Source organism: Oryctolagus cuniculus, unplaced genomic scaffold (assembly GCF_964237555.1).
Source record: "Oryctolagus cuniculus unplaced genomic scaffold, mOryCun1.1 SCAFFOLD_135, whole genome shotgun sequence".
Lineage (NCBI taxonomy): Eukaryota > Metazoa > Chordata > Mammalia > Lagomorpha > Leporidae > Oryctolagus > Oryctolagus cuniculus.
The window spans coordinates 71,293-140,673 of NW_027208250.1; the positions used below are offsets into that span (position 1 = coordinate 71,293).

Genomic DNA, 69,381 nt, shown 5'->3' on the forward strand with positions numbered 1-69,381 from the left:
GAACTTATCTTTGGCAAATGGCAGGGGAAAGTTACCACTTATCATTAGTCACATTGAACGTGAATGGCCTGAACTGTCCAGTTAAAAGACTCCGATTGGCTGATTGGGTTAAGGAACAAAACCCATCTATTTGCTGCTTACAAGAAACACATCTTTCCAACAAAGATCCATACAGACTGAAAGTGAAAGGCTGGAAAAAGATATACCATGCCAACAGAAATGAAAAAAGAGCGGGCATAGCCATCTTAATATCAGACAACATAAACTTTACCGCAAAAACCGTTAAGAGAGACAAAGAGGGACACTACATAATGATTAAGGGATCAATTCAACAGGAAGATATAACAATTATCAATGTATATGCACCTAACTACAGGGCACCGGTTTATCTAAAAGATTTGTTAACGGACTTAAAGGGAGACTTAGACCCCAATACAATAGTACTGGGGGACTTCAATACTCCACTCTCAGAAATAGACAGATCAATAGGACAGAAGATCAACAAGGATACAGTAGATTTAAATGACACTATAGCCCAAATGGATCTAACAGATATATACAGAACTTTCAATCCTACAGCTAAAGATTTTACATTCTTCTCAGCAGTACATGGAACCTTCTCTAGGATTGACCACATACTAGGCCATAAAGCAAGTCTCAGCAAATTCAAAAGAATTAGAATCATACCATGCAGCTTCTCAGAGCATAAAGGAATGAAGTTGGAAATTAGCAACTCAGGAATCCCTAGAGCATACGCAAACACATGGAGATTGAACAACATGCTCCTGAATGAACAATGGGTCATAGAAGAAATCAAAAGAGAAATCAAAAACTTTCTGGAAGTAAATGAGGATAACAGCACAACATACCAAAACTTATGGGACGCAGCAAAAGCAGTGTTAAGAGGAAAGTTTATATCAATAGGTGCCTACATCAAGAAATTGGAAAGGCACCAAATAGATGAGCTTTCAATTCACCTCAAGGATCTAGAAAACCTACAGCAAACCAGACCCAAATCTAGTAGGAGAAGAGAAATAATTAAAATCAGAGAAGAAATCAACAGGATTGAATCAAGAAAAACATTCCAAAAAATCAGCCAAACGAGGAGCTGGTTTTTTGAAAAAATAAACAAAATTGACACCCCATTGGCCCAACTAACTAAAAAAAGAAGAGAAAAGACCCAAATCAATAAAATCAGAGATGAAAAAGGAAATGTAACAACAGACACCACAGAAATAAAAAGAATCATCAGAAATTACTACAAAGACTTGTATGCCAGCAAACAGGGAAACCTATCAGAAATGGATAGATTCCTAGACACATGCAACCTACCTAAATTGAACCAGGAAGACATCGAAAACCTAAACAGACCCATAACTGAGACAGAAATTGAAACAGTAATAAAGGCCCTCCCAACAAAGAAAAGCCCAGGACCAGATGGATTCACAGCTGAATTCTACCAGACATTTAAAGAAGAACTAACTCCAATTCTTCTCAAACTATTCAGAACAATCAAAGAAGAGGGAATCCTCCCAAATTCTTTCTATGAAGCCAGCATCACCTTAATTCCTAAGCCGGAAAAAGATGCAGCACTGAAAGAGAATTACAGACCAATATCCCTGATGAACATAGATGCAAAAATCCTCAATAAAATTCTTGCCAATAGAATGCAACAACACATCAGAAAGATCATCCACCGAGACCAAGTGGGATTTATCCCTGGTATGCAGGGATGGTTTAATGTGCGCAAGACAATCAATGTGATACACCACATTAACAGACTGCAGAAGAAAAACCATATGATTATCTCAATAGATGCCGAGAAAGCATTTGATAAAATACAACACCCGTTCATGATGAAAACTCTAAGCAAACTGGGTTTGGAAGGAACATTCCTCAATACAATCAAAGCAATCTATGAAAAACCCACAGCCAACATCCTATTGAATGGGGAAAAGTTGGAAGCATTTCCACTGAGATCTGGTACCAGACAGGGATGTCCACTCTCATCACTGCTATTCAATATAGTTCTGGAGGTTCTAGCCAGAGCTATTAGGCAAGAAAAAGAAATTAAAGGGATACAAATTGGGAAGGAAGAACTCAAACTATCCCTCTTTGCAGATGATATGATTCTGTACTTAGGGGACCCAAAGAACTCTACTAAGAGATTATTGGAACTCATAGAAGAGTTTGGCAAAGTAGCAGGGTATAAAATCAATGCACAAAAATCAACAGCCTTTGTATACACAGACAATGCCACGGCTGAGGAAGAACTTCTAAGATCAATCCCATTCACAATAGCTACAAAAACAATCAAATACCTTGGAATAAACTTAACCAAGGACGTTAAAGATCTCTACGATGAAAATTACAAAACCTTAAAGAAAGAAATAGAAGAGGATACCAAGAAATGGAAAAATCTTCCATGCTCATGGATTGGAAGAATCAATATCATCAAAATGTCCATTCTCCCAAAAGCAATATATAAATTCAATGCAATACCAATCAAGATACCGAAGACCTTCTTCTCAGATCTGGAAAAATTGGTGCTGAAATTTATATGGAGGCACAATAGACCTCGAATAGCTAAAGCAATCTTGTACAACAAAAACAAAGCCGGAGGCATCACAATACCAGATTTCAGGACATACTACAGGGCAGTTGTAATCAAAACAGCATGGTACTGGTACAGAAACAGAAGGATAGACCAATGGAACAGAATTGAAACACCAGAAATCAACCCAAACATCTACAGCCAACTTATATTTGATCAAGGATCTAAAACTAATTCCTGGAGCAAGGACAGTCTATTCAATAAATGGTGCTGGGAAAATTGGATTTCCACGTGCAGAATCATGAAGCAAGACCCCTACCTTACGCCTTACACAAAAATCCACTCAACATGGATTAAAGACCTAAATCTACGACCTGACACCATCAAGTTACTAGAGAACATTGGAGAAACCCTTCAAGATATTGGCACAGGCAAAGAGTTTCTGGAAAAGACCCGGGAGGCACAGGCAGTCAAAGCCAAAATTAACTATTGGGATTGCATCAAATTGAGAAGTTTCTGTACTGCAAAAGAAACAGTCAGGAGAGTGAAGAGACAACCGACAGAATGGGAAAAAAATATTTGCAAACTATGCAACAGATAAAGGGTTAATAACCAGAATCTACAAAGAGATCAAGAAACTCCACAAAAACAAAACCAACAACCCACTTAAGAGATGGGCCAAGGACCTCAATAGACATTTTTCAAAAGAGGAAATCCAAATGGCCAACAGGCACATGAAAAACTGTTCAAGATCACTAGCAATCAGGGAAATGCAAATCAAAACCACAATGAGGTTTCACCTCACCCCGGTTAGAATGGCTCACATTCAGAAATCTACCAACAACAGATGCTGGCGAGGATGTGGGGAAAAAGGGACACTAACCCACTGTTGGTGGGAATGCAAACTGGTCAAGCCACTATGGAAGTCAGTCTGGAGATTCCTCAGAAACCTGAAGATAACCCTACCATTTGACCCAGCCATCCCACTCCTTGGAATTTACCCAAAGGAATTTAAATTGGCAAACAAAAAAGCGGTCTGCAGCCTAATATTTATTGCAGCTCAATTCACAATAGCTAAGACCTGGAACCGACCTAAATGCCCATCAACGGTAGACTGGATAAAGAAATTATGGGATATGTACTTTTTAGAATACTATACCGCAGTAAGAAACAACGAAATCCAGTCATTTGCAACACAATGGAGGAATCTGGAACACATCATGCTGAGTGAAATAAGCCAGTCCCAAAGGGACAAATACCATATGTTCTCCCTGATCGGTGACAACTGACTGAACACCAAAAAGGAAACCTCCTGAAGTGAAATGGACACTATGGGAAATGGTGACTTGATCAGCATAGCCCTGACTGTTAATGAACAACTTAATACATTATCCCTCTTAGTAGTTTTTTTTTTTGTCTGTTCTACTTAATATGAGTGGTTTAATTCTGTAATTAATACACAGTTATTCTTAAGTGTTAAAAATTAACTGAAATGTGATCCCTGTTAAACATAAGAGTGGGAATAAGAGAGGGAAGAGATGTATAATTTGGGACATGCTCAAGCTGACTTGCCCCAAATGGTAGAGTTAGAAACATACCAGGGGATTCCAATTCAATCCCATCAAGGTGGCATGTACCAATGCCATCTCACTAGTCCAAGTGATCAATTTCAGTTCACAATTGATCATAATGAAAGGACTAAGAGTCAAAGGGAGCACATAAACAAGTCTAGTACCTGCTAACACTAACCGATGGAATAAATAAAGGGGAGAGTGATCCAACATTGGAAGTGAGATACTCAGCAGACTCATAGAATGGCAGATGTCCTAAATAGCACTCTGGCCTCAGAATCAGCCCTAAAGGCATTCGGATCTGGCTGAAAAGCCCATGAGAGTATTTCAGGCATGGAAAGCCAAGACACTCTGGCAAAAGATCTCTGCGAGTGAGATCCCAGTGGAAAGAACAGGTCTTCAAAGAAGGAGGTACCTTTCTCTGAAGGGAGGAGAGAACCTCCACTTTGACTATGACCTTGTCTAAACAAGATAAGAATCAGAGAACTCAGAGGGCTTCCATAGCCTTGGAAACTCATGACTGGAGCATAGGGAGACCACTGATGCCACAGACAGGAGTGTCAATTGCTAAAGTCAACTACAGGAGTCACTGTGCACTTACTCCTCATGTAGGATCTCTGCCCTTAATGTGCTGTGTATTGAGATTTAATGCTATAACGAGTACTCAAACAATATATTTCACTTTGTGTTTCTATGGGGGTGCAAACTGTTGAAATCTTTACTTAATGTATACTAAACTGATCCTCTGTTAAAAAAAAAAAAAGAAATTATCAACTCCCAACTTGACTCTCACTGGGATTAAACATGACAATAGGTCTGATCTGATTTCATCATCATTTTAAAAAAATCATCTATTATTTTTCACTTTATGTTTCTGTGTGGGAGCAAACTGTTGAAATCCTTACTTAATGTATACTAAGCTGATCTTCTGTATATTAAGATAATCGAAAATGAATCTTGATGTGAATGGAAGGGGAGAGGGAGTGGGAAAGGGGAGGGTAGTGGATGGGAGGGACGGTATGTGGGGGAAGCCATTGTAATCCATAAATCATACTTTGGAAATTTATATTCATTAAATAAAAGTTAAAAAAAAAAGAAAAACTCCTGAGTTTCCCCCCTGAAGGTATCAGACAGGAGGAATTTGGCTGGTGCCCTGGGTTAGAGGAAGGGTGAGCAAGACCCCCTGGAGGATCAGGATCAGGAGCAGGGCATTTGAAATGCAGACACTGGGCTGCATCTGGAAGATGATCAGGCAGAAGGGGAGGGGACCCCACCTGGCAGGTTATCGGGTAGAAGGGGGCAGGGCAGGATGCAACTACTGGGCTGCCCCTGAACCCTTATCAGATGACTCTGAGATGCATATGCTGGTCCTAGAGGCCTTTGTCACACACACATAAGCTCATATCTGACCTCCTACCTAACAGGGGGTGCCTCTCTGCGGCAATATTTTCCCTTCCCTTCCCTTTGCTGAGTGAGTGGCAGCCTTGCTTTTCCTGCTGTGGCTTCCAGATCTTTACACAATGTGTTCCTTGTCTTTATGTTCCCTTGAGAGCTGTCCACGGTGCACAGACTTCTGAAGTTTTGGGGGTGATCAATTCAGCCATTTTCCCATTTGTTCCTCGTACTTTTGGAATCACAGCTAAGATGCTGTGATGAATTCTGAGATCACCTTTATCCAGGTTATTTTCTTCTCGGCATGTTAAATTTTTTTTAAAGAATGATACATTTATTTGAGAGGGAGAGATACAGAGTGAGGAGAGACAGAGGTTTCCCATCAGCTGGCTCACTCCCCAGATGGCTGGGCCAGGCTGAAGCCAGAATCCAGGAGCTTCTTCAGGGTCTCCCACGTGGGTGCAGGGATGTGGTGGAATGAGAAGGCTATGCCAAGATGGCCACTGGCAATGGAGCCTGCCTGGCAACAGGCTGTGATTGGATGGCTTCAGAAACTGCCTGGCAACAGGCTGTGATTGGTTATGGCTTAAACCACCCTTGACCGGATTTGCTGCCTTAGCTATATAAGCTGTTGTCCCAACTGAAATAAATGAGTTGCAGGCTGCTTGCTTCTGGCCTGCTTTACCCAGCTCCCCGGGTCCGTGGGGTGACTCTGTGCCACTTGCCCCCACCACGCTCCTCTTCGCAGAACGAATCCACAACAACACAGGGACCCAAGCACTTGGGCCATCCTCTACTGCTTCCCCAGACACATAAGTAGGGAGTTGGATCGTCAGTGGAACAGCCAGGACTCCAACCGGTAGCCATATGTGAGGCCAGTGCTGCAGCTGTTGGCTTTACTCCCTAAGCTACGCTGTGGTGGGGTGGAGTCCCCATCCCATTAATTGGAAACTCGGGAGAAGTATCCAGGTGCACCCTCAACCCCGCCTCACTGAACTCTGTGGGAAATGCAGACTTGCACCGCACAGACAAGCAGAGTAATCAGCCATCAGAGGAAGCCGGGCAGGCATCCGCACTCTTCCAGAACACCGGGTGCTGCCGTCCACCAGAGCCAACCGTGTTGTGGGGTTTACGTTAGGCGAGCACTGAGAAATCCAGATGACCTTGAACTTTTTGTGCCTGAAGAAACCCTGCACACACTTTCAGTCTTTCACTTCTGTGTGGTCCTCTCAGAGGGCGGAGGCCCATGGTCATCTGGGATTTTATCTTAGAGTTTGATGAGCCACAGCTTTTTAAAATATTTATTTGAAAGTCACAGTTACAGAGAGAAGGAGCAAGAGAGGTATCCATCTGCTGGTTCAGTCCCAATGGGCCCTCACAGCGGGAGCTCAGCTGATCCCCAGCCAGGAGCCAGGTGCTTCTTCTGAGTCCCCCAGATGGATGCAGGGGCCTAAGCACTTGGGCCATCTTCTGCTGCTTTCCCAGACCATAGCAGAGAGCTGGATCGGAAGTGGAGCAGCCAGGACTCGAACTGGTGCCCACAGGGGATGCCGGTACTGCAGGCGGCAGCTTTTATGCATAACACCACAGCGCAGGCCCGGATCCATTAACTGTGACCTCCCACATCTGAGCCCACGTGTCATCGCCTCCTCTGGTGAGTGCAATTTTGAATCCATCTTGAGTGACTGGTGTCCCGCCCAATTCCTGGCACAATTGCTAAAGGTCAAGAGGAGCGAATCCTGGCGTCACCACCCTCTAGGTGGGCTCCTGTGGACACTCAAGGCCACTGAGCTGTGTGTCCCTGGAGAGGAACAGCACAGAACCGCCCGGGAGCCTGCAGGGCGGTGGGCAGGGCTGCAGGAGGCCGGGACCCCTTCCCAGAATGCGCGTGGGAGCCGGGGGAAGCAGCACAGCCAGCCGCCCACCCGGGTCCCTGCCCCTGAGCAGGATTCCTGCAACCCCAGGTGAGCCCTGCCCGCTTCCCGCGGCTTCTCACCACGCATGCCCGGCCTCCCGCCTCCGCCCGCCCCCGGGGCACAGCCTCTCTGACCTGTGTTGTCCTGCGGCCCAGGTCCTTCTCTGGCTGTACCAAGCCTCTGGCAGCAGAAGCCCGAGGCCCAGCAGGACCAAGCCCACCAAGCCCATGCGGATAAGGTTCTCCAGGGTGAGGTCCTGGGTGCTGGGGCTGGGGCGTGCATGGAGGGGTCACCTAGGCTGGCCAGACCCAGTCACCCAGGACCCCACCTTCCCGCAGCTGCCTGAGCCCTGGGTCAGGCCTGTAGCTCACTCAGCAGCGGGGGAGCCTGGCTGGGGTGCGAGGGGCTGCTGGGCTCCAGTCCTCCTGAGAACAGGGACAGGACGTGAGGAGGAGGACACCCCGGCCCTGCCCAGGACTCTGTACTTCCAGGCCCCCATATCTCATGAGGAAACTGAGTGTGGCCCTCTGATGAGCCGCCTCCACATCACCCTGTCGGGCTGCCCTGTGCTGCTGGGTCACCAGGGGAGCCCCACAGGGGCCGGGCCACGCAGCACCCACAGCCTGGCGAGCTTCTCCCTACAGCAGCATGTCCGGGGCCCATACCGCACCATGGCCTGTGCCCACTGCGCCCAAGCAGTCTCTGTCCTGGTCTAGATGTCCACCGAGCCCCCGGAATGTGAGTGAGGCCCATCCTGGGTGGGGTCCTGTCCAGCGCTGCATCTACTCTGGCCCCTGTGGGAGCCCGGCACGGAGCTGCTGGCCAGGGTGCTGGGCAGACCCCGAGATCCTGTGTGACCCCGTCAGACCCTCTGCAGGGACCACCAAGGTCCCTGCTGGGTCAGGAGGGAAGAGGGGCGGGGCTGCACGCTGGCTCCACCCACACCCTTCTCCCTCCTGCCCTGCAGTCCCACCGCCCTCACTCTGGGTGTCTGGCCCAGGAGCCCAAGCCCCGCACCCAATTCCCATCGACGCCTCCTCTCAGCGTCCCCGTGACCTACCCAGCTCCTGCTCAGGTGTGGCTTCCTCACTGTCACCCCAGCTCCAGGGCGGCACTGGGCTCTGAGCAGCCAGCAGCGCTGAGGCAGACACAGCGGTAGCGCCCCGCATACACCTCGGCCATGAGAGGGTGGGGAACGTGGCCTTGTTTCCGGGCTCCAGGGGCATCGCTCTGTCCCAGGGCTCTGGGATTCCCTCTCTATGCAGACGGCACTCCTGGGCCTCCAGGGTCCCCAACACCACAGGGCCCCAGGCCTGCCCAGGGTGATCACAGAGCCTGGCTCAGCCCGGAGGCTGGGTCTGGCGAGGGTCCCTGTAAGGAAACCAGAGGGTGGGTCCCAGGACCACGTCCCCTCGCAGGCCAGGACCCTCCCAGACGCCCTCCTCACCAGACAGGGCTGCTGTCCCCACCCCAGCTGCCCGGGGTGGCCCTTGTCCCATGGCGGGGGAGGGGACCGGCAGAGTGGGGGCACGCTCACCTGCCTGCACTCGGGTCCTGGGCCCGCACAGCCCTGGAGGAGAGCTCCCCGTGAGAGGGTTGCCCCTGCCCCTGCGCAGGTCCTCTCCTCCCCGGGACTCCTGAGCCTGGGGTCTCCAGGGAGCAGGGCCTGGCTGTGGGGGAGGGGGAAGTGTGCGGGGTCCCTCCCAGAGCAGGGTCTCCCCTCCCCGTCTTCCCGTCTCCCCAGGCAGAGCAGGACCACGAGGGCGGGGTCATTGCATCTCCTGACCGGCCCGGCACAGCGCCCGCGGCACGGACACACACCGGGTGTGGACGCTCGGAGGCCGGGTCCTCCCAGCATCGCAGGGCTGTTCCGCCCGCAGCCCACAGGAAGGGGCACCGCCCCCACCCCAGCCAGGCCCTCAGTCCCCAGGATGGGGGCACAGGCGCCCTGCAGGGATGGGGCCCCGCCCCGCCCTGTCAGCCGGCTCCGCCCTCCTCTCCCAGGGCCAGGACCCAGCACCAAGGACACGGGCCTCCCGGAGCCGCCCCTCAGGTGGGCTGATGCGCCCTGGGGTGGGGTCGTCCCCGCCCTCAGCCCCTCCTGTGGGGTCGCAGCCCGGCCACTTCCGGAGGACGCAGGTGGGCACAGCCCCGCTCCCGCCCGGCCCGGAGGTCCCGGGGCCCGACCCAGGGCGGGGGAGGCCCGGACGCCCCCTCCGCCGCGGACGCCGCTCCCACGCCCCTCAGCCACAGCTTCCCCTGACCCGACCACCCCGCTGCGGGGCCCTGAGGCCTCCCAGGACCTGCGCCGCCCCCTCCCTGCCGCCTGCCCTGACTCCCGGGGGAGGCGCCCTCACTGCGTCCCCTCACACACCCCTCTGCCCTGAGCCTCAGCTTCCCCGTGTGGGCGGACACGGACTCACCTGAGGCGGCCTCGCGCACACGCACACTGACTCTGGACTGCGCATGCGTATGCTGCCGCACTCGCGCAGATGCCAACCGACACGGGACTGCTCACACACTTATAGATGACTGTGCAGGCGCACATGGACATGCGGCGCTCAGACTCTGCTGAGGGCGCGTGGTTGCCGCTGTCTCCGTAGAGGAAGAGAGCGGGTCCTGGTAGGAAACGTGAGCCCTGACTGCTGCTCTGCGCGGCCCTGCAAGTCCTCGCCAGAGCAGGTGGGCGAGAAGAAGCCTCAGAAGCGTCCGAATTGGGAAGGAAGAAGCCATGTCGGCTCTCTCCTGATGACGCCATCTTACCTAAGACTACCTCTTCTGCTGATGACGTCATCTTACCTAAAGACAACCCAACGTCTCAACCAGAAGCTGCCCTCACTGGTCACCGTCAGGTCGCAGGATCGCGGTCCACACACGAACTCCCGTCAGCGCTCCAAGGGAGATCCACACAGCTCCACTTAGCAGAGCCCAGACCTCCAGCAGCCTGGAGTAAAACAAAACTCATGATTTACATGGAACCACAAAAGCCGCAAATATTAAAACCACCCTGAGACTAAAGCCCCAAGCCGAGGTATCTCGCAGTCTGATTCAAGACACACGACACAGCTGCGGTGTCCACACAGCATGGCAACAAATACGAACACACGGGGACACTGGGACAGCAGAGAGAACGCAGACGGACGGTCACGTGTTGCAGTCTACTGGTTTCTACAAGGGCATCGAGAACGCACACTGGGGAAGGAGAGGACCTGCGGTGTGCTTTGAAAACTGTTTCCATCTGCAGAAGACGGAATGACAGCCCTGTCTCACCGTGTGTGCAAAAGTCATGGGATTTTTATTGTTAGCCACCAAGGATGAATACATGTTTGAGGACTTAGATACGCTCCCTCTGGTCCGCATACAGGCGTGGGTCAAAACATTACACGTATAAGTAATATTGGGTCACTTAAATATCTCTAGGTCTTACCACAATCATTTTAAATTATGTGAAAGGGAACTACGTGAAACCTGAGATAATGAAACTCCTTTTAGAAAACAGAGGGGAACCCCGTGACGACGTCTGGGCAGTGATTGGTTGGCTGTGGCCACAGAAGCACAGACAACAGAAGCAAAATCCCACGGGTGGAGGAGGTCAATGCGGGGCAGCTGCTGGCGATGCTGGCATCCCAGTCAGAGTGCTGGCTTCCGGCCTGGCTGCCTCGCTTCGGACCCAGCGTCCCGCTGATGGGCCTGGGAAGGGAGCAGGAGACAGCATAGACTGGGGCCCTGGCACCCGCGAGGGAAGCAGGATGGAGCTCCAGGCCCCTGGCTGAGTATGTGCTGTTGCAGCCATTTGGGGGACTAAGTCACAGAAGTAGGATTCCTTCCTCTCTCTCTGGCTTCAGAAAAAAAAGTTTTGTGTGTGTCTGATGAGCTTTTTCTTCTGGTAATGTATTGAACGCCATCGATTCTTTAGTATCAAGTGACCGGTGCCTGCCTTCACCACCAACAACCAACCGGTGTGCTCATGATGCCTGCATTCCCCTCTCTGTATAGGAACGAGTATTCTTTGTGAGTATTTTCTTGGGAGTCAAAGTTTATGGGAGCATCCGTCCCAGGATTTCCCCATATGACTGTTTCCGTCTCTGGTTTTGATAGCACTCTCTCCGTGCCTGATAGAACGTTCCTTTTTCCTGTCCTCGGGAACAGTGTATGTAAATTTGGGAGTGTGTGGGCATGCATGTGTATGTGTTTCCTACCTGCATAAATACGTGTGAGGAATTCCCATGAAGCTTTGCAGCCTGGCGTTTAGACTGAGGGAGAATGTTGGATTCCCGAGTCATGGCATCGTCAGGTGTCAGGGCACGTTTTGGTCAGCCACAGTCGCCTGTATGCCGGCGCCCCCAACATTCTAATGAAGCTGACCGCTGCCGACCTCATCGTACTCTTGCTGCACGGCTTCTGTGTGCAGAGTCCTAGATACGCAGATCTGCACCACTGCAGGAGGACGCCCGGCCCCCGGTGGACATTCTCATAGGAAAACAGCAGCGAGCTCTGCCGTTCCCAGCCCAGGAGTGAACGGCGGAGTTCAGAGTCCAGAGTGAAGTAGGCGCCATCATGCAGGTGTGTGCCGGGACTCCTTGATGTCCCATGACCAGACTCACCCGGCACAGGGTTCCTAGAGCCGATCCCCACCAGTACAGGACATGTGGGTCGATTTACTACAACTTCCTGTTCCCATGATTTGGTTCCTTTTATTTATTTGTTAAAGATTTATTTATCTATATATTTGAAAGGCAGAGTTACCGGGGCAGGGGCCGGGGATGTGATCATCCGTCCACTGGTCCACTCCACAGAGGGCTGCAGTTATGGGATGCCGGCGCTGCAGGCAAGTGTGTTAAACTACTGTGCCACAGCGCCAGCCCCTTCAATCAATTTTATAGTAAGACCACTGCTCCCCGCGTATTTTAAAGGCGAGGGACATCCACCGTGCCCAGGGTGAGGTTCAGGAGGGTCCTGAGCTCAGGGGTCCTGGGGCGGCGCTGCCCTCCAGCACCCACGTGCGCGCCTGTCCTTGGCCCAGAGCACCCCTGAGTCCTGGCCTGGGCTTCCCAGGTGCTTCCTCCAGTGGGCGAGTCGTTGGCCACTCCAGCTCTGTCCCCTCTCGGAGGTCGGGGCTCGAAGGTCCACGCGCGAGCAAGGAGGGCCCAGCGTGACGTGGCTCCTCAGTCTTTGCAGACCCCGCCGTCAACCTGTCCCGCATGGGAGACGAGGAGACGGCCTCTCCCCCGCCGGCTCTGGAGCTGTCCCAGACCCGAGAGCAGACGCCACCCGGTGAGTGAAAGGTTCCTCCCAGCGCCTCAGAAACCACAGGGTGCGGGAGACAGTCACTGAGAGCCGAGCGCCCATTGGCTACCGTGGCACCATGTTTGCATATACCCACAAGACCCAGTCGGCATGGGGGGTGGGGTTCGTACCTCAGCCCCACCCTGGAACTAGAAAAGCGGGGTCTGGGGGCAGGGCCAGATGACATCAGCGGGTCTCATAGTAACGGCTGAGCCCACCTCTTACCTCCTGTTAAACATGGGGTGGGCTCATTCGCCCCCTGAGCAGGAAGTCCTACCCCCTCCTGCGTCCTGGGAGCCAATCACAGAGCTCGGGGGAAGTCCACTTCCTTTGGCCCAACCATGCACAGGCCGGAAGTCAATCCTAACCCGAAGGAAGTTTGTCTTCTAAGTTGAGCGTGGTTGGTGTTGGGCGTTTCTGGGCGTCCATGTTCGCTCGGGGGCTTCTGGAAGGATTTGCTGGGTCTTGGAGCAGAACTGCCTTTGTAAGCGCCGGTTTGGAGAGGAGGCTGCCAGCGGCTCTATGTAATGTTCGTTCCCTTCTAATATTTTCTAAGGCGCTTCATTAAATATAACTTATACCCATAGAACCTACCCTGCACAGTGCTGACCCACAGAGCAGGTCCCCCACCTTTCAGCATCCCTTGGGCCCCCCGTGGAGACCTGCCCACCCCACCCCAGTGATTTGGGAGGAGGGGCTGCCCTCGCTCAGCCTCGTGCTGCCAGAGCACTCAGGTGCCAGTCATGGAGGCTAAGGCTGGGCCGCACGGCTCACAGTTTATCGTCTGGTGTCCACGCCCACCGCGTGCCTGCAGACACAGTGTGAGGGCCACTGCAGAGCCACCTGCTGCTGCCGCTCCGTGTGGCAGGGCCAGAACCCGCCGCCTCCAGCTGGGCCTTTGCCCTTCATTCTGGGTGGGATCAGCCCCGTGGTCGTGCTCAGAGAGAATGGCCTTGGCCAGAGGGTGCTCCCTGCTGCCATGGCTCCCTGCACGCAAAGGCCTGGCAGTGGGAACCGGAAGCATCTGACCCTGTGAGCACCGGAGGTTAATTAAAATCCCCCACCAGCGATCATATCCAGGTCACGGGGAGGCACAGGGAGGGAGGACTCAGTGGCTGTCCACAGGGCGGCTCTGGGGCAGACCAGGAAACCAGTGCTCCCCAGATCCTGTGCCCACGGCTTGTCTTTGCAAGACCGAAAGAAGCCTTTGGAATCTTGAGCAAAACAGCATACGGGCCGGGACGCTTCGAGTCCGTGGGCTCAGCAGGGGTGGTCTTTGCCTCCTGTGGGACACCGGGTGGTGCTTGGGGATGCTTGTGGGCTGCTGCTACCCACGCCTCAATGCACAGAAGGCCCTGGCCAAAACCACACCACACGGAAGGTTCCAGAAACCCTGTTACAGAATGTGACAGTGGTCCTCAACCAGGGACACTTCTGCTCCCTAGGGGGTCACTGTTGGAGACAGGTTTTGTGGCAAAACAGAACAGGAGATTCGCCACACTCAGGGCTTCAAGGTGAACAGTGGACATTAGGCGTTCACAGCACAGCTCCACCGCCCCCGCCCACTCTGAGAGCGTCTGCATCCAGCACAGGAGCCCCCTCCCCAAGCGGCCCATCTGCCCCCACCCTCACCCCCACCCCCTGAGTCTGCCAGTCTCTCTGTCACTAGGGATTCAACCAGTGAGATCGCACCTGGGGCAGTGAGACCCCACCCACATCGGTGAGACCTCTCCCACACAGGTTGGTGACACCCCAACCACATCGGGGAGACCCCACCAAGATAGTGAGACCCCACCCGGGATGGTGAAACCCCACCCACTATGGTGAGACTCTTCCCACCCACATCAGTGACATCCCACCTGGGGTAGTTAGACCCCGCCCAGGTCAGTGGGACCCCACCTGGGGTAGTTAGACCCCACCGAGGCCAGTGGGACCTCACCCACTATGGTGAGACCCCTCCCACCAGGTCAGTGACACCAAACCTGTAACAGTAGGACCCCAGCCAGGATGGTGAGACCCCACTCACGCTGGTGGGACCATACCACCGTCGGTGAGACCCCGCCAGGGTGGGAGAAGCTCTGGCACTTGGGCTGTGCCAGGGCTGCAGACTCCAGGGCCACCAGGTAACTCCGTTCCCCACCTCATTGGGCAGAAAGGGCCCTGGAGGACGGGTTTGGGGTCCCGAGCTATGGTGTCAGCATGAGGGGAGGAGGGAGGCCCCAGTCTCAGGGAGTCCCAGGGTCCATCCCTCGCCCTGGGTGATCATCACTGGACTTCAAGGGTAGCAGTTAAACGAGCCTCTGTCCATCTCCCAGCCTGTGGCCCTCGGGTACAGCGGTGGGAAAGAGACTGGGGGGGAGGGCACCCCGCAGGCCACGGGAGGGAGAGATCAGGACATAGCGCATGATGGGAAGCAGCCCTGAAGTGACCTCAAATAGTTCACGGAAACCCAAACTGCGTTCTGAGTGTGCGTGAAGTTTCAGCCGCAGCCTTGCTATGGAGGACAGGGCTGTTTGCTTTGTCAGGGGAGACCAGGGTGGGGCAGCGGTGGCCGAGCAGATGCAAACGCCAAGGAGCGGATCTGCCTCAGCAGGCCGTCACCTCCACCCCCGCCCCCCAATCCGTGCAGGTGACCCCCGCTCTGCAGCACAGCACAGACGTCTCAGTCCATGCCGGCCTGGGCACGCGGCCGGCTCCCTCCCGGGTCCTCCATCTGCAGAGCCAGTCTTCAGCCAGGAGCCACGTCAGAGCCACCAGCACCAGGACAGCCAGGCCGCAGGAGGTTCTGGGCGGTGTGATCCCAGGCGGCTGTGGCTGGGGCAGAGGGGCCGCTGATGGGATGCAGCACTGCACCCACCCGCTCCTCTCCCCTCACCTCCCAGACCTTCCTCCTGCCCCCACCCCGCGGGAGCCCCGCTACTCACCGTCCTGGACTCTGGACACTGTGGTTCCGAGACGGGGTTCCGGAGAGCCTGCTGTGGAAGGGAGGGTTGGATTTGGCTTCCACCCGCCCAGCCTCTCCTTCCTCAGCCCAGCCCCGCCACACCCCGCGGCTTTCCAGGTCTCCACCCCATGCCTCACAGGGGTCCCAGCGGCCTCACCCCGCGGGCAGGGCCCCCAGGTCCCAGGCAGAAGCTGGCGTTGCACTATTGCGCATGCGTCTCTGTGCCTCGCACCGCGACGGGGGCTCTGCGCCCCCCTCACGCGGGTCTTTCTCCACACACGGCGTCAAATCCAAAGCCTGGCACTCCCCTGGGGTCCTGAGCCAGCCCCCTGCCCACCAGCCTCCTGGCCAGTCCCTTGTCACCAGGTCCCCTTCCTGACTTCTGGCACTGCTGGGTCGCCCCCTGTTTTTCTGGAAATCTCTTCGTTCTGAGAACCAATCGACTAACGGGCTCCGTCGGCCAGTGTTCACCCAGATGTCTCCTGCGTGTGCCCAGCCAGGCGGCCCTGCTTAGCCCTCCAGGGTCCCCCTTCCAGGTCACCAGCGCTCCTTGTGTGCGATGCCAGGGGGCTTCTAAAACTTCACGGGACACGGAGTTAAAAGAGAAGTTTATGGGGCCAGTGCTGTGGCATAATGGGCTAAAGCCTCCGCCTATAGCACCAGCACCCCATATGGGCACCGGTTCGATCCCCGCTGCTCCACGTCTCTCCAGCTCCCTGCTAATGTGCCTGGGAAAGCAGCAGAAGATGGCCCAGTCCTTTTACCCCTGCACTTTCCATGAGCTCTCTGAACTGCCCTCATATAACACATTTCTCTCTCCTGACATCTCTCATGGACGTTCCATCCACTCCAGCCAGGACGCTTGTGCCCCAGAGACCAGGAGGTTTTTCTGGTTGATGGGCACTGCTGTATAGGTTGCCCGTCCCTTATCCAAAATGCTAGGGACCGGAAGTACTCCAGATGGGCTTGTCCTGGGATTTGGAATATTCCCATACACACAGTGAGGTCTCCTGGAGACTGCGCCCATGTCTTAAACACAAGATTCCCTGCATGTCACGGGCCCCGGGGACACAAGCTCTGGGTAACTTCTCATCTTGTCCCTAGTGCACCTGCGTTCTGCATATGGACCAGCATGAGAGGGAGGGTGCGGGTTTCACTGCTGGCGGCTTGTGGGCACTGAACACCACCACACCTGGGGCACCTGCACTGCACTGTGCAGGCGGGGAAGCCCACGGCACCCACGGGCACACACAGGAAGGCTCCAGCTCTCCCGAGTGTGGAGGAGCAAGCTACTCACCTGCAGCAGGGGCGGGGTCTGGGGGTTCCAGGCTGGGGTCTCCCACATCTGGAGACGGAGATGAAGAGGACAGGTCGGGGCTGGGGGCTTCCTCTGCTCCCTCCATTCTCCTTCCCTGGCCCCCTGGGGTGGACGTCCCTTCGACAGGACCCTGGGGTTTCTTTAGGAGCCCAGGGAGGACCTGGGAACTGGGGGCTTCCTCACCTGTGACCAGGAGCTTCACGGGCTCACTGGGGAAGGACCACACATGGCCGCTATAGGTGCCAAAACACCTGTACGTGCCCGTGTGTGCCGAGGTCACAGGGCCCCCGGGGAACTCCGCTGGCACCGCCCCGTGGCTGCCCTGTGGGTGGCTGGGCCCGCCTTCCTGGAGCAGGAAGAAGGTGTTGGTCACCATCTCTAGCCGGCAGTAGAAGGTCACATTCTCTCCCGAGGTCACCGTGGGCCCTGGTTGAACCCATAGGGTGGGCGTGTCGTACATTCCTGCACAAGAAGGTGGCCGGTGTCTTCCTGCCTCCCAGGCTCCACCCCTGCAACCTCAGACCCTCCTCCTCCCCCCACATCTGCCCCAGCCACAGACACGCCCTCCCCAGCCGTGCTCCCAGGTAGAGCCACTCAGTGCCCCCAGCTTCCAGGAGCGAGGATCAGACTCTCTGGGAGCCGCTGTCCACGGGGTTTTCCCAGAGTTTGGCCGCTAGGACCACAATCCCAGCACAGCCTGTGGCAGCCAATGGCCAGGGGCCACCTCAGGGCCACCAGTCAGAGACTCGGGTGGGGCGGCCGTTTGCTTATGTCTTTGGGGGAAACATACATAACATAGAATTCAGCATCTTAACAGCTTTAAGCTTCACCCCGTGTCTCAACTTCTTTTGCAAGCTCAGCCCGTTCCCTCGCATGCGGTGCAGCCCACGTTTGCCACGCATTCCCCAGGGGACACTCGGCTGCTTGCAGCTCTCTGCCCTTCTGATCCAGGCTGCCGTGACTCGGGGCCAAAGCTCTCTGTGTTTGTCACGAGCCCTCCTGCAGATCCTACCAAGTGCTTCAGTCTGAGACACAGGTCCCCGGCTGTAGGGAGCGCCATGGCCCGGACACCTTCCCTCCATGGGAGCGGCCCTCCTACAGGACAAGCCTCTCTCTCTTTCTGGCCTGCTTCTCTCCCCTGTCCCAGGGACCCGGGTGCCGTCCTCTGTAGGAGCCCTGCACCGATGCCCTGCTGGGCTTCCTTCTCCTACAGGCTCCTCCCAGAGGAAGCAGCCCCCGTTCTGACACCTGCAGAGCATGGCCGGGTGGGGCTGCCCCCCGTCCCCTGCCCCCCACCACTGCATGGCAGCGGGCAGACTCACCGGTGACCACCAGATCCAGGGGCTCGCTGGGCTCTGACCAGAGCTCCCCGCTGTGGCAGAAGCAGCGGTAGCGCCCTGCAGTGCGCGAGGTCATGGCCGCGATGGGGAACCGGACTCCGCCCCTCGCTCTGGATCGCTCGGGTCTCCCCCAGGCAGAGAGGCCCCCCTCGGAGCGCAGCTGGTACTCCTCGGCCCCGGGGAGCCCCTGGCACCAGATGGCTGCTGGCTTCCCCTCTGGAATCCTGGAGTCGGGCTCTGCCCAGATGCTGGGCCTGGTCAGTGCCTCTGGAAGGGAATCAGAACCTGATTTTCCGGAAGGACCCCTCCCCAGTCCCCTCCCACCGGCAACAGCCCCGCCCACTCCCAGTTTTCCCAGTGGTGGTGACTTCCTGGGGACCTCGAGGGTGACCCTGGGGCGGTGAAGGGAGGACTCACGCTTCTGGGTGCTGATTCTCCAGCTCAGACAAAGCCCTGGGAGGCAGGAACCATGGGTCATGTTGCACCCCAACCCGTACCCCCGGCCTCCATTGCCCTCCCGTACCAGGACTCACCGAGGCAGAGCAGGGCCGTGAGAGGGGAGGGCATGGCGCAGATTCGGGCAGGAGGTGTGTGTGGCCGGCCGGCGAGGGGCACAGGATGTGGTGGGTGAGGCCCTACACCGCTCACCCTGGGGATTTCACACTGACTTTCTTACAGGTGGGGTCACAGCCCTCCTTCCGCCACCTGATCACGGCCCCACGGACATCCAACCACACCTGCGCCCTCGGTGTTCCTGTCAGCTCCAACACCACACCACTCCCTCCCCAGAGCTCCCGTCCATTGCTGGCCTGGGTGGCTCCTGTTGTTTCTGGGTGCCCCAGGGCCGGGTCTGGGTGGGTTCACAGCGCATCTGCAGCTCCGGAACAGGGGGGAAGGCAGATGGAGGAGCCCAGTCCCGGGGCGGCCCTGGGAGGTCACCGTGCTGTCCACATGCAGGGGAGACGAGGGAGGGCACAGGGTTTCGTGTCCCCCACTTAAACTCCTCAGGGCCGTGGAGACACGTGGGACTCCGCACCGCCCCCCGTCTGGAAAAGGGAGCGTGGGCTCTGTCTCCTTTCTGAGCAACAGAACCGGGAGAACTGCCGCCATCTCCCTGCAGGTGCAGGAGTGAGGGTGGGGATGAGAAGGCGGGTTTTCTGTGCTCCCAGGAAGTGACAGTGAACAAGGCCCCGCCTGTGTGCCCTGGCTCATGGCCCCAGGGCCCTGATCACATCTGTGCCTATGAGTACTCGCCTTGGGGGAGATGACAGTGGCTGGATTTCAGAGACAGCATCGGGACTGAGGCAGGGCCGCTCTGGCTCCGGGGGTCGACTGCTGGGGTGGGTTTCTTCTCCTGTCCTGGGTTACTGGGACCGGCTCACCCCGAGCTCCCCCAACACAACTTTTTGCAAACATCGACCACGGAACTCGAGTCAACCCTGGCGTCGTGAGGATGAAGCCAAAGTCCCCACGGGGTCTCCCGGGGTGGGGGTCCAACTCTGGCTTTCACCTGAGTTTCTGATCTTCTATTTTTAAATTCAGAAAATTTGGGAGGGAGGGAGGGAGGAGAGTGAGAGAGAGAGAGAGAGAGGGAGAGAGAGAGTGCTCCATCTGCTGGATCACTTCCCAAATGCCTGAGATGGCTGGGGTGAGGCCAGGACAGAACATTTCCTTGCCATGTTGTAACTCCTCCAGGGTCCTCTTGGATAAAGTTCCAGTGAGTCCGCGCCCCGGGGTGAGGGAGGGTTCTTTGTTTCCTCCTGAGGCCGGTTGTTCTCGCTGAGGGTTTAGCTGCAGTGGGTTCTACTCCCCATGGAGGTCCCCAGCACCCTTTCTGTGGTCTTCCCCAGTTCCCCCGGGGCTGGGTGCCCAGCAGGCGGCAGCTCTCCGGTGGACGCTGTGGGTTTGCAGGTTCCCACCCAACTCGGTCAGACTCAGCCTCATGCTCTTGTGAAGGCCGTGGGTGTTGGGTTTCACAACTTTGCTTCCAGATCTGCAGGTGCAGGCTCCCTGCATGTGGCCGGCTGCGGTGGTGACCGGAGCTTTTCCCTGAGGGCCGAGGGTCCTGACTGCTTTCTCTCCACAGCACCCGCTCTCTGGAGCTCTGTGGAGACCTTGGTTCAAAGCCCCCTCCTCAGGGACTTGGGGCAGGGTCTGTGTTCCCTGGGAGGTGCTAAACCCCATCAGGGCCCACCTCCTGGGCAGTGTCTGCCAAGTACCCGCTTCCGCTCCCACTCGAGCCAGAAGGCTCTCAACTAACCTTCTTCTCCACCACTGGCTCTTTATTTCTGTACCCTTGAAGCCAGATACCTATGGGATTGTTTCTAATATGTCCTGTTGATGTGTGTACATATGTGTATGCATGTGTCTCTGTGTGGAGGTGTGTGCACCCATGTATGTGTGCATGTGTGTATGTGTGTCTTCGGGTGTAGGCATCTGTGCATGTCTGTGTGCATCTGTGTGTCTGCATGTGAGTGTCTGCGTGTGTGTGCCTGCGTGTGTGAGTGTGCTGATGGGTGCAGTTCTGTGCACGGCCTGACCAGCACTTCCTCTCGTGCAGCTGTGTGCCCAGCAGAGCTCAGCACATCCTGCCCCAAGGACCAGAGCCAGCCCATGGCCTCTCTGTGGATGGCCCGTGGGCTTAGCGTGTTTTCACATTTTCGTGTGTCTGAGAGGAATCGAAAGAAGGCTGCTCCGGGCCATGTGGACACGCTGTGACACACAAACATCAGCTCTCACCTGGCTCACTGGGACTCGACCATGCTCCAGCATGTGCACTGCTCGTGGCTGCTGTGCTGTGCCCATGCCCACCTGGCTCAGCTGACCTCCTGTCCCCAGGGATACTGCCTGGGGGACGGCAGAGGACGTGAACTGAATGTGGGGGGAGGGGCGAGAACCCATTCTCGTCTCATCCTTGCCCAAGTCGTGGTGCCCTCTGCTGTGTTCCCATGCTCCTCTTCACACCCCTGCTGTGGACAGGGCCCTGCACAGCCAGCCGAGAGCCTCTGCCAAGGACACAGCGGGACTGGGAGACACCGACTTGTGACCACGAGCTCCAGGGCACCACTGGGGGCTGCCACACCTGGAGGCTGCCATGGTGGTGACCACAGAGATACGGGGGTTCTAGGACCAGAGCCAAGGTTCCCCGGCACCCCTGGCATCAGCGCTGTGGCAGGGAGCCATTTCCCTCTGGGCTCACTGGAACTTATCCAAGAGGACGCTGGAGAGGAAATCACAGGAAAATGTTCTGTTCTGGCCTCACCCCAGATCCTGTTCCCCGGCCAGGCAGGGCTTGTCACAGAAGCCTGAGAGAAGGGGTGAGGGCAGCACACTTTCTCCTTTTGAAGAATAGTTACTTTGAAGCCAAAGGTTGTATTTGTGTCTATTTGTCAGGTAAACATGAAACACGCGCACACACACACACACACACACAGAGAGTGGAAGAGCTAACCCAAGCTAGATAACGTGTGCATTACCTCACAGACTTATTGTGTGGTGGGAGCATCTGACACAGTTTTAAGCAATTTCAGCTGCCCATGCCGTGAGCGTTATTAACTACAGTCGCCATGACGCACACCACACCTCTAGACCTCTTCTCCCATGTGATTCTGTAGCTCTGCTCTCTGACCTGCGGATCCCACGCCCTCCCCTGGTGACCACCATGCTGCTCCCCGAGTTCCTCACAGCCCACACCTGAGTGACTTCCCGCGTGGGTTCTCCTCTGTGCCTGGCTTGTCTCACTCCCACAGTGTCTGCAGTGCCTCGGTTTGCTGCAAACGTCCGAATTTCACTCGTTCCATGGCCGAGTCTTATTCCACTGCGTGGACGCCTTGCTTCGGGCCCCATTCGCCTCGGTTGATCGATGACAGCGATGCGAGCTGCACCGCAGGAACGCAGGTGTGCTGGTGTCTAAGTGTCTCCTCCCCTGTGCCCGACCTGCGCTAGGAGAAGGGAGCGGTGGGGGTCTGGGCCCGGAGGGGTGGTGCAGCCCCAGGATCCCCTCTTGTCCCACAGTGTTGCGGACAGGTGAGCCAAGGAGCCGCCCACGCGCTCAGGGAGTTGGCACCGTCGAGAAGTAAACCAGGAAGCGGGCGTGGTACCAAGGGTGCAAGGGGCAGGTGTGGCTGAAGGAGGAGCTGCCGGGTAGAGAGAAGGTTAATGGTGGACTGACCGGAATTGCCAGACGCCCTCTACCGGAAACCGAGGAGCCTCGGGCATGCATCCGGAGACCCCAGTCCCCTCCTCCGGAGACCTGCAGAGTTCAAACGAGCTCTTCCCGAATCCCGGGAATCTCGGGTGCTCTCTGGAGACCCCACACACCAACTTCCGGAAACTGAGAGACCCCGCACTTCTCTTCCGGAAACCCGGGGAGTTAGAAGCACTCTTCCAGAAACCCCGCACACCCCCCTTCCGGAAACTCAGAGACCCTGCACTCTTCTTCTGGAAACCGCAGACGCGCTCTTCTGGAAAGCAGGGGTCCCAGACACCCCCTCAAGATACGTAGGTGGGGCCGCCCTGGGGGTAGAGCTGCAGTGGAGCCTGGGCCTCCCTGGGGTAGAGCTGCAGAGGAGGCTGGGCCGGAGCAGGTGTGTGGCACTCCAGTTCTCAGGCGTGAGTTGTGTTATGCCCAGATAAGTAGCTCCCCAGGAAGCCATCAGCGACCAGATCACACCAAAATGCAAAAGCAAGGTTTATTTTAAAAGTACAAGACATGGCAGGAATTCATCTGACCAGGCGACACAACAGAGGTCAGAGGAAGGCCCTGGCCTTTGTTTAGGAGCACTTTTAAAGGAAAAAACCACAGGGTTACATCAGCCGGGGCTTACAGCACGGGGCTTTTGGTGATTGGACGGGGCTGTTCTGAGTTTTTCTTATTCGGGGGGGGGGGGTCTCCGTTTGGCTTGGATTCAGGGAGTTACCTCATTTGGTAATCTCTACTGAGCTGCCTTTGGTCTGCTGAGCTGTCCTTGGTAAGCTTTGATATCCCCGGAATGCCTGAATGCCTGCTTTTACAAGGACTCGGGTCTGCTATGGGAAATGGAGGCTGCTTTTTATTTAATTTTCTGTACATGGAGTCACTTTGGCTCTTCAGGTTGCACGTAGACTTCCTTCCACGCGGAAAGTGCTGGGGAGGAAGGGTGAGGCTCCCTTGGGAACCAGGTGCCCCAGATCCGCAGCAGCAGCCACGCTCGTAGATCCTCTGGGTGCCTGCTGGGCTGTGCTGGGGACAGCTCTTTTCTCCCATCTTCTATGTAGTGACCCACCACCCAGTCCTGTCACACAGCTTCCCAGGGCGGGGCATCCTTGAATGTCTTTGTCCATGTTCCTCAAAACTGTCATCAAGGTCATCACCAACAAGGGAATTGAAGGGCCTAAAGAGACAGAGAGAACCAGAGGCAGTGTGAGATCCTGGAGAAGATAAAGGATTAGGTTCCAACACAGGAAATCTAAATAAACCATGGACTAGTTGAGCTAAGTGTGCTGGGAAGAAATGTGCCATATTAACCTACAATGCTAACAGGGAGCTGGGTGAAGGGTCTATAGCAACTCCATGTGGTAACTTCTCATTTGTTCCCTAAAACCATTCTAGAAGTCTATTAAAAATCAGGTAAAATTCGCACATGAGGGCTGAAGACCCTGGATGTCTCCTTACCCAGCACCACCAACTCTAGGGCAACACTGGGACTGCCCAGGCTGACGCTCCTTCTGTGGGCACCAGTAACAACCTGGGGTGTTGTATCCATGGGAGTCCTCCCTATGTCTCACTAGTAACACCCTGCACTGTTGTATCCTGTGAATCCTCCCTCTGTCGGCACTGGTAACACTCTACAGTGTTACATCCGTGGGTGTCCTCCCTATGTCGGCACTGGTAACACCCTGCAGTGTTGTATCCATGGTAGTCCTGATGAATCAGCCTCCTTCTGCAACCCCAGTTCCTTCTCCACCACCTCGTGTGTGGCTTCCCAAGATCTCTGGTTGGTACAAGGAAGATACAGGGGTTTCCTGGCACGGGATCTTCACACTCCCACTCCAGGCTATCACAGAACCTAGTACAGCAGATATGATAGCAATAGGAAAACCCCTTGGAAGAAAATACAGCCTAGAGTTTGGTGGACTAGCAGAGAGAAACCATTTGTTCCTGTTCTCAGGGAATGGGAGGGGCAGAAATAAATTAAGATGAGAGGCCTATTGTTATTTTATTTTAAAATACTTATAATTTTGTTTGAAAGAGGAAGAGAAAGAGGGAGAGATCTGTTGTTTGCTGGTTCACCACCCAAATGCTGGTAATAGCCAGAGCTGCTCTAGGTTGTCAGGAACCTGGAGCTGCAGCCAGATCACCCTCCTGGGGGCAGGAACGAGCACTGAGCCACTGCCTGTCTCCTAGGTGTGCAGTAATGGAAGCCACCTCAGAGGTAGATCTGGACCTAACCCAGGCACTCTGCTGCGGGATTCAGGCATCCCAAGCAGTGACTTAACTGCTGTCCCAACTCCCACCCTATAATTCTGTTGTAAAAATGTGTTAGGCCAGCGCTGCAGCTCACTAGGCTAATCCTCCACCTCGGCACCAGAACCCCGAGTTCTAGTCCTGTTTGGGGTGCCAGATTCTGTCCTGGTTGCTCCTCTTCCAGTCCAGCTCTCTGCTGAGCTCCAGGAAGGCATTGGAGGATGGCCCAAGTCCTCAGGCCCTGCACCCACATGGGAGACCAGGAGGAAGACCAAGAGAGGAATTGTTGGATTGTAAGGTAGTTCCAAGAAACAAAGTATTCCTTCTTTATTGTGCTGAAATTCAAATAACATAAAACCAGCCCTTGAAAGTGTATAGTTTGCTGACTTTTAGTACATTCACAATATGTACAACTTTAGTTTTTTAAAAAATTTAATTTGTTTGAAAGGGTTACAGAACTAGATAGAGAGCAAGACAGAGAGAGAGAGAGAGAGAGAGAGAAAGTCTTCCATCTGCTGGTTCACTCCCCAAATGTCCACAAAGGCCTGCGCCAGGGCTATGCCATGAGCAGGATCGTCTTCCCCATCTCCCGTGTGGCTGCAGGGGACCAGGGACTTGGACCACCTTCTGCTGCTTTCCCAGGTGCATTAGCAGGGAGCTAGAGCAGAAGTGAAGCAGCTGGGACTCAAACCCACGCCCTTATGGGGTGTTGGCCCTGCAGGCTGGGGATTTAATGTGGCGTGTACAGTGCGGGCCCCACATGAACTCTTCTAGCTCCATTGTCATCCCTCCAATCACATGCCCCACACTGACTAAGCTGCTCCAGTCCCCCTTTGCCCTAAGTAACTGCTTGGCTTCCATGGAGTTTGGAGTTCTGCTTCCCTGCATATCACTACGCAGCAGGAACCCGAGGTGCACAGCGGGGCCCTGACGGAGGAGCCCCCGGCACCCGGCAGGCAGCTGGGGCGTCTCTTCCCAGCCCGCATCACAGACCTCACAGGGGCTCCTGGAGGGTGGCCGTATGACGGCTAGCGGCAACCCCACAGAAAGCATGCTTGTTTCAGAGCGGCCGCTAAGCAGTGCCCAGACACCCGTCCCGTCAGACTCCCGGGCACCGGTTCCCGTGTGACCCTTCTGAGCCCCCACACGCAAGGCGTCCCAAGCCCAGGGAAGGACTCGGGGCCTGAGAGGCCGTGAGCGTCCCGTGTGGGATGGACCTCGCCCACCCTGAAATCCGATTTCGCTCGTTTATTCTGTTACTTGGCACAAGCTCCGTGTTCTTGGCTGGAAACGCGGATTCCCACGCATGCGCACTGGGAACTGCATTCATCAGAAACACAGCAAAAGGCTCCATGAGGGCGGGGCAAAGCGGAGGCGGGTGCGGGTCTACATGCGGCCTGAAGGTGGCGCTGTCCCACCGGAGAGCCAGGCGGGATAGGGCAAGGCACAGGGCAGAAGTCCACAGCTGAATAAAGAGCCCCTGATGCCCCCAGACAGCTCCCAGCACCCACACCGTGGGGGACGGTTCCCCACTGTTCCCGCAGAATCTCCTCCTCCCTGCCCCTTAGGGCGTGGCTTCTCTGACCCAGCGCTGTCCTCTCTCCAGGTCACCGCCGGCCTGCAGCCCGGGTCCTCTTGTGGCTGTACCAAGCCTCTGCCAGCAGAAGTCCGAGGCCCAGCAGGACCAAGCCCGCCACGCCCATGCGGATGAGGTTCTCCGGGGTGTGATCCTCGGGCGCTGGGGCTGTGGGTGTGCACGGAGAGGGTCACCTAGGCTCGCCAGACCCAGTAACACAGGACCCCACCTCCCCGCAGCAGCCTGAGCCCTGGGTCAGGACTGTAGCTCACTCACCAGTGGGGTAGCCTGGCTGGGGGTGCGAGGGGCTGCTGGGCTCCGGTCCCCCTGAGAACAGGGACGGGATGGTGAGGAGGAGGAGACCCCAGCCCTCCCCATGGACTCAGCACTGAGGACCCGGGCCCTCGGCCTGAAGTCCTCTGCTGTTCCAACTCCCTGGTGAACTACCCTAGGTCCCCTCCCCACCCAGCCTTCTCCTGTAGACAGCCCTGCACTTACAGGAGGCTAGGGGACAGGGCTGGGGCCCTCACCTGACACCTCGAGCTGCAGGGGGTAGCTGGGCTGGGACAACAGGTAGGGGTCGGTGCTATGGGTGCTGTAGCACCTGTAGGTGCCCCCGTGGGCCGAGGTCACAGGCCCCAGCGTGAAGGTGGCCTGAGCAGCCATGGCCGAGCCCGGGACATGCAGGTGCTGGGGAGGGACACCTGAGCCCACTTTGTGCAGGAGAAAGGTGTCCATCGCCTCCTCAGAGCCACAGCGCAGGGCCACCATTGCTCCCCAGGGCACCGAGGGCCCCGGATGGGCCTGCAGGGAGGGTTTCCTGTACATTCCTGGGAGAGAGGACGGCATGTGGAGGGAGCATCCCGCAGCCGGCAGGGTGTGCAGTTGTTCACCGCTCCCGCGGGGTCAGCGTTCCTGCAACTCCCGCCCCACCCAGGCTCCATGGGCACCGGGCCCCTCACCTGTGACCTGGAGCTCCAGGGGCTCACTGGGCAGTGACCACACATGGGGCTGGCTGCTGTGAGCGCGGTAGCACCTGTAGATGCCCGCATGGGTGCTGTCCACAGGGCCCAGGAGGAAGGTGGCCTGCCACACCCCAGCCCCATGGGAGAACCAGGCTTCCAGGCTGTGTAGGGGGCCGGCTCCGCCCTCCTTCAGCAGATGGACAGTGCGGGCATCATCATACTCTGAGTGACAGGAGAGGGACACGTTCCCTCCTGATGCCACCATGAGGCTTGGCTGGGCTGACAGGGAGGGTGCCGGGAATATCCCTGCAGGGGAGGGCAGAGGCATGTCGGGGGGGGGGGCTGCTGCCCCGTGCACCCCACTTGGCTTCTTTCTGTGAGCTGGTGCCTCTCTGGGAAGGGACACTCCCTTACCTGTCAGCACCAGGGTCAGGGGGTCACTGGGCTGGGAGAAGCCGAGCGGGGTCCAATACACACACCAGTACTGCCCTGTGTGGTAGGAGCTCATGGACATGGTGATGGGGAAGTCAGCCTTGTGTCTGGAGTCCTGCTGAGTCCGCATTTGCCAGGGCATAGGCCTGCCCTCTTTATACATACGATAGAACTCAGCCTGCAGAGACCCCTGGCACCAGATGGTCACAGGGCTCCCCACGGCGACCAGGGGGCCTGGGTCAGCCCAGATGGAGGGCTTGGGGAGGGTCCCTGGAAGGGAATCAGAGCTGCAGACCCCGAGTGATGCCCCTCCCCACCCCATTCCCCAGCTCCACTCCCAGCCCCTCCCAGGCATCACCATCAGCACAGCCCCACTGGGCTCCTTAACCCCTAGCTGCCTGGGCCCCTGGGGCTGAGCCAGGTCAGGGGAGGACTCACTCGCCTGTGCCTTATCCCATGGTGCCCAGCACAGCCCTGGAAGAGAGGTCCCCATGAGAGCTGCTCCCCACTCCCCACCCCTGCAGAGACGCCCAGGCCTGCCCTGGTCCTCTGAGCCCTGGGGTCCCAGCTGGGGCAGGGCACTCTCCCCTCCACACCTCTGAGGGGTCCCATTGTCCCCGTGTCCCCGGCTCACCCAGGCAGAGGAGGGAAGTGAGGGCTGGGGTCTGAGCCCCGCCGCCCATGGTCCCTGTGGAGCAGAGCAGCTGTGAGGGGCGCAGGCCCAGAGCCCGGCTGGAGATGAGCGGGGAGACGTCACGGGTTCCTCATCTGCGGCCTCACAGGAAGTGAGCAGCCCCTCCCCGACCTCCTCCGCTGTGCCTGAGGAAAAGCCCAGGACACAGCTGGCTCTGGGGACAGCTAGGGCCAGGCCTCCGCCTCCGCTGCCCCCTGTGCTGTGCCTGCCCGGCCTCCCTCCCCCGCTCCAAGCCCACCCAGGCGGTGCCCATCATGGGCCGTGCCCAGGAGCTGCCCGGTTTGGGTTCTGGTTCTCCCTGCACAGGCCGGGTGGCCGAGGCAGGCACTTCCCCTTCCCGAGCTGCTGAGTGCAGGTGTGGGGGCTCGGACGGAGGGACGGGGTGTTGGAGGGGGAGGGCTGGATCCCGTGGGGAGGGTGACGGAATCTTCCAGGCCTCTCGGAGCTGATGAGAGCGGATGAAGTCAGACCCTGCAGAGGTGTGGCTGAGCTGCAGCCCAGCTGTGCCTGTGGCAGGTGCAGGAGGGCCCACAAAAGGGGACAGGGGCCTTGGGGTTAGGTCCTGCTGTATGCAGCCTGGCCTGGGTCCCAGTGAGGGGCTTGAGGAGGGGAGGGCAACTTGGGGGGCAGAGAACCCGAGCTCCCTCGGAAACTGAGAGCATGGGGGTGCCATAGCCCCAGGCCTGCCGGGGTCCCATGCCTCACACCCTGTGCTGGGATATTCTGATGGAAGGGGACTGGGAGCAGGGGACTGGGCCCGTGTGCAGATCCACACTCTGTGTGAGGCTCAGGGTCCCCAGCACCTGTGTCCTAAGCCCCCCACCTGATCTGAGCACCTGGGCTCCATGCTCCTGGATGACATGGGGGTGACGCTTCCTGAACGACCTGAAGAGGTGATGTCGTCCCCCAGCGTCTCTGTGGTGGGCGGATGCCCGAGACCTTCCCTCTCTGGGTGGCCCTGGCCACAGCACTCTGGTCTCAGGGTCCTGCAGTGTCCCTTCCAGATTCAGACGTGGGGACAGCACCGTTCTGGTAGGGACCCCTCCTCAGAAGTCCTTAGGAGTGCCCGCCGACCCAGAGGTGAATCAGAAGTGGTCCCGGGTCCCAGACAGAACGGAAGACCCCATCCTCAGCCTTGTTTGGGGGTGGAGGGCAGAGGGCAGGCTCTCAGCTGCCTGCACTGGGGTGGGGGGCCCATGAGAGAACGCACGGTGGCTCGTCACAGCCTCGGGTGTAAAGGCACTGACAGCCATCTGTCCTTTCCTTAGCCCTGCGTCTGGTTGGAGGAAGTCCCCCTCCCAGAAACAGGAGCTGGCACAGCGTGCACTCAGTGGCATTCACAGTAAAGCTGCAGAAAAGGAACGACCCGCACAGCTTCGCCTCAGGAGGAAGCTGGCACCCTGCAGCCTCCAGCCCCGCCAGCCCCAGGGCTCTGTGGGCTCCCAGCCCTGGGTGTTTCTGGGAACGGTGCTATGGGGGGCCCTTTGTGTGTGGCTGCACCTCCTGCCGCACGCATTCTCACTTCACAGCTTCCTGGGGCTCTGCAGTGTTCCCACGGAGCCAGGGACCCACCTCCCTGAGCCCCCATCCCCAGTGCACATCCGGCTCCTGTCCCTGGCTGGCCGTGCTTGGACAGATGCCTGTGTGCACAGTCCCTGGGTGGTTGTCAGGGCTTCCCCCTGGGCCCTCGGCTGTGAGAACGCTCCACAGAGCCTGCACTCAGCACACTGGTGAGCGCTGCCCCTGACCCTGAACCTTGCCAGCACGTGGGGTCCATGGGAGCGCCTGACTCCATGCAGGGGGTGGGCTGCTCCGTGCTGTGCCTACGCTGGGTCAGGTGCTTAGAGGAACTATGAGCCTCTTGCCCCAGTGACTGAACCCTGCACATTCCAGCTGCGTCTCAGGGCTACAAATTTCCCCACACCCTGACCACACTCTGTCTGCTTTGTCTTCGAGAAGTGACCAGTGTGGTGGGTGTGGGCATTATTTTCAGTTCCCTGCCCTTGTGCTGAGTGAGCTGCACCCTTGCTTTTCCTGTTGTGGCTTCCAGATCTTTACACCATGTGTTCGTTGTCTTTCTGTTCCCTTGATAGCTGTCCATGGTGCACAGACTTCTGAAGTTTTGGGGATGATCAAATCAGCCATTTTCCCATTTGTTCCTTGTACTTTTGCCAACAGCTAAGATGCTGTGATGAAGTCTGAGGTCATATTTACCCAGGTATTTCCTTCTAGGAATGTTTAAAAATTTTTTTCAGAGACTGATTTATTTGAGAGGGAGAGACATAGAGAGGAGAGACAGCGACAGATTTCCCACCTGCTGGCTCACTCTCAGGCTGAAGCCAGTAGCTGGGAGCTTCTTCTGGGTCTCCCACGTGGGTGCAGGGACCCAAGCATTTGGGTCATATTCTACTGCTTTCCCAGGCACATTAGCAGGGAGCTGGATCCGAAGTGCAGCAGCCGAGATTCAAACTGGAGGCCATAGAGATGCCGGTGCTGCAGGTGTTGGCTTTACTCCCTAAGCTATGCAGTGGTGGGGTGGAGTCCCCAGCCCCTTAACTGGAAACTCCGGAGAAACATCCAGACACACCCTTAACCCCGCCTCACTGAACTGTGTGGGAAATGCAGACTTGCAGAGTAATCAGCCATCAGAGGAAGCCGGGCAGGCGCCCACACTCTTCCAGGACACCGGGTGCTGCCGTCCACCAGAGCCAACCGTGTTGTGGGGTTTATGTTAGTCGAGCACTGAGAAATCCAGATGACCTTGAACTTTCTGTGCCTGAAGAAACCCTGCACACACTTTCAGTCTTTCACTTCTGTGTGGTCCTCTCAGAGGGCGGAGTCCCACGCTCATCTCGGATTTTACCTTAGAGTTTGATGAGCCACAAGCTTTTTAAAATATTTATTTGAAAGTCAGAGTTACAGAGAGAAGGAGCGAGAGAGGTATCCATCTGCTGGTTCAGTCCCAATGGGCCCTCACAGCCGGAGCTCGGCTGATCCCCAGCCAGGAGCCAGGTGCTTCTTCTGAGTCCCCCAGATGGATGCAGGGGCCTAAGCACTTGATCCATGTTCTGCTGCTTTCCCAGGCTATGGCGGAGAGCTGGATCAGAAGTGGAGCAGCCAGGACTCGAAATGGTACCCACAGGGGATGCCGGCACCTCAATAGGCAGCTTTTATGCATAACGCCACAGTGCTGGCCCAGATCCATTAACTGTGACCTCCCACATCTGAGCCCACGTGTCATCGCTTCCTCTTGTGAGTGCAATTTAGAATCCATCTTGAGTGACTGGAGTCCTGCCCATTTCCTGGCACAATTGCTAAAGGTCAAGGGGAGCGAATCCTGGCCTCACCGCCCTCTAGGTGGGCTCCTGTGGACACTCAGGGCCACTGAGCTGTGTGCGGTCCCTGGAGAGGAACAGCACAGAACCGCACGGGAGCCTGCAGGGCGGTTGGGAGGGCTGTGGGAGGCCGGGGCCCCTTCCCAGAATGCACGTGTGAGCCCAGGAAAGCAGGACCAGCAGCGGCCCTCCCGGGTCCCTGCCCATGAGCAGGATTCCTGCAACCCCAGGTGAGCTCCACCTGCTTCCCACGGCTTCTCACCTCGCATGCCTGGCCTCCCGCCTCCCCCGCCCCCAGGGCACAGTCTCTCTGACCCAGCGCTGTCCTCTCTCCAGGTCACCTCTGGTCTGTGGCCCATGTCCTTTTCTGCCTCCACCAGCAGAAGCCCGAGGCCCAGCAGGACCAAACCCGCCACGCCTATGCTGATGAGGTTCTCCACGGTGTGGTCCTGGGTGCTGGGGCTGGGGGCGTGCACAGAGGGGTCACTGAGGCTGCGTCAGCCCCAGTCACCTGGGACTCCACCTCCCCACAGCTGCCTGAGCCCTGGGTCTCGCCTGTAGCTCACTAACCAGCGCGGGAGCCTGGGTGGGGGTGTGAGGAGCTGCTGGGTTCTGGTCCCCCTGAGAACATGGAGGGGACGGTGAGAAAGAGGAGACCCCGGACCTGCCCCGGACTCTGTACTTCCAGGCCCCCATGTCTGGCGACGCAACTCAGCGTGGCCCTCTGATGAGCCGCCTCCATGTCACCCTGTCGGGCTGCCCTGTGCTGCTGGGTCACCAGGGGAGCCCCACAGGGGCCGGGCCACGCAGCACCCACAGCCTGGTGAGCTTCTCCCTACAGCAGCAGGTCCGGGGCCCATACTGCACCATGGCCTGTGCCCGCTGCGCCCGAGCAGTCTCTGTCCTGGTCTAGTTGCCCACGCAACCCCAGCGGTGTGAGTGAGGCCCATCCTGGGTGGGGCCTGTCCAGTGCTGCATCTACTCTGGTCCCTGTGAGAGTCCGGCCTGGGGCAGCCAGACACGGCGCTGGGCAGACCCCGAGTCCTGTGTGACCCCGTCAGACCCTCTGCAGGGACCACCGAGGGCACTGCTGGGTCAGGAGGGAAGAGGGGCGGGGCTGCACCCTGGCTCCACCCACACCCTTCTCCCTCCTGCCCTGCTGTCCAACCGCCCTCACTCTGGGTGTCTGGCCCAGGAGCCCAGGCCCCTCACCCAATTCCCATTTACGCCTCCTCTCAGCTTCCCTGTGACCTACCCAGCTCCTGCTCAGGCTGCGGCTTCCTCACTGTCACCCCAGCTCCAGGGCGGCACTGGGCTCTGAGCAGCCAGCAGCGCTGAGGCAGACACAGAGGTAGTGCCCCGCGTACACCTCAGCCATGAGAGGGTGGGGAACTTGGCCTTGTTTTCGGGCTCCAGGGGCATCGCTCTGTCCCAGGGCTCTGGGATTCCCTCTCTATACAGACGGCACTCCTGGGCCTCCAGGGTCCCCTGACACCACAGGGACCCAGGCCTCCCCAGGGCGATCACAGAGCCTGGCTCAGCCCGGAGGCTGGGTCTGGGGAGGGTCCCTGGAAGGAAACCAGAGGGTGGGTCCCAGGACCACGTCCCTCGCAGGCCAGGACCCTCCCAGACGCCCTCCTCACCAGACAGGGCTGCTGTCCCCACCCCAGCTGCCCGGGGTGGCCCTTGTCCCATGGGGGGGGGACCCGGCACAGTGTGGGCACGCTCACCTGCCTGCACTCGGTCCTGGGGCCCGCACAGCCCTGGAGGAGAGCTCCCCGTGAGAGGGTTGCCCCTGCCCCTGCGCAGGTCCTCTCCTCCCCGGGGCTCCTGAGCCTGGGGTCTCCAGGGAGCAGGGCCTGGCTGTGGGTGGGGGTGTGGGCGGGGTCCGAGCAGGGTCTCCCCTCCCCATCTTCCAGTCTCCCCAGGCAGAGCAGGACCACGAGGGCGGGGTCATGGCGTGCTCTCCACCTGCTCCGGCACAAGGCCCGCGGCACGGACACACACCGGGTGTGGACGCTCGGAGGCTGGGTCCTCCCAGCATCGCAGGGCTGTTCCGCCCGCAGCCCACAGGAAGGGGCAGCGCCCCCACCCCAGCCAGGCCCTCAGTCCCCAGGATGGGGGCACAGGCGCCCTGCAGGGATGGGGCCCCGCCCCGCCCTGTCAGCCGGCTCCGCCCTCCTCTCCCAGGGCCAGGACCCAGCACCAAGGACACGGGCCTCCCGGAGCCGCCCCTCAGGTGGGCTGATGCGCCCCGGGGTGGGGTCGTCCCGCCCTCAGCCCCTCCTGGGGGGTCGCAGCCCGGCCACTTCCGGAGGACGCAGGTGGGCACAGACCCGCTCCCGCCCGGCCCGGAGGTCCCGGGCCCGACCCAGGGCGGGGGAGGCCCGGACGCCCCTTCCGCCGCGGACGCCGCTCCCACGCCCCTCAGCCACAGCTTCCCCTGACCCGACCACCCCGCTGCGGGGCCCTGAGGCCTCCCAGGACCTGCGCCGCCCCCTCCCTGCCGCCTGCCCTGACTCCCGGGGGAGGCGCCCTCACTGCGTCCCCTCACACACCCCTCTGCCCTGAGCCTCAGCTTCCCCGTGTGGGCGGACACGGACTCGCCTGAGGCGGCCTCGCGCACACGCACATCGACTCTGGACTGCGCATGCGCATGTCAACAAGGGATTGCGCAGGCGCACACCGCCACTGGCCTCAGGGACAGCCTGACACGTGACTGTACATGCGCACAAGACAGGACTGCGCATGCGTATGATGACACGCTACCGCGCAGACCTACGCCGACATGCTGCGCTCACACGTCACTGAGGGGCTGCGCGCTGCTTTCCGCTGTCTCAGTAGAGGAAGAGTGCGGGTCCTTGTAGGAAACGTGAACCTTGACTGCTGCCTGCGCGGCCCTGCAAGTCCTCACCAGAGCAGGTGGGCGAGAAGAAGCCTCAGAAGCGTCCGAATTGGGAAGGAAGAAGCCATGTCGGTTTTCTTGGCTGATGACGCCATCTTACCTAAGACTGCCTCTTTTTGCTGATGACGTCATTTTACCTAAAGACAACCCAACGTCTCAACCAGAAACTGCCCTCTCTGGTCACCAAGAGGTCTCAGGATCGCGGTCCACACACGAACTCCCGTCAGCGCTCCAAGGGAGATCCACACAGCTCCACTTAGCAGAGCCCAGACCTCCAGCAGCCTGGAGTAAAACAAAACTCATGATTTACATGGAAACACAAAAGCCCCGAATATTAAAACCACCCTGAGACTAAAGCCCCAAGCCGAGGTATCTCACAGTCTGATTCAAGACACACGACACAGCTGCGGTGTCCACACAGCATGGCAGCAAATACGAACACACGGGGACATGGGACAGCAGAGAGAACGCAGACGGACGGTCACTGTTACAGTCTACTGGTTTCTACAAGGGCATCGAGAACGCACACTGGGGAAGGAGAGGACCTGCGGTGTGCTTTGAAAACTGTTTCCATCTGCAGAAGACAGAATGACAGCCCTGTCTCACCGTGTGTGCAAAAGTCATGGCATTTTTATTGTTAGCCACCAAGGATGAATACATGTTTGAGGACTTAGATACGCTCCCTCTGGTCCGCATACAGACGTGGGTCAAAACATGACACGTATAAGTAATATTGGGTCACTTAAATATCTCTAGGTCATACCACAATCATTTTAAATTATGTGAAAGAGAACTACGTGAAACCTGAGATAATGAAACTCCTTTTAGAAAACAGAGGGGAACGCCGTGACGGCGTCTGGGCAGTGATTGGTTGGCTGTGGCCACAGAAGCACAGACAACAGAAGCAAAATCCCACGGGTGGAGGAGGTCAATGCGGGGCAGCTGCTGGCGATGCTGGCATCCCAGTCAGAGTGCTGGCTTCCGGCCTGGCTGCCTCGCTCAGACCCAGCGTCCCGCTGATGGGCCTGGGAAGGGAGCAGGAGACAGCATAGACTCAGGCCCTGTCACCTGCGAGGGAAGCAGGATGGAGCTCCAGGCCCCTGGCTGAGCATGCGCTGTTGCAGCCTTTTGGGGGACTAAGTCACAGAAGGAGGATTCCTTCCCCTCTCTCTCTCTCTGCCTTCATATAAATAAATGATAGATTTAAAAATTGGAATAATTTCAATTAAAACGTGCTTCACAGCAAAGGAACAGTCAGGAGAAGCAGAGGGAGACCCAGAGTGTGGAGAAAATATTCGCAGGTTACACAGCTGTTAAGGGGTCACTTCAAAATACAGAAGGAATTCAGCAACTCATGCCAAGAAACAGGCTGCGCATGGGGGCAGTGGGCAAAGGACTTGCATTGACGCTCTGGAGAGAAGATGTGATGACTGACAGGTGGATGCAGAATCTCCCAGACAAAACAGCTTTGTCTGTGTCTGATGAGCTGTGACTTCCGGTAATGTATTGAACACCATCGATTCTTTAGTATCAAGCGACCGGTGCCTGCCTTCACCACCAACAACCAACCGGTGTGCTCATGTCCCCTGCATTCCCCTCTCCGTATAGGAACGAGTATTCTTTGTGAGCATTTTCTTGGGAGTCTAAGTTTACGAGAGTATCCGTCCCAGGATTTCCCCATATGACGGTTTTTATCTCTGGTTTTGATAGCACTTTCTCCTTGCCTGATAAAACGTTCCTTTTTCCTGTCCTTGGGAACAGTGTATGTAAATTTGGGCATGTGTGGGCAGCATATGTATGTGTGTTTTCTAACTGCATGAATATGTGGGAGGGATTCCCACAAAACTTTGTCGGCTGGTGTTTTCACTGAGGGAGAATGTTGGATTCCCGAGTCATGGCGTCGTCAGGTGTCTCAGGCACGTTTTGGTCAGCCACAGTCGCCTGTATGCTGGCGCCCACAACATTCTAATGAAGCTGACCGCTGCCGACCTCATTGTACTGTTGCTGCGCGGCTTCTGCGGGCAGAGTCCTAGATACGCAGATCTGCACCACCTCAGGAGGATGCCCGGTCCCCGGTGGATATTCTCATAGGAATACAGCAGCGAGCTCTGCCTTTCCCAGCCCAGGAGTGAACGGCAGAGTTCAGAGCCCAGAGTGAAGTAGGTGCCATTCTGCAGGTGTGTGCTGGGACTCCTTGATGTCCCATGACCAGACTCACCCGGCACAGGGTTCCTAGAGCCTATCCCCACCATTACAGGACACATGGATGGATTTAATGCACACAAGATGAATGCCACACACTGTAAGGCTGCAGAGTTCTCAACATATGGGCCTGAAATCACTGTGCTGTTTTGTGCTGTGTTATTTGTTCTGAAAGCGTGTGTAGGATCTGTAGTGCTGCCTCCTGCTTCCCTCACCATGGAAGTGGGTTCAACTGGGTTTCTTTGCTGGTCCTGGTGGTTGGGGCTAGCGATTGCCGTTTGTGCTGCCCAGAGTTAACCTTCTCCTCTGTCGTGTTCTGCTTGTCCTCACAGGTAGCTGCCACTATCATAATATTTCCTTCTGTGTACTCTCATGGGGAATAACTTAGTATTCTTTTGAAGAATTCTTGTTCTGACCCTATGTTCATTAATTTTTTTGGTCTTTTTTCTTTTTTAATATATCCATTGGTAATTCTTGAATACCCAGCTTCACAGTTTCACATGTAATGCTAACATCCTCACTCACCTGAAAACATGGTCTGGGGCTGGTGCTGCGGCGTAGCAGGTGAAGCCACTGCCTGAAGTGCCGGCATCCCATATGGGCACCAGTTTGAATCCTGGCTGCTCCACTTCCAATCCAGTTCTCTGCTGTGGCCTGGGAAAGCAGTAGAGGGTGGCCCAAGTCCTTGGGTTCCTGCACCCTCATGGGAGACCTGAAAGAAGCTCCTGGCTCCTGTCTTCAGATCAGATCAGCACTGGCCATTGCAGCCTATTGTGGAGTGAACCAATAGGTGGAAGACCATTCTCTCTCTCTCTCTCTCTCTCTCTCTCTCTCTCTCTCTCCCCCTGTCTCTCCTTTTCTCTCTGTGTAACACTGATTTTCAAATAAATAATCTTAAAAAAAAAAACAAACATGATGTCACTTCTGTTTTCTCAGATTTCTCACTGATGGTTGAGAAACCTCTTGCTTTATTTCCAAAACTGAGACATGAGTTGTCTGTGGCCACAGAATCATGTGTGTCCCAGGGTTCCCCATCTCTCCTGCTGGTGTACAGGAGGGGTCCCCATGGGCAACTCCTGTACCCTCCATGCAGTGAGGGATCGGGGTCCTTCCTGGCAGGGATCCAGGGCAGTGAACTTGTTGGGCTCAGGCAGGGCTCTGACCAGAAGGAAGCTTGGCAGCTGCCTACTGTGTGGGCATCAGAGTACACAGCTGGGCATAGGTCACATTCAGGGGTGCCTTGGGGGCTGAAGCCTGGTGAGCAGAGAGTGAGAGGGAAGCTACACAGCTGGGGGCAGGGTGCTGGGGGGCCAGGACCCAGGTGATGGTGCACCTGCCCGTCCTCTTCTGCTGGCCTGTCCTTCCCCCCTGGCAATCCCCTGTGCAGGTGGGAAAGGGAGAGGTCTCCTCCCCCCTGGAGTCTGCGGGGGTTCACCTGGGCATATGTCACTCCCTGGGGGGCTTCACCCTGTAGGCTCTGCTGGGAAGAGACAGTAGGGGGGAGCTCCCTGATTCCACTCTGGACCCTTCAGGCAATTTTACAGCTGTGGCCAGAGTGACCACCTTAAAATGTGTGACCCTCTTGGTGGGGTCTTCGGAGGATTCTGAAATCCTCTGAGGGTCTGGACGCTGCCTCTCCCGGTCACAGCCGAGCTGAGACAGGAAGCAGTAAGTCAGCGAGGACCCTCTCAGGACACTCATGGGGACACCAACACCCTCTGGGCAGAGGCCCCTGGGACCTACTTGCTGCTGAGATGGCACTTGTGGGTGGGGGGCTGGAACCCCCACAGGAACCTGAGACTGAGGACAGGAGACAGGTGAAGGTGGGGGCTTCTCCTGTAGCCCCCCACTCCCAAACTCTTCTCTTGCATGTGGCCCGCAGCCTCCTAGGAATCTCCCTCACCCTGGACCCAGTGTTGAGGGCTGGGGGGTGGTGGGTTGGCCTGCCCTCTAGGGATGAACCTCCTAGATGACCCCCCAGAGCCCCTTCTGGGACTCCAGGATCCCCTGACACCACAGGGCCCCAGGCCTCCCCAGGGCGATCACAGAGCCTGGTTCAGCCTGGAGGCTGTGTCTGGGGAGGGTCCCTGGAAGGAAACCAGAAGCTGGGTCCCAGGACCATGTCCCATTACAGGCCAGGATGCTCCCAGACACCCTCCTCATCAGACAGGGCTGCTGTCCCCACCCCAGCTGCCCGGGTGGCCCTTGTTCCATGGTCAGGGGGGGACCCAGCACAGTGGGGGCACGCTCACCTGCCTGCACTCGGGTCCTGGGGCCCGCACAGCCCTGGAGGAGAGCTCCCCATGAGAGGGTTGCCCCTGCCCTTGCGCATGTCCTCTCCTCCCCGAGGCTCCTGAGCCTGGGGTCTCCAGGGAGCAGGGCCTGGCAGTGGGCGTGGGTGGGGGCGGGGTCCCTCCCAGACCAGGATCTCCCTTTCCCGTCTTCCAGGCTCCCCCAGGCAGAGCAGGACCATGAGGGTGGGGGTCATGCCATCTCTTCTCCGGCCCCAGCACAGAGCCTGGCAGGACGGACACATACAGGGGGTGGCGCTGGGAGGCTGGGTCCTGGCGGTCATGGGGTTGTGCCATCAGCAGCCCCACAGGAAGAGGAACTGACCCTCTCCCCCACCCAGGGGCTGGAAGCATCCTCGCCCAGGCTCTTTCCACCAGCCACAGCCCTGGCCACACTTCAGTTATTTCCTGATGACCCTTAGTACATTAACAATGTTGTACATTAACTCTTCTTTATTAAAAGAATATTTATTTACTTGAAAGAGTTACAGAGAGGGAGGGAGGGGGGGGAGAGAGAGAGAGAGAGAGAGAGAGGGAGAGGTCTTCCATCTGCTGGTTCACTCCCCAAGTGGCCACAAAGTGCAGAGCCAGGGCTATCTGGGGCCAGGAACCAGGATCTTCTCCCCATCCCCCCTGCGGGTGCAGGGACCAGGGACTTGGACCACCTTCTGCTACTCTCCCAGGTGCATTAGCAGGGAGCGGGAGCGGATGTGGAGCAGCTGGGACTCCAACCCTGGCCCCTATGGGATGGCAGCCCTGCAGGCTGGGATTGAACCTGCACTGCCACAGTGCCGGCCCCACATGAACTCTTCTAGCTCCATGGTCATCCCCCCCCCCCAAATGCCCCACACTCACTAAGCTGCTCCCAGTCCCTCCTCGTCCCTAAGGCACTGCTTGGCCTCCATGGAGTTTGGAGTTCTGCTTCCCCGGGAATCCCTCCCCATGCCCGACTCTGCTCTGCACTCTCAGAGGGCGGGGCTGGCGCTTGGAGAACCCTCGCCACTCGCTCAGTACCACAGCTGAGACCACGCAAGCCCGGGCTGGAAGCTGGGGACATCTCAGTCCAGACTCTGAGCTTTCTACTCGGCAAGGGGGGAGCGCCCAGTCCTGGCACAGTCAGAACCACTAACACAGGGCCTGCACAAGTGTGATTCGCGCTTTGGGACAGGACAGAGGGTGGGGCGTGGGGACGGCACAGTTCCAGGAGCAGGATTCAGCCCGGGCTGCGGGAGGCCAGGAGGCACTGGCAAGCAGCCTGGATTGAGTCATTCAAGCCGCCAGCCCTGAACAGGGTCGCTGCGTCTTGAAGCCCTCTGTTCTCAGCTGGACCCCGACCCAGGGGAGGCGCCCACCTCACGCTGCCTCCCCTTATCCACGTGCTTCTCTGTTAGCCCCTTAGCACCGAGCCCGACTGAGCTCTGTGCAGAGACCGAGGGCAGTGTGCCACGTGCCCCAGGACGGTTGGGAGGCAGACACACCTGGTGCAGGTGGGCCGACGGAGCCGACTTTGTCCATCGAAGCAGGGGAGGACTCCTTGTACTTGGTGCCGTCACCCTGACTAGGAAGTAGCACTGCCTTCACGCGGCAGGAACCCGAGGTGCACAGCGGGGCCCTGACGGAGGAGCCCCCGGCACCCGGAAGGCAGCTGGGGCGTCTCTTCCCAGCCCGCATCACAGACCTCACAGGGGCTCCTGGAGGGTGGCCGTATGACGGCTAGCGGCACCCCCACAGAAAGCATGCTTGTTTCAGAGCGGCCGCTAAGCAGTGCCCAGACACCCGCCCGTCAGACTCCCGGGCACCGGTTCCCGTGTGACCCTTCTGGGCCCCCACACGCAAGGCGTCCCAAGCCCAGGGAAGGCCTCGGGGCCTGAGAGGCCGTGAGCGTCCCGTGTGGGATGGACCTCGCCCACCCTGAAATCCGATTTCGCTCGTTTATTCTGTTACTTGGCGGAAGCTCCGCGTTCTTGGCTGGAAAAGCGGCTTCTCACACATGCGCACTGGGAACTGCATTCACCAGAAACAGAGTAAAAGGCTCCATGAGGGCGGGGCAAGGCGGAGGCGGGTGCGGGTCTACATGCGGCCTATCAGGTGGCGCTGTCCCACCGGAGAGCCAGGCGGGACAGGGCACAGCCACAGGGCAGAAGTCCACAGCTGAATAAAGAGCCCCTGATGCCCCCAGACAGCTCCCAGCACCCACACTAGGGGGGACAGTTCCCACTGTTCACCCGACTTCCCCTCCCCGCCCCCAGGGAGTGGCCTCTGACCCAGGCTGTCCTCTCTCCAGGTCACTGCTGGCCTGCAGCCCGGGTCCTCTTGTGGCTGTACCAAGCATCTGCCAGCAGAAGCCCAATGCCCAGCAGGACCAAGCCGGCCACGCCTATGCGGATGAGGTTCTCCAGGGAGTGGTCCTCGGGCGCTGGGGCTGGGGGCGTATATGGAGGGGTCACCTAGGCTGGCTCACCGGAGTCCACCTCCCCGCAGCAGCCTGAGCCCTGGGTCCGGCCTGTAGCTCACTCACCAGTGGGGGAGCCTGGCTGGGGGTGCGAGGGGCTGCTGGGCTCTGGTCCTCCTGAGAATAGTAATGGGATAGTGAGGAGGAGGAGACCCCGCCCTCCCCATGCACTCAGCACTGAGCACCCGGGCCCACGGCTGGCGGGGGCCATCAGGGGCTCCTGAGTGTCAGAGACACAGAGGGGCAACGTCCAGGGCAGCCTCCCCTCCCCCACACCTCAGCCTGTGCACCTGCTGCTCCACCCTCTTTATCTGTGGTCAACTAAGTCTTCATTATCTTGACACAGCCACCATGGGACACACACACACACGCACACACACGTGTTTCCTAAGCGGTGGTGCTCCACTGTGTTCCACAATCAGTATTCCTAAGTGAGAAGACCTGGAACAACCAGGTCACAGTGTAGACCTCGGTGACTATCGGTAGTTACAAGCTCAGGGACACAACTCACAGTGAACATGGACACAGACAGCACACATCGCAGTGGGCACTGTGCAGGGACGCAGCTACAGACGTGCGCATACTGAAACAGGCCAGGCTGCCCAGGGACCGGGAAGCCAGGAAGTGAGATTTCCCTTCCCTCTGGGCTGATGGGAACTTTGTCAGGAAATCAGAGCCCAACCAGGGTCGGGGGAAGGAGTCCCCGCAGGAACAAAAGCGCCACTGCTGCTCCTCCACTGAGCTGCTCTTCAGGAGAATAAAGGGGCCCAGACCTCCCTGAGGGTTGTCACAGGGGGCGGGGCTTGGGAGCCATTGCACCTGCAGGTCCCCACCCCTCCCCGGATGAGGGCGCAGTATGGGCAGGACTGGGCCTGGCTCTGCCAGTTCTGACCTGAGACGCAGGGCAGGGAGGGCGCCCCCTGTGTCCAGGTGCCCTTGTGAGTGGGAAACAGCACCTCTGCTGTTTCTCACTCCCTGTGACCTCCCCCAGGTCCCCTCCCCCAGCCCAGTCCTCCTGTGGGAACAGCCCTGCACTGACCATGAGGACTGATGAGAGAGGGCGGGGCCCTCACCTGACACCTCCAGCTGGAGGGGGTCACTGGGCAGTGACCACACATGGGGCTTGTTGGTGTCAGCACGGTAGCACCTGTAGATGCCCCTTTGGGTGCTGTCCACGGGGCCCAGGAGGAAGGTGGCCTGCCACAGCCCAGCCCCATGGGAGTATCTGGCTTCCAGGCTGTGCAGGGGGCCAGCTCCACCCTCCTTCAGCAGATGGGCAGTGCCCGCCTCATCTGAGCCACAGGAGAGGGACACGTTCTCTCCTGACGCCACCACGGGGCTTGGCTGGGCTGACAGGGAGGGCGCCGGGAACATCCCTGCAGGGGAAGCAAACCAATGTCTGGGGGGCTGCTGCTCCGTGAAGTCCATGTTTCTTCTTCTGTGGGCAGGGGAAAAACCTTACCCGTCACCACCAGGGTCAGGGGGTCACTGGGCTGGGAGTGGCCGAGCAAGGTCCAATACACACAACAGTACTGCCCTGTGTCATGGGAGCTCATGGACGTGATCACGGAGAAGCTGGCCTTGTGTCTGGAGTCCTGCTGGGGCCTCGCTTCCCAGGGATGACGGCCGCTCTCTGTATACATATGATAGACCTCAGCCTGCAGAGACCCCTGGCACCAGAGGGTCACAGGGCTCCCTATGGCGACCAGGGGGCCTGGGTCGGCCCAGATGGAGGGCTTGGGGAGGGTCCCTGGAAAGGAATCAAAGTTGCAGACCCCGGGTGCAGCCTCTCTCCCACCCCATTCCCCAGCTCCACTCCCAGCCCCTCCCAGCCATCACCATCAGCCCAGCCACCCTGGGCTCCTTAACATGAGCTGTCTGGAGCCCCCGGGACTGAGCCAGGTCAGGGGAGGACTCACCCGCCTGTGCCCCATCCCCTGGCACCCGGCACAGCCCTGGAAGAGAAGACCCGTGAGAGCTGCTCCCCACTCCCCACCCCTGCAGAGATGCCCAGGCCTGCCCTGGTTGTCTGAGCCCTGGGGTCCCAGCTGGGGCAAGGCACTGTCCCCCCCGCACCTGTAGGGGTCCCATTGTCCCCATGTCCCCAGCTCACCCAGGCAGAGGAGGGCAGTGAGGGCTGGGGTCTGAGCCCCGCCGCCCATGGTCCCTGTGGAGCAGAGCAGCTGTGAGGGGCGCAGGCCCAGAATCCGGCTGGAGATGAGCGGGGAGACGTCACGGGTTCCTCATCTGTGGCCTCACAGGAAAGGGGGCAGCCCCTCCCTGACCTCCCACGCTGTCCCTGAGGACGGGACCCAGGAAGCAGCGGACACTAGGGACAGCTAGGACCAGGCCTCCGCCTCTGCTGCCCCCTGTGCTGTGACTGCCCGGCCTCCCTCCCCTACTCTACCCCCACCCCTAGAGGAGTCCACTTTCTGTCCAGTTAGGGTTCTGGTTCTCTCTGCACAGGCCGGGTGGCCGAGACACACACTTCCCCTTCCTGAGCTGTTGAGTGCAGTTGTGGGGGCTGGGGTAGGGGGAGGGGAGGGGAGTGGGAGGGCTGGATCCCGTGGGGAGGGTGACGGAATCTTCCAGGCCTTTGGCGCTGACAGGGGGATGAAGAAGGCACAGACGCTGCAGAGGTGTGGCTGAGCTGCAGCCCAGCTGTGGCTGTGGCAGGTGCAGCAGGGCCCACAAAGAGGACCCGGCCTTGGGGTGGGGTCCTGCTGGGAGCTGGTGGGCCCAGGGCCTGGCGAGCAGCTATGAGGAGGGGAGGGTGTCTGGGGGCAGAGGCCCCGAGCTACCCTAGGAACTGAGAATATGGTGGTGCCCTGACCAGCCCAGCCGGGGTCCAGTGCCGCACACCCTGTGCTGCCTGCACTGTACCGGGTTTCTCACTAGGTAGAGGGGACTGGGAGCAGGGCACTGGGCCCGTGTGCAGATACACACTCACGTGGGGCTGGGGATTCCCGGCACCTGCTTCCTGAGCTCCCACGGCCTCTCCTCCCCTGATCTGAGCACCTGGGCTCCGTGCTCCTGGATCACATGGGGGTGACGCTTCCTGAGCGACCTGAACAGGTGACGTCGTCCCCCAGCGTCTCTGTGGTGGGGATGCCCGAGACCTCCCGTCTCTGGGTGGCCGTGGCTGCAGCACTCCAGTCTCAGGGTCCTGCAGTGTCCCTTCCAGATTCAGACGTGGGGACAGCACCGTTCTGGTAGGGGCTGCTCCTCAGAAGTCCCTAGGAGCGCCCGCTGACCCCAGAGGTGAATCAGAAGCGGTCCCGGGTCCCAGACAGAATGGAAGACCCCATCCTCAGCCGTGTTTGGGGTGGAGGGCAGAGGGCAGGCTCTCAGCTGCCTGCTCTGGGGTGGGGACCCAGGAGAGAACTATGGCTGCTCGTCACAGCCTCGGGTTACAAGGCACCCACAGGCATCTGTCCTTTCCTTAGCCTGCATCAGGTTGAGAGGAAGTCCCCCTCCCAGAAACAGGAGCTGGCAAAGCGTGCACTCAGTGACATTCACGGTAAAGCCCCAGACATTCAATGACCTGCTCTGGCCTCACCCCAGGAGGAAGCCCCACACCATGCAGCCATCAGCCCCACCAGCCCCGCCCAGCCCCAGGGCTCTGTGGGCTCCTAGCCCTGGGTGTTTCTGGGAACGATGCTATGCGGGGCCCTGTGTGTGTGGCTGCACCCCCTGCCGCACACATCCTCACTCTATGGCTTCCTGGGGCTCAGCAGAGTTCCCACGGAGCCAGGGACTCACCACCCCGAGCCCCGCATCCCCGCTGCACATCTGGCTCCTGTCCCTGGCCGGCCATGCTTGGATGGATGCCTGTGTGCACAGTCCCTGGATGGTTGTCAGAGCTTCCCCCTGGGCCCTCGGTGGTGAGAACGCTCCACAGAGCCTGCACTCAGCACACTGGTGAGCACTGTGCCTGACCCTGACCCTTGCCAGGATGTGGGTCAACGGGAGCGCCTGCCTCCGTGCAGGGGGTGGGTTGCTCTGTGCTGTCCTGAGGCTGGGTCTGGTGCTTTGAGGAACTACGAGCCTCTTGCCGCAGTGGCTGAACCCTGCACATTCCAGCCGCGTCTCAGGGCTGCGATTGCCCCACACCCTGACCACACTCTGCCTGCTTTGTCTTCGAGAAGTGACCAGTGTGGTGGGCGTGGGGTGCCTCTCTGTGGCATTATTTTCACTTCCCTTCTCTTGCACTGAGTTGCACCCTTGCTTTTCCTGTTGTGGCTTCCAGATCTTTACACAATGTGTTCGTTGTCTTTCTGTTCCCTTGATAGCTGTCCATGGTGCACAGACTTCTGAAGTTTTGGGGATGATCAAATCAGCCATTTTCCCATTTGTTCCTTGTACTTTCGGAATCACAGCTAAGACACTGTGATGAAATCTGAGGTCATATTTACCCAGGTATTTCCTTCTAGGAGTGCTTAAAATTTTCTTTAAAGACTGATTTATTTATTTCAGAGGGAGAGATGGAGAGAGGAGAATCAGAGGCAGAGGTTTCCCATCCAATTACTCGCTCCCCATATGGCTGGGCGAGGCTGAAGCCAGGAGCCAGGCAGGAGCTTCTGGGTCTCCCATGTGGGTGCAAGGACCCAAGCACTTGGGTCGTTCTCTACTGCTTTCCCAGGCGCATTAGCAGGGAGCTGGATCAGAAGTGGAGCAGCCGGGACTCCAACTTGGCCATACCATATGTGATGCCGGCACTGCTGGTGTTGGCTTTACTCCCTAAGCTATGCTGTGGTGGGGTGGAGTCCCCAGCCCATAACTGGAAACACGGGAGAAGTATCCAGGCGCACCCTCCACCCGCCTCACTGAACTCTGTGGGAAACACAGACTTGCACCGCACAGACAAGCAGAGTAACCAGCCACCAGAGGAAGCCGGGCAGGCATCCGCACTCTTCCAGAACACCGGGTGCTGCCGTCTGCCAGAGCCAACCATGTTGTGGGGTTTACGTTAGGCGAGCACTGAGAAATCCAGGTGACCTTGAACTTCCCGTGCCTGAAGAAACCCTGCACACACTTTCAGTCTTTCTCTTCTGAGTGGTCCTCTCGGAGGACAGAGTCCCACAGTCATCTGGGATTTTACCTTAGAGTTTGATGAGCCACAAGTTTTTAAAAATATTTATTTGAAAGTCAGAGTTACAGAGAGAAGGAGCGAGAGAGGTACCCATCTACTGGTTCAGTCCCAATGGGCCCTCACAGCCGGAGCTCGGCTGATCCCCAGCCAGGAGCCCCGAGTTTCATCTGAGTGTCCCACATGGATGCAGGGGCTCAAGGACTAGGGCCATCTTCTGCTGCTTTCCCAGGCCATAGCAGAGAGCTGGATCAGAAGTGGAGCAGCTGAGTGTCGAACCGGTGCCCACAGGGGATGCCGGCACCGCAGGTGGCAGCTTTTACCCACTACACCACAGAGCCAGCCCAGATCCATTAATTGTGAGCTCCCATATCTGACCCCACATGTCATCGCCTCCTTTTGGTGAGTGGAATGGTAAATCCATCTTGAGTGACAGGTGTCCGGCCCACGTCCTGCCCACTTGCTGAAGGTCAAGGGGAGCGAATCCCGGCGTTGCCCTATCGATGGGCCGTTCGACCCCGCTCCTGTGGACACTCAGGGCCACTGAGCTGTGTGCGGTCCCTGGAGAGGAACAGCACAGAACCACACGGGAGCCTGCAGGGCGGTGGGCAGGGCTGCGGGAGGCCGGGGCCCCTTCCCAGAATGCGCGTGGGAGCCTGGGGAAGCAGCACCACCAGCGGTCCACCAGGGTCCCTGCCCCTGAGCAGGATTCCCCCAACACAAGGTGAGCTCCGCCCACTTCCCAGCAGCTTCTCACCAGCCATGCCCGGCCTCCGGCCTCCCACCTCCCCTGCCCCCGGGGCACAGCCTCTCTGACCCAGCACTGTCCTCTCTCCAGGTCATCGCTGGCCTGCAGCTCGGGTCCTTCTCTGGCTGTACCAAGCCTCCGCCAGCAGAAGCCCGAGGCCCAGCAGGACCAAGCCCGCCACACACATGCTGATGAGGTTCTCCAGGGTGAGGTCCTGGGTGCTGGGGCTGGGGGCGGGCACGGAGGGGTCACCGAGGCCGGGACAGACCCAGTCACCCAGGACCCCACCTCCCCGCAGCAGCCTGAGTCCTGAGCCCTGAGTCCAGCCTGTAGCTCACTCACCAGCCTGGCTGGGGGTGCGAGGGGCTGCTGGGCTCCGGTCCCCCTGAGAACAGGGACGGGATAGTGAGGAGGAGACCCCGGCCTGGTCCATACTCAGTGCTTCCCGGCCCCCATGTCTCGCGACGCAGCTCAGCATGGCTCTTGGGTGAGCTGCCTCCGGGTCTCTGTCGGGCTGCCCTGTGCTCCGGGGCCGCAACAGAGCTCTGCAGGGGCCGGGCCGTGCAGCACCCACAGCCTGGCGAGCTTCTCCCCACAGCAGCAGGTCTGGCCAGGGCCCACCCTGGGCCACGGCCAGGGCCCATTGCCCTGAGCAGTCTCAGTCCTGGTCTAGAGGCCCACAGCCCCCAGGGTGTGAGCCCGTCCTGGGCGGGACCTGTCCAGTGCTGCATCTACTTTGGCCCCTGTGAGAGCCTGGCCCGGGGCTGCCGGACAGGGTGCTGGGCAGACCCCGAGTCCCTGTGTGACCCCGTCAGGCCCTCTGCAGGGACCACCGAGGGCCTGCTGGGTCAGGAGGGAAGAGGGGCGGGGCTGCACCCTGGCTCCGCCCACACCCTTCTCCCTCCTGCCCTGCAGTCCCACCACCCTCACTCTGGGTGTCTGGCCCAGGAGCCCAGGCCCCGCACCCAATTCCCATCTACACCTCCTCTCAGCGTCCCCGTGACCTACCCAGCTCCTGCTCAGGTGTGGCTTCCTCACTGTCACCCCAGCTCCAGGGCGGCACTGGGCTCTGAGCAGCCAGCAACGCTGAGGCAGACACAGCGGTAGCGCCCCGCGTACACCTCGGCCATGAGAGGGATGGGGACCTTGGCCTTGTTTCCGGGCTCCAGGGGCATCGCTCTGTCCCAGGGCTCTGGGATTCCCTCTCTATACAGAGGGCACTCCTGGGCCTCCAGGGTCTCCTGACACCACAGGGCCCCAGGCCTGCCCAGGGTGATCACAGAGCCTGGCTCAGCCCGGACGCTGGGTCTGGGGAGGGTCCCTGGAAGGAAACCAGAGGCTGGCTCCCAGGACCCTCCCAGACGCCCTCCTCACCAGACAGGGCTGCTGCCCCACTCCAGCTGCCCGGGGTGGCCCTTGTCCTATGGGGGGGTACCCTGCACAGTGGGGGCACGCTCACCTGCCTGCACTCGGGTCCTGGGGCCGCACAGCCCTAGAAGAAAGCTCCCCGTGAGAGGGCTGCCCCTGCCCCTGCGCAGGTCCTCTCCTCCCCGGGGCGCCTGAGCCTGGGGTCTCCAGGGAGCAGGGCCTGGCTGTGGGCGGGGCGGGGTTCCTCCCAGAGCAGGGTCTCCCCTCCCTGTCTTCCCGTCTCCCCCAGGCAGAGCAGGACCACGAGGGCGGGGTCATGGCGTCCTCTCCGCCGGCCCCGGCACAGCGCCCGTGGCATGGACACACACCGGGTGTGGACGCTCGGAGGCCGGGTCCTCCCAGCATCGCAGGGCTGTTCCGCCCGCAGCCCACAGGAAGGGGCACCGCCCCCACCCCAGCCAGGCCCTCAGTCCCCAGGATGGGGGCACAGGCGCCCTGCAGGGATGGGGCCCCGCCCCGCCCTGTCAGCCGGCTCCGCCCTCCTCTCCCAGGGCCAGGACCCAGCACCAAGGACACGGGCCTCCCGGAGCCGCCCCTCAGGTGGGCTGATGCGCCCCGGGGTCGTCCCCGCCCTCAGTCCCTCCTGTGGGGTCGCAGCCCGGCCACTTCCTGAGGACGCAGGTGGGCACAGCCCCGCTCCCGCCCGGCCCGGAGGTCCCGGGCCGGACCCAGGGCGGGGGAGGCCCGGACGCCCCCTCCGCCGCGGACGCCGCTCCCACGCCCCTCAGCCACAGCTTCCCCTGACCCGACCACCCCGCTGCGGGGCCCTGAGGCCTCCCAGGACCTGCGCCGCCCCCTCCCTGCCGCCTGCCCTGACTCCCGGGGGAGGCGCCCTCACTCTGTCCCCTCACACACCGCTCTACCCTGAGCCTCAGCTTCCCCGTGTGGGCGGACACGGACTCACCTGAGGCGGCCTCGTGCACACGCACACCGACTCTGGACTGCGCAGGTGCACGTCGACAAGGGATTGCACAGGCGCACACCGCCACTGGCCTCGCGAACACAGCCCAACACGTGACTGTACAGGCGCACACGACAGGACTGCGCATGCTTATGATGACATGCTACTCAGGACACATGCTGACACGTGAGTGCGCAGGCGCACGCCGACATGCTGCGCTCACACGTCACTGAGGGGAGTGCACGCTGCTTTGCCGCTGTGTCCGTGGAGGAAGAGTGCGGGTCCTTGTAGGAAACGTGAACCCTGACTGCTGCTCTGCGCGGCCCTGCAAGTCCTCGCCAGAGCAGGTGGGCGAGAAGCCACAGAAGCGTCCGATTATGGAAGGAAGAAGGCACGTCGGCTCTTTCCTGATGACGTCATCTTACCTAAAGACAACCCAACGTCTCAACCAGAAACTGCCCTCACTGGTTACCGTCAGGTCTCAGGATCGCGGTCCACACACGAACTCCCGTCAGAGCTCCAAGGGAGACCCACACAGCTCCACTTAGCAGAGCCCAGACCTCCAGCAGCCTGGAGTGAAACAAAACTCATGATTTACATGGAACCACAAAAGCCCCATTTGAGCAGTGGGCAAAGACTTGAATTGACGTTCCGGAGAGAAGATGTGATGACTGAGAGGTGGATGCAAAATCTCTCAGACAAAAACAGCTTTGTGTGTGTCTGATGAGCTGTTTCTTCTGGTAATGTACTGAACACCATCGATTCTTTAGTATCAAGCGACTGGTGCCTGCCTCCACCACCGACAACCAACCGGTGTGCTCATGTCCCCTGCATTCCTCTCTTCTTATAGGAACGAGTATTCTTTGTGAGCGTTTTCTTGGAAGTCTGCTTACGGGAGCATCCGTCCCAGGATTTCCCCATCTGACTGTTTCCGTCTCTGGTTTTGATAGCACTCTCTCCTTGCCTGATAAAACGTTCCTTTTTCCTGTCCTCGGGAACAGTGTATGTAAATTTGGGAGTTTGTGGGCAGGCATGTGTATGTGTGTTTCCTACCTGAATAAATGTGGGAGGAATTCCCATGAAGCTTTGCAGCCTGGCGTTTAGACTGAGGGAGAATGTTGGATTCCCGAGTCACGGCATCGTCAGGTGTCAGGGCACGTTTTGGTCAGCCACAGTCGCCTGTACGCCGGCGCCCCCAACATTCTAATGAAGCTGACAGCTGCCGACCTCATCGTACTGTTGCTGTGCGGCTTCTGCGGGCAGAGTCCTAGATACGCAGGTCTGCACCACTGCAGGAGGACGCCCGGCCCCCGGTGGACATTCTCATAGGAATACAGCAGCGAGCTCTGCCGTTCCCAGCCCAGGAGTGAACGGCGGAGTTCAGAGCCCAGAGTGAAGTATGCGCCATCATGCAGGTGTGTGCCGGGACTCCTTGATGTCCCATGACCAGACTCACCCGGCACAGGGTTCCTAGAGCCGATCCCCACCATTACAGGACACGTGGATGGATTTACTACAACTCCCTGTTCCCATAGTTCGGTTCCTTTTATTTATTTATTAAAGATTTATTTATCAATATTTTTGAAAGGCAGAGTTACCGGGGAAGGGGGGGGGATGTGGTCTTCCGTCCACTGGTCCACTCCCCAGATGGCTGCAGTGGTTATGGTAGCCCAAGCTGAAGTCAGGGGCTTGGAACTCCATCCAGGTTTCCACATGGGTGCAGGTGCCCAAGCACGTGGACTTCTCCTGCTGCTTTCTCAAGTGCATCAGCCAGGACTGGATTGCTGTGGAGCAGCTGGGACTCGAACCCGTGCTCCCATGTGGGATGCTGGCGTCTCAGGCAGCACCTTCACTCGCTGAGTCACAACGCCAGCCCACGTTCAATTATTATTTTTCTCCCAAAGAAACCTTTCATTTAATGAATACAAATTTCATAAGTACAACTTTAGGAATAGAGAGATTCTTCCCACACTCCCACTCCTCCACCTCCACACTCTCCCACTCCCAGTCCCATTCTCCACTAAGATTCATTTTCTATCAAATGTGTTTTTTAAAAAGATTTATGTATTTAGTTGAAAGAGTTACACAGAGAGAGAAGGAGAAGCAGAGAGAGACAGAGAAAGAGAGGTCTTCCATCCACTGGTTCACTCCCCAATTGGCCACAAGAGCTGGAGCTGCACCGATATGCAGCAAGGAGCCAGGAGCTTCCCCTAGGTCTCCCAAATGAGTTCAGGGACCCAGGATTTGGGTCATCTTCTACTGCTTTCCCAGGCCATAGCAAAGAGCTGGAACAGAAGTGGAGCAGCCGGGACTCGAACCAGAGCCCATATAGGATGCTGGCGCTTCAGGCCAAGGTGTTAAACTGCTGTGCCACAGTGCCGGCCCCTTCAATCAATTTTATACCAAGACCAACTCTATACTAAGTAAATATTTCAACAATTTGCACACACACACACACACAGTGTGGAGAACTAGTTTTACAGTTAATTCTTATAATACAACTCATGAAGATCAGAGGTCCTGCATGGGTTTTAGTACACAGTGTTTCCTGTTGTCGATTTAACAATTAACAGCGTCATCCCTGCTCCCCCAGGCTGAGAGGGCCAAGGGCCAAGTCTGCCCAGTTCCCAGCTGGACTCAGGGGCGAGCTCCGTGGGACCGGGGTGCATGGGAGCCTGGGCGCAGCGTCCCATGCTCGGGCCCACAGAGCGTGCACTGCTCCCCGCGTATTTTAAAGGCGAGGGGCATCCGCTGTGCCCAGGTGAGGATCAGGAGGGTCCTGAGCTCAGGGGTCCTGGGGCGGCGCTGCCCTCCAGCACCCACGTGCGCGCCTGTCCACGGCCCAGAGCACCCCTGAGCCCTGGCCTGGGTTTCCCAAGCGCTTCCTCCGGTGGGCGCGTTGACCACCCCAGCCTCTGTGCCCTCTCAAAGGTCAGGGCTGGAAGGTCCACGCGCGAGCAAGGAGGGCCCAGCGTGACGTGGCTCCTCAGGCTTTGCAGACCCCGCCATCAACCTCTCCCGCATGGGAGACGAGGAGACGGCCTCTCCCCCGCCGGCTCTGGAGCTGTCCCAGACCCGAGAGCAGACGCCACCCGGTGAGCGAAAGGTTCCTCAGAAACCACAGGGTGCGGGAGACAGTCTCAGAAAGCCTCAGCCCCACCCCGAACTAGGAAGGCGGGGTCTGGGGGCAGGCCAGGTGCTGTCAGCAGGTCTCATAGCAACGGCTGAGCCCACCTCCTACCTCCTGTTAAACATGGGCGGGCTCATTTGCCCCCTGAGCAGGAAGTCCTGCCCCCTCCTGTGTCCTGGGAGCCAATCACAGAGCTCAGGGGAAGTCCACTTCCTTTGGCCCAACCATGCACAGGCCGGAAGTCAATCCTAACCCGAAGGAAGTTTGTCTTCTAAGTTGAGCGTGGTTGCTGTTGGGTGTTTCTGGGCGTCCGTGTTCGTCGGGGGTTTCTGGAAGGATTTTCTGGGTCTTGGAGCAGAACTGCGCTTCGTAAGCGCCGGTTTGGAGAGGAGGCTGCCAGCGGCTCTATGCAATGTTCTTTCCCTTCTCATATTTTCTAAGGAGCTTCATTAAATATAACTTATATCCCATAGAACCTACCCTGCACAGTGCTGACCCACAGAGCAGGTCCGCCACCTGTCAGCATCCCTTGGGCCCCCCGTGGAGACCTGCCCACCCCACCCCAGTGATTTGGGAGGAGGGGCTGCCCTCGCTCAGCCTCGCGCTGCCGGAGGCACTCAGGTGCCAGTCATGGAGGCTAAGGCTGGGCCGCACGGCTCACAGTTTATCGTCTGGTGTCCAGCCCCACCCACGTACCTGCAGACACAGCCTGGGGGCCACTGCAGAACCACCTGCTGCTGCCGCTCCGTGTGGCGGGGCCAGAACCCGCCGTCCTCCAGCTGGGCCTTTGCCCTTCATTCTGGGTGGGATCAGCCCCGTGGTCGTGCTCAGAGAGAATGGCCTTGGCCAGAGGGAGGGTCCTCTCAGGGAGGACCCTGTGTGCTCCCTGCTGCCATGGCTCCCTGCACGCAAAGGCCTGGCAGTGGGAACCGGAAGCATCTGACCCTGTGAGCACCGGAGGTTAATTAAAATCCCCCACCAGCGATCATATCCGGGTGACGGGGAGGCACAGGAAGGGAGGACTCAGTGGCTGTCCACGGGGCGGCTCTGGGGCAGACCAGGAAACCAGTGCTCCCCAGATCCTGTGCCCACGGCTTGTCTTTGCAAGACCGAAAGAAGCCTTTGGAATCTGGAGCAAAACAGCATACGGGCTGGGACGCTTCGGGTCCGTGGGCTCAGCAGGGGTGGTGTGGGGAGCAACTGGGAGCAACTCGGACTAGACTAAGTTACTGGAATTAAGACTTATTCTATGCATCTGCTCTCCCACAATATGGTGCTGAGAAGGGAGAAACAGCTTCTACACAGCTGCCTCCAGTTCAACCAATAAACTGTAGGACCTGCTCCTGATTGGAGGAGAGCAGCGTACTCGGCGTGTGGGCAGCCGAGTTGGGATTGGTGGAAGAGGACTATAAAGGAGGAGAGAGAGAACATGCACCGGGGAACATCTAGCTGAAGGAACACCTGAGCAGCCCCCGAGAGAGCCGGCCGGCGGTGTGCCGCTCCCCTGCGGAAGTGGGGAAAGTGGCCAGGGGGAACCGCCCTTCCACGGAGGTGGAAGGGATGGCAGCCAACCCGGGAAGAACCAGCAGCAAACCCGGGGAGGGCCGAGCAGACAAAAGAACAGCGCAGGGTCCTGTGTCATTCCTCCACGAAGAGGGGGAGCGACAGGGTGGTCTTTGCCACCTGTGGGATGCCGGGTGGTGCTTGGGGATGCTAGTGGGCTGCTGCTACCCACGCCTCAGTGCACAGAAGGCCCTGGCCAAAACCACACCACACGGAAGGTTCCAGAAACCCTGTTACAGAATGTGACAGTGGTCCTCAACCAGGGGCACTTCTGCTCCCTAGGGCGTCACTGTTGGAGATAGGTTTTGTGGCAAAACAGAACAGGAGATTCGCCACACTCAGGGCTTCAAGGTGGACAGTGGAACATTAGGCGTTCACAGCACAGCTCCACCGCCCCCGCCCACTCTGAGAGCGTCTGCATCCAGCACAGGAGCCCCCTCCCCAAGCGGCCCATCTGCCCCCACCCTCACCCCACCTCCTGAGTCTGCCAGTCTCTCTGTCACTAGGGATTCAACCAGTGAGATCGCACCTGGGACAGTGAGACCCCACCCACATCGGTGAGACCTCTCCCACACAGGTTGGTGACACCCCAACCATATCGGGGAGACCCCACCAAGATAGTGAGACCCCACCCGGGATGGTGAAACCCCACCCACTATGGTGAGACCTTCTCACCCACGTCAGTGAACCCCACCTGGGGTAGATAGACCCCACCCAGGCCAGTGGGACCTCACCCACTATGGTGAGACCCCTCCCACCAGCTCAGTGATACCAAACCTATAACAGTAGGACCCCAGCCAGGATGGTGAGACCCCACTCACGTTGGTGGGACCATACCACTGTCGGTGAGACCCAGCCGGGGTGGGAGAAGCTCTAGCACTTGGGCTGTGCCAGGGCTGCAGACTCCAGGGCCACCAGGTAACTCCCTTCCCCACCTCATTGGGCAGAAAGGGCCCTGGAGGATGGGTTTGGGGTCCCGAGCTGTGGATACAGCATGAGGGCAGGAGGGAAGCCCCGGTCTCAGGGAGTCCCAGGGTCCATCCCTCGCCCTGGGTGATCATCACTGAACTTCCAGGGTAGCAGCTAAACGAGCCTCTGTCTGTCACCCAGCCTGTGGCACTCGAGTACAGCGGTGGGAAAGAGACTGGGGGGGTACCCCGCAGGCCAAGGGAGGGAGAGATCAGGACAAAGCCCATGACGGGAAGCAGCCCTGAAGCGACCTCAAATAGTTCACAGAAACCCAAGCTGCGCTGCGAGTGTGTGTGAAGTCTCAGCCGCAGCCTTGCTATGGAGGACAGGGCTGTTTGCTTTGTCAGGGGAGACCAGAGTGGGGCAGCGGTGGCTGAGCAGGTGCATACACCAAGGAGTGGATCTGCCTCAGCAGGCCGTCACCTCCACCCACGCCCCCACCCCCCACTCCATGCAGGTGACCCCCACTCTGCGGCACAGCACAGACGTCTCAGTCCATGCCAGCCTGGGCACGGCCGGCTCCCTCCCGGGTCCTCCATCTGCAGAGCCAGTCTTCAGCCAGGAGCCACGTCAGAGCCACCAGGACCAGGACAGCCAGGCCGATCCGCAGGAGGTTCTGGGTGGTGTGATCCCAGGCGGCTGGGGCTGGGGCAGAGGGGCCGCTGATGGGATGCAGCACTGCACCCACCTGCTCCGCTCCCCTCACCTCCCAGACCTTCCTCCTGCCCCCACCCCGCGGGAGCCCCGCTTCTCACTGTCCTGGACTCTGGACACTGTGGTTCCGAGACGGGGTTCCTGAGAACCTGCTGTGGGAAGGGAGGGTCGGCTTTGGCTTCCACCTACCCAGCCTCTCCTTCCTCAGCCCAGCCCCACCACACCCCGCGGCTGTCCAAGTCTCCACCCCATGCCTCACAGGGGTCCCAGCGGCCTCACCCCGCGGGCAGGGCCCCCAGACCCCAGGCAGAAGCTGGCGTTGCACTATTGCACATGCGTCTCTGTGCCTCGCACCACGACGGGGGCTCTGCGCCCCCTTCATGCGGGTCTTTCTCCACACACGGCGTCAAATCCAAAGCCAGGCACTCCCCTGGCGTCCTGAGCCAGCCCCCTCCCACCAGCCTCCTGGCCAGTCCCTTGTCACCTCCCCTTGCTGACTTCCGGCACTGCTGGGTCGCCCCCTCTCTTTCTGGAAATCTCTTCGTTCTGAGAACCAATCGACTAACGGGCTCCGTCGGCCAGTGTTCACCCAGATGTCTCCTGCGTGTGCCCAGCCAGGCGGCCCTGCTTAGCCCTCCAGGGTCCCCCTTCCAGGTCACCAGCGCTCCTTGTGTGCGATGCCAGGGGGCTTCTAAAACTTCACAGGACATGGAGTTAAAAGAGAAGTTTATGGGGCCAGTGCTGTGGCATAATAGGCTAAAGCCTCCGCCTATAGCACCAGCACCCCATATGGGCACCGGTTCGAGTCCCCGCTGCTCCACTTCTCTCCAGCTCCCTGCTAATGTGCCTGGGAAAGCAGCAGAAGATGGCCCAGTCCTTTTACCCCTGCACTTTCCATGAGCTCTCTGAACTGCCCTCATATAACACATTTCTCTCTCCTGACATCTCTCATGGACGCTCCATCCACTTCAGCCAGGACGCTTGTGCCCCAGAGACCAGGAGGTTTTTCTGGCTGATGGGCACAGCTGTATAGGTTGCCCGCCCCTTATCCAAAATGCTAGGGACCGGAAGTACTCCAGATGGGCTTGTCATGGGATTTGGAATATTCCCATACACACAGTGAGGTCTCCTGGAAACTGTGCCCATGTCTTAAACACAAGATTCCCTGCGTGTCACGGGCCCCGGGGACATAGCCTCTGGGTAACTTCTCATCTTGTCCCTAGTGCACCTGCGTTCTGCATATGGACCAGCATGAGAGGGAGGGTGCGGGTTCACTGCCGGCAGACTGTGGGCACTGAACACCACCGCACCTGGGGCACCTGCACTGCACTGTGCAGGCGGGGAAGCCCACGGCACCCACGGGCACGCACAGGAAGGCTCCAGCTCTCCCGATCGTGGAGGACCAAGCTACTCACCTGCAGCAGGGGCGGGGTCTGTGGGTTTCAGGCTGGGGTCTCCCACATCTGGAGACAGAGATGAAGAGGACAGGTCGGGGCTGGGGGCTTCCTCCGCTCCCTCCATTCTCCTTCCCTGGCCCCCTGGGGTGGACGTCCCTTCGACATGACCCTGGGGTTTCTTTAGGAGCCCAGGGAGGACCTGGGAACTGGGGGCTTCCTCACCTGTGACCAGGAGCTTCACGGGCTCACTGGGGAAGGACCACACATGGCCGCTATAGGCGCCAAAACACCTGTATGTGCCTGTGTGTGCCGAGGTCACAGGGCCCACGGGGAACTCCGCTGGCACCGCCCCGTGGCTGCCCTGTGCATGGCTTGGCCCGCCTTCCTGGAGCAGGAAGAAGGTGTTGGTCACCATCTCTAGCCGGCAGTAGAAGGTCACATTCTCTCCCGAGGTCACCGTGGGCCCTGGTTGAACCCATAGGGTTGGCGTGTCATAATTCCTGCCTCCCAGGCTCCACCCCTGCAACCTCAGACCCTCCTCCTCCCTCCACACCTACCCCATCCACAGACGCGCCCTTCCCAGCCGTGCTCGCAGGTACAGCCGCTCAGTGCCCCCAGCTTCCAGGAGCGAGGATCAGACTCTCTGGGAGCCGCTGTTCCCGGGGATTTCCCAGAGTTTGGCTGCTAGGACCACAATGCCAGCACGGCCTGGGGCAACCGATGGCCAGGGGCCACCTCAGAGCCACCAGTCAGAGACTCGGGTGGGGCGGCCGTTTGCTTATGTCTTTGGGGGAAACATATATAACATAGAATTCAGCATCTTAACAGCTTTAAGCATCGCCCCGTGTCTCAACTTCTTTTGCAAGCTCAGCCCGTTCCCTCGCATGCGGTGCAGCCCACGTTTGTCACGCATTCCCCAGGGGACACTCGGCTGCTTGCAGCTCTCTGCCCTTCTGATCCAGGCTGCCTTGACTCGGGGCCAAAGCTCTCTGTGTTTGTCACGAGCCCTCCTGGAGATCCTACCAAGTGCTTCAGTCTGAGACACAGGTCCCCGGCTGTAGGGAGTGCCCTGGCCCGGACACCTTCCCTCCATGGGAGCCGCCCTCCCACAGGAGAAGCCTCTCTCTCTTTCTGGCCTGCTTCTCTCCCCTGTCCCAGGGACCCGGGTGCCGTCCTCGGTAGGAGCCCTGCACCGATGCCCTGCTGGGCTTCCCTCTCCTACAGGCTCCTCCCAGAGGAAGCAGCCTCCGTTCTGACTCCTGCAGAGCATGGCCGGGTGGGGCTGCCCCCCGTCCCCTGCCCCCCACCACTGCATGGCAGCGGGCAGACTCACCGGTGACCACTAGATCCAGGGGCTCGCTGGGCTCCAACCAGAGCTCCCCGCTGCGGCAGAAGCAGAGGTAGCGCCCTGCAGTGCACGAGGTCATGGCTGCGATGGGGAACCGGACTCCGCCCCTCGCTCTGGATCGCTGGGGTCTCCCCCAGGCAGAGAGGCCCCCCTCAGAGAGCAGCTGGTACTCCTTGGCCCCGGGGAGCCCCTGGCACCAGATGGCTGCCGGCTTCCCCTCTGGAATCCTGGACTCGGGCTCGGCCAAGATGCTGGGCCTGGTCAGTGCCTCTGGAAGGGAATCAGAACCTGAGTTTCCGGAAGGACCCCTCCCCAGCCCCCTCCCACCGGCAACAGCCCCGCCCACTCCCAGTTTTCCCAGTGGTGGTGACTTCCTGGGGACCTCGAGGGTGACCCTGGGGCAGTGAAGGGAGGACTCACGCTTCTGGGTGCTGATTCTCCAGCTCAGACACAGCCCTGGGAGGCAGGAACCATGGGTCATGTTGCCCCCCAACCCGTACCCCGGCCTCCATTGCCCTCCCGTACCAGGACTCACCGAGGCAGAGCAGGGCTGTGAGTGGGGAGGGCATGGCGCAGATTCAGGCGGGAGGTGTGTTTGGCCGGCCGGTGAGGGGCACAGGATGTGGTGGGTGAGGCCCCACGCCACTCATCCTGGGGATTTCACACTGACTTTCTTACAGGTGGGGTCACAGCCCTCCTTCCGCCACCTGATCACGGCCCTATGGACATCCAACCACACCTGCGCCCTCGGTGTTCCTGTCAGCTCCAACACCACACCGCTCCCTCCCCAGAGCTCCCGTCCATTGCTGGCCTGGGTGGCTCCTGTCATCTCTGGGTGCCCCAGGGCCGGGTCTGGGTGGGTTCACAGCGCATCTGCAGCTCCGGAACAGGGGGGAAGGCAGATGGAGGAGCCCAGTCCCGGGGCGGCCCTGGGAGGTCACCGTGCTGTCCACATGCAGGGGAGACGAGGGAGGGCACAGGGTTTCGTGTCCCCCACTTAAACTCCTCAGGGCCGTGGAGACACGTGGGACTCCGCACAGCACCGCCCCCCGTCTGGAAAAGGGAGCGTGGGCTCTGTCTCCTTTCTGAGCAACAGAACCGGGAGAACTGCCGCCATCTCCCTGCAGGTGCAGGAGCGAGGGTGGGGATGAGAAGGCGGGTTTTCTGTGCTCCCAGGAAGTGACAGTGAACAAGGCCCCGCCTGTGTGACCTGGCTGGTGCCCCCAGGGCCCTGATCACATCCGTGCCTGTGAGTACTCGCCTTGGGGGAGATGGCAGTGGCTGGATTTCAGAGACAGCATCGGGACCGAGGCAGGGCCGCTCTGGCTCCAGGGGTGGACACCTGGGGTGGGTTTCTTCTCCTGTCCTGGGTTACTGGGACCGGCTCACCCCGAGCTCCCCCAACACAACTTTTTGCAAACACCGAACAGGAACTCGAGTCAATCCTGATGTCGTGAGGAAGAAGCCAAACTCCCCACGGGGTCTCCTGGGGTGGGGGTCCAACTCTGGCTTTCACCTGAGTTTCTGATCTTCTATTTTTAAATCAGAAAGTTTGGGAGGGAGGGAGGCAGAAAGAGAAGAGAGAGAGAGAGAGAGCGAGGGAGCGCTCCATCTGCTGGGTCACTCCCCAAATGCCTGTGATGGCTGGGGTGAACCGGGCCAATGCCAGGGGCTAGGAGCTCCATCCACATCCCCACACGGGAGGCAGGAGCCCAGCTACCCAACCCGGGACCACGGCTCCAGGACCTGCGTGAACAGGCAGCTGGACCCAGATCTGCAGCCGGGAATCGAACCCGGGCCTCCTGTTGCATCATGGGAGGGGTGTGTGTGTGTGTGTGTAAGTGTCATGTTTACATGACAAATAGACACAAATACAGCCTTTGGCTTCAAAGTAACTATTCTTTAAAAGGAGAAAGTGTGCTGCCCTCACCCCTTCTCTCAGGATCCTGTGACAAGCCCTGCCTGGCCGTGGAACAGGGTCTGGGGTGAGGCCAGGACAGAACATTTCCTCGCCATGTTGTAACTCCTCCAGTGTCCTCTTGGATAAAGTTCCAGTGAGCCCCCATTCCGGGGATGGAGGGTTCTTTGTTTCCTCCTGAGGCCGGTTGTTCTCTCTGAGGGTTTAGCTGCAGTGGGTTCTACTCCCCGTGGAGGGCCCCAGCACCCTTTCTGTGGTCTCCCCCAGTTCCCCCGGGGCTGGGTGCCCAGCAGGCGGCAGCTCTCCGGTGGACGCTGTGGGTTTGCAGGTTCCCACCCAACTCGGTCAGACTCAGCCTCGTGCTCTCATGAAGGCCGCAGGTGTTGGGTTTCACAACTTTGCTTCCAGATCTGCAGGTGCAGGCTCCCTGCATGTGGCCGGCTGGGGTGGTGACCGGAGCTTTTCCCTGAGGGCCGAGGGTCCTGACTGCTTTCTGTCCACGGCACCCGCTCTCTGGAGCTCTGTGGAGACCTTGGTTCAAAGCCCCCTCCTCAGGGACTTGGGGCGGGGTCTCTGTTCCCTGGGAGGTGCTAAATCCCATCAGGGCCCACCTCCTGGGTAGTGTCTGCCGAGTACCCCCGCTCCTGCTCCCACTTGAGCCAGAAGGCTCTCAACTAAGCCTTCGTCTCCACCACTGGCTCTTTATTTCTGTGCCCTTGAAGCCAGATACCTATGGGATTGTTTCTAATGTGTCCTGTTGATGTGTGTACATATGTGTATGCATGTGTCTCTGTGTGGAGGTGTGTGCACCCATGTATGTGTGCATGTGTGTATGTGTGTCTTCGGGTGTAGGCATCTGTGCATGTCTGTGTGCATCTGTGTGTCTGCGTGTGAGTGTCTGCGTGTGTGTGCCTGCGTGTGTGAGTGTGCTGATGGGTGCAGTTCTGTGCACGGCCTGACCAGCACCTCCACTCGTGTACTCAGTGCCCAGCAGAGCTCAGCACATCCTGCCCCAAGGACCAGAGCCAGCCCATGGCCTCTCTGTGGATGGCCTGTGGGCTTAGCGTGTTTTCACATTTTCTCATGTCTGAGAGGAATCGAAAGAAGGCTGCTCCGGGTCGAGTGGACATGCTGTGACACGCAAACATCAGCTCTCACCTGGCTCACTGGGACTCGACCATGCTCCAGCGTGTGTACCGCTCGTGGCTGCTGTGCTGTACCCATGCCCACCTGGCTCAGCTGACCTCCTGTCCCCAGGGATACTGCCTGGGGGACAGCAGAGGACGTGAACTGAATGTGGGGGGTGGTGAGAAGCCACTCACGTCTCATCCTTTGCCGAGTCGTGGTGCCCTCTACTGTGTTCCCATGCTCCTCTGCACACCCGTGCTGTGGACAGGGCCCTGCATAGCCAGCCAGGAGCCTCTGCTGAGGACACAGCGGGGCTGAGACACCTACCTGTGACCACGAGCTCCAGGGCACCACTAGGGGCCGCCACACTTGGGGGCTGCCACGGTGGCGAACACAGAGATACGGGGTTCTAGGACCAGAGTCAAGGTTCCCTGGCCACCCTGGTGTTAGCACTGTGGTAGGGAGTCCTTCCCCCTGCCCCGGGGGGGCTCACTGGAGCTTATCCAAGAGGACGCTGGAGGAGGAACAACATGCCAAGGAAATGTTCTGTCCTGGCCTCACCACAGACCCTGTTCCACGGCCAGGCAGGGCTTGTCACAGGATCCTGAGAGAAGGGGTGAGGGCAGCACACTTTCTCCTTTTAAAGAATAGTTACTTTGAAGCCAAAGGCTGTATTTGTGTCTATTTGTCATGTAAACATCAAACACGCGCACACACACACACACACACACACAGAGTGGAAGAGCTAACCCAAGCTAGATAACGTGTGCATTACCTCACAGACTTATTGTGTGCTGGGAGCATCTGACACAGTTTTAAGCAATTTCAGCTGCCCGTGCAGTGAGTGTTATTAACTACAGTCGCCATGACGCACACTACACCTCTAGACCTCTATTGCCACGAGATTCTGTAGCTCTGCTCTCTGACCTGCGGATCCCACGCCCTCCCCTGGTGACCACCATGCTGCTCCCCGAGTCCCTCACAGCCCACACCTGAGTGACTTCCCGCGTGGGTTCTCCTCTGTGCCTGGCTTGTCTCACTCCCACAGTGTCCGCAGTGCCTCGGTTTGCTGCAAACGTCCGGGTTTCACTCGTTCCATGGCCGAGTCTTATTCCACTGTGAGACGCCTTGCTTTGGGCCCCATTCGACTCGGTTGATGATGACAGCGATGTGAGCTGCGCCGCAGGAATGCAGGTGTGCAGGTGTCTAAGGGTCTCCTCTCCGTTAGCTCCTCCCCTGTGCCCGACCTGCGCTAGGAGAAGGGAGCGGTGTGGGTCTGGGCCCAGAGTGGTGGTGCAGCCCCAGGATCCCCTCTCTGTCCCACACTGTTGTGGACAGGTGAGCCAAGGAGCCGCCCACGCGCTCAGGGAGGTGGCACCCTCGAGACGTAAAACCAGGAAGCAGGCATGGTACTAAGGGTGTAAGGGGCAGGTGTGGCTGAAGGGGAGCTTCCGGGTAGAGAGAAGGTTAATGGTGGACTGACCGGAATTGCCAGACGCCCTCTACCGGAAACCGGGGAGCCTCGGGAATGGGCCGGGAGACCCCAGTCCCCTCCTCCGGAGACCTGCAGAGTTCAAACGCGCTCTTCCCGAATCCCGGGAATCTCGGGTGCTCTCTGGAGACCCCACACACCAACTTCCGGAAACTGAGAGACCCCGCACTTCTCTTCCGGAAACCCGGGGAGTTAGAAGCACTCTTCCAGAAACCCCGCACAACCCCCTTCCGGAAACTCAGAGACCCTGCACTTTTCTTCTGGAAACCGCAGACGCGCTCTTCCAGAAAGCAGGGGTCCCAGACACCCCCTCAAGATACGTAGGCGGGGCGCCCTGGGGGTAGAGCTGCAGTGGAGGCTGGCCCGCCCTGGGGGTAGAGCTGCAGAGGAGGCTGGGCCGGAGCAGGTGTGTGGTGCTCCACTTCTCAGGCTTGAGTTGTGTTATGCCCAGCTAAGTAGCTCCCCAGGAAGTCATCAGCGACCAGATCACACTTTTAAATGCAAAGGCAAGGTTTATTTTAAAAGTACAAGACATGGCAGGAATTCATCTGACCAGGCGACTCAACAGAGGTCAGAGGAAGGCCCCGGCCTTTGTGTAGGAGCACTTTTAAAGGAAAAAACCACAGGGTTACATCAGCCGGGGCTTACAGCACGGGGCTGTTCTGGGTTTTTCTTATTCGAGAGGGGGGCGGTCTCCGTTTGGCTTGGATTCAGGGAGTTAACTCATTTGGTAATCTCTACTGAGCTGCCTTTGGTCTGCTGAGCTGTCCTTGGTAAGCTTTGATATCACCGGAATGCCGGAATGCCTGCTTTTACAAGGACTCAGGTCTGCCATGGGAAATGGAGGCTGCTTTTTATTTAATTTTCTGTAAATGGAGTCACTTTGGCTCTTCAGGTTGCACGTAGACTTCCTTCCACGCGGAAAGTGCTGGGGAGGAAGGGTGAGGCTGCATTGGAGAACCAGGTGCCCCAGATCCGCAGCAGCAGCCACACTCGTAGATCCTCTGGGTCCCTGCTGGGCTGTGCTGGGGACAGCTCTTTTCTCCCATCTTCTATGTAGTGACCCATCACCCAGTCCTGTCACACAGCTTCCCAGGGCAGGGTGTCCTTGAAATTCTTTGTCCATGTTCCTCAAAACTGTCATCAAGGTCATCACCAACAAGGGAATCACAGGGCCTAAAGAGACAGAGAGAACCAGAGGTAGTGTGAGATCCTGGCGAAGATAAAGGATTAGGTTCCGACACAGGAAATCTAAATAAACCATGGACTAGTTGAGCTAAGGGAGCTGGGAAGAAATGTGCCATATTAACCTACAATGCTAACAGGGAGCTGGGTGAAGGGTCTATAGCAACTCCATGTGGTAACTTCTCATTTGTTCCCTAAAACCATTCTCAAAGTCTATTAAAAATCAGGTAAAATTCCCACATGAGGGCTGAAGACCCTGGCTGTCTCCTCACCCAGCACCACCAACTCTAGGGCAACACTGGGGCTGCCCAGGTGACGCTCCTTCTGTCAATACTGGTAACACCCTGGGGTGTTGTATCCTGTGAATCTGTGCTACGTTGCCACTGGTAACACCGTGCATTGTTGCATCTGTGGGAGTCCTCCCTATGTCGGCACTGGTAACACCCTGCAGTGTTGTATCCATGGGAGTACTCCCTATGTCACACTGTTAACACCTGGCAGTGTTATATCCTGTGAATCCTCCCTGTGTCTCACTGGTAACACTCTACAGTGTTACATCCGTGGGAGTCCTCCCTATGCCGGCACTGGTAACACTCTGCAGTGTTGTATCCATGGGAGTCCTGATGAATCAGCCTCCTTCTGCAACCCCACTTCCTTCTCCACCACCTCGTGTGTGGCTTCCCAAGATCTCCAGTTGGTACAAGGAAGATACAGGGGTTTCCTGGCACGGGATCTTCACACTCCCACTCCAGGCAATCACAGAACCTAGTACAGCAGATATGATAGCAATAGGAAAACCACTTGGAAGAAAATACAGCCTAGAGTTTGGTGGACTAGCAGAGAGAAACCATTTGTTCCCATTCTCGGGGAATGGGAGGGGCAGAAATAAATTAAGATGAGAGGCCTATCATTATTTTATTTTAAAATACTTATAATTTTGTTTGAAAGAGGAAGAGAAAGAGGGAGAGATCCGTTGTTTGCTGGTTCACCACCCAAATGCTGGTGATAGCCAGAGTTGCTCTAGGTTGTCAGGAGCCTGGAGCTGCAGCCAGATCTCCCTCCTGGAGGCAGGAACCAAGCATTGAGCCACTGCCTGTCTCCTAGGTGTGCAGTAATGGAAGCCACCTCAGAGGTAGATCTGGACCTAACCCAGGCACTCTGCTGTGGGATTCAGGCATCCCAAGCAGTGACTTAACTGCTGTCCCAACTCCCACCCTATAATTCTGTTGGAAAACAGTGTTAGGCCAGCGCCGCAGCTCACTAAGCTAATCCTCCACCTGCGGCACCAGAACCCCGAGTTCTAGTCCTGTATGGGGTGCCAGATTCTGTCCTGGTTGCTCCTCTTCCAGTCCAGCTTCTGCTGAGGTCCAGGAAGGCATTGGAGGATGACCCAGGTCCTCAGGCCCTGCACCCACATGGGAGACCAGGAGGAAGCACCTGGCTTCTGACTTCAGATCGGCGCAGCCCGCCGGCTGTAGCAATGAAGTGAACCAACGGAAGGAAGACCTTTTTCTCTGTCTCTCTCTCTCTCACTATCTAACGCTGCCTGTCAAAAAAATGTGTTAATGAAACCCAGTCATTTGTGGAGAAATGGGTGGGACCAGAGAACATGAAGTGAAAGACGCCTTCCCAGGAATCCAGTGTAAGTTCTCTCTTCTATGCGGAAGTTGGAAAAGTTGATCTCATAGCAGCACAGTAGGATGGTGATCAATAATGCATCAAAGGGTCTTGTGGGAGAGATGGAGGGAGGTTTGGTCCACAGGTCCCAAAGTGTAATCATATAGAAGGAATGGCTCTAGTCTGCACAGCACAAGGAGGCAACTGTCGCTCACATAACCTGTTGTGTTTGTGTGTTTGTGTGTGTGTTTGACAGGTAGAGTTACAGACAGTGAGGGATAGACAGAGAGAAAGGTTTTCCTTCCTTTGGTTCACTCCCCTAATGGCTGCTACAGCCAGTGCTGAGCTGATTCGAAGCGGGGAGCTGGGTACTTCTTACCGGTCTCCCATGTGGGTGCCGGGACCCAAGCACTTGGGTCAAAAACTGCTGCCACCCAGGCCACAGCAGAGAGTGGACTGGAAGAAGAACAACCGGGACTACTACCCGGCGCCCCAACCAGGACTAGAATCTGGGGTGCCGGTGCCACTGGCGGAGGATTAGCCAAGTGAGCCACAGCGCCAGCCCTGTTGAGTGTTTTAATAAAGAACTCGACAAGAGGAGCTGGGGGCCTCAAACACAAGACATGACGAGATGGGAACACCCTGGTGAGGTGAGCACACCTTTGAATTCCACACTGCGCCTCCTAAATTATTATGTGTGCATTTAAAGGGAAAAATAGGTGGCAAAAAATGTTTTTGGTAATTGTGTCTTCCTTCTTAATCAAGCTGAAATTCACAGAGCACAGATTACAGACCTGACAGAAATTTAATTCATGCTGTAGCTACCTCTCACATTCACTGTGTCCTGTACCCACCAGCACCTGTTCACAAACATCTTCATTAGCGGAGACAGAAACCCCAGACCATCTCAGCAGGCACCTGCACGCTCCCTCCCACACCCGAGTCCACGTTCTGCCCTCTGAATCTGCACCCCCGGGCACCTCTCAGAGCAGAATCAGACCATGGTGTCTGTGACACCGGCTGATTTCTCCACGATTATCCAGACCCTCCTTCTTTTCTAACAGGAGAGTGTCAGCCGTGTCTACAAACACCGCCTGTTTTGGACCACTCACCTGTTGTGCTTCTTCTGGTTGCTGGCATCTTTGGGCTCATGTGAATGAGGCTGCTATGAACCCGTGGATGCAAACACCTGCTTGGGGTCCTGCTTCAATCCCTGTGGTTATATGTGCAGGAGAGGAATTGTTGGACTGTAAGGTAGTTCCAAGAAACAAAGTTTTCCTTCTTTATTGTGCTCAAATTCAAATAACATAAAACCAGCCCTTTAAAGTGTATAGTTTGCTGACTTTTAGTACATTCACATATGTACAACTTTACTTTTTTAAAAAAATCATTTATTTGAAAGAGTTACAGAGCTAGATAGAGACCAAGACAGAGAGAGAGAGAGAGAGAGAGAGAGAGAGAGAGAAAGTCTTCCATCCGCTGGTTCACTCCCCAAATGGCCACAAAGGCCTGAGCCAGGGCTATGCCATGAGCAGGATCGTCTTCCCCATCTCCCGTGTGGGTGCAGGGGACCAGGGACTTGGACCACCTTCTGCTGCTTTCCCAGGTGCATTAGCAGGGAGCTAGAGCAGAAGTGAAGCAGCTGGGACTCAAAGCCACGCCCTATGGGGTGTTGGCCCTGCAGGCTGGGGATTTAATGTGGCGTGTACAGTGCCGGCCCCACACGAACTCTTCTAGCTCCATTGTCATCCCTCCAATCACATGCCCCACACTGACTAAGCTGCTCCAGTCCCCCTTTGCCCTAAGTAACTGCTTGGCTCCATGGAGTTTGGAGTTCTGCTTCCCTGCATATCACTACGCAGCAGGAACCCGAGGTGCACAGCGGGGCCCTGACAGAGGAGCCCCCGGCACCCGGAAGGCAGCTGGGGCGTCTCTTCCCAGCCCGCATCACAGACCTCACAGGGGCTCCTGGAGGGTGGCCGTATGACGGCTAGCGGCACCCCCACAGAAAGCATGCTTGTTTCAGAACGGCCGCTAAGCAGTGCCCAGACACCCGCCCGTCAGTCTCCCGGGCACCGGTTCCCGTGTGACCCTTCTAGGCCCCCACACGCAAGGCGTCCCAAGCCCAGGGAAGGACTCGGGGCCTGAGAGGCCGTGAGCGTCCTGTGTGGGATGGACCTCGCCCACCCTGAAATCCGATTTCGCTCGTTTATTCTGTTACTTGGCGCAAGCTCCGTGTTCTTGGCTGGAACGCGGATTCCCACGCATGCGCACTGGGAACTGCATTCACCAGAAACAGAGCCAAAGGCTCCATGAGAGTGGAGCAAGGCGGGAGGCCGGTGCGGGTCCACATGCGGCCTGCAGGTGGCGCTGTCCCACCGGAGAGCCAGGCGGGACAGGGCACAGCCACAGGGCAGAAGCCCACAGCTGAATAAAGAGCCCCTGATGCCCCCAGACAGCTCCCAGCACCCACACTAGGGGGGACAGTTCCCCACTGTGCCCGCAGAATCCCCCATCCCTGCCCCTTAGGGCGTGGCTTCTCTGACCCAGCGCTGTCCTCTCTCCAGGTCACCGCCAGCCTGCAGCCCGGGTCCTCTTGTGGCTGTACCAAGCCTCCGGAGCAGAAGCCCAAGGCCCAGCAGGACGAAGCCCGCCACGCCCATGTGGATGAGGTTCTCCAGGGTGTGGTCCTCGGGCGCTGGGGCTGGGGGTGTGCACGTAGAGGGTCACCTAGGCTGGCCAGACCCAGTAATAGAAGACCCCACCTCCCCGCAGCTGCCTGAGCCCTGGGTCCGGCCTGTAGCTCACTCACCAGTGGGGGAGCCTGGCTGGGGGTGCGAGGGGCTGCTGGGATCCGGTCCCCCTGAGAACAGGGACATGATGGTGAGGAGGAGGAGACCCCAGTCCTCCCCATGGACTCAGCACTGAGGACCTGGGCCCTGGGGCTGAAGCCCTCTGCTGTTCCAACTCCCTAGTGAACTACCCTAGGTCCCCTCCCCATCCAGCCTTCTCCTGTGGACAGCCCTGCACTTACAGGAGGCTAGGGGACAGGGATGGGGCCCTCACCTGACACCTCGAGCTACAGGGGGTCGCTGGGCCATGACCACAATAGGGGTTGGTGCTGTGGGTGCCGTAGCACCTGTAGGTGCCCCCATGGGCTGAGGTCACAGGCCCCAGCGTGAAGGTGGCCTGAGCA

The 69,381-nt window shown here is 58.3% G+C and overlaps 1 protein-coding gene and 2 pseudogenes across 4 annotated transcripts; all 3 read right to left on the minus strand.

Annotated features, from left to right (window-relative positions):
• Window positions 1-15,305: 15,305 nt before the first annotated feature.
• LOC138848076 (natural cytotoxicity triggering receptor 1-like) lies at window positions 15,306-18,600 on the minus strand (annotated as a pseudogene).
• A 4,398-nt stretch (window positions 18,601-22,998) lies between these two features.
• On the minus strand, window positions 22,999-43,973 carry LOC127486108 (leukocyte immunoglobulin-like receptor subfamily A member 5). Of its 4 annotated transcripts, none has more exons than XM_070067703.1 (7): window positions 28,374-28,731; window positions 28,178-28,213; window positions 27,305-28,009; window positions 26,873-27,172; window positions 26,619-26,669; window positions 26,352-26,510; window positions 22,999-23,693 (listed from the first exon to the last, which is right to left on the minus strand). In XM_070067703.1, exons 1-6 carry the CDS (start codon window positions 28,420-28,422, stop codon window positions 26,374-26,376), a joined length of 1,278 nt encoding a protein of 425 aa, XP_069923804.1. In that variant the 5' UTR covers window positions 28,423-28,731; the 3' UTR covers window positions 22,999-23,693; window positions 26,352-26,373. The 4 variants fall into 4 exon arrangements, with proteins under 4 accessions (XP_069923804.1, XP_069923803.1, XP_069923806.1 ...); XM_070067705.1 differs by lacking the exons at window positions 22,999-23,693; window positions 26,352-26,510; window positions 26,619-26,669; ... (2 more) ...; window positions 28,178-28,213; window positions 28,374-28,731 and adding exons at window positions 41,084-41,170; window positions 41,431-41,588; window positions 41,685-41,735; ... (2 more) ...; window positions 43,538-43,573; window positions 43,732-43,973; XM_070067704.1 differs by lacking the exons at window positions 22,999-23,693; window positions 26,352-26,510; window positions 26,619-26,669; ... (2 more) ...; window positions 28,178-28,213; window positions 28,374-28,731 and adding exons at window positions 41,084-41,170; window positions 41,431-41,588; window positions 41,685-41,735; ... (2 more) ...; window positions 43,538-43,573; window positions 43,732-43,973.
• An 11,951-nt stretch (window positions 43,974-55,924) lies between these two features.
• LOC138848077 (leukocyte immunoglobulin-like receptor subfamily A member 6) overlaps window positions 55,925-69,381 on the minus strand; it is a 14,975-nt pseudogene continuing 1,518 nt past the window's right edge.

Excerpts from the sequence above, each read along its gene's own strand:
- LOC127486108 (XM_070067703.1), bottom strand. The coding sequence starts at position 28,422 with ATGGGCGGCGGGGCTCAGACCCCAGCCCTCACTTCCCTCCTCTGCCTG. Across the intron at positions 27,173-27,304 it reads CCTGGAGCTCCAGGTCACAG|GAATGTACAGGAAACCCTCC; the intron begins GTGAGGGGCCCG and ends CCTCTCTCCCAG. Across the intron at positions 26,511-26,618 it reads CCAGCCAGGCTACCCCACTG|CCCCAGCGCCCGAGGATCAC; the intron begins GTGAGTGAGCTA and ends GCACACCCACAG.